This window comes from Pinus tabuliformis, chromosome 1_2, assembly GCF_031772625.1.
Source record: "Pinus tabuliformis cultivar Carrire ecotype Pingquan chromosome 1_2, CPIR1, whole genome shotgun sequence".
NCBI classification, from domain to species: domain Eukaryota; kingdom Viridiplantae; phylum Streptophyta; class Pinopsida; order Pinales; family Pinaceae; genus Pinus; species Pinus tabuliformis.
In genome coordinates, this window is record NC_142298.1 from 1,274,303,668 (window position 1) to 1,274,375,756 (window position 72,089).

Sequence of the window (72,089 nt, forward strand, 5' to 3'; positions counted from 1 at the left end):
TGAGTTAGCCTTGTTCATAAAGAAAAATCAATGAATTCAGAAGGTGTTCTTCTCCATCAGGTGGCAGCAAAGCAAAGAAGCATGTCTAACCTCCCTTCTTCCCCTCTTCCCATTCATTACTAACATCCCATCATCAGTTGAGATTCATGGAAGAATTGATGGTTTTATGGTGGTTCTTAGTCCTATTAGAAGCCACATTTCTTGTCTAAAACTCTTTTCATTTTGATCTACTCCCTAAGCTAAGTTATTTTCAAATAAACTTAGTGTTATCTCCCCTCATCCACTCCTTTCATCCATATTAACCCTAACTCTATTATATAATTCCCCTATGTTACCCTTTCCCCTAGTATTATAACACCATGGTGTATAAACCCCAAACATTGTATAAATATCCCTCCCCTGGCATTATAGCCATATGTTCTCTGTCAGGGATCAAAATGACATCTGGTCACTTTGATAAACCTAAGCCAAAACCCCCTCCTCTCTTATGAATCCATTTGGCCCATTAAAACCTTCATTTGCTAAAGAAAACCTTATAAAAAACCCTTTCTACCTATACCCGCTTCATTTGCAAATAACACACCAAAAAACCCACTTTTATCCGCTTATCCAAAGTGTCAGGGCCGCATTATTTTTACATTGGAAAACATTACAAAACACCATATCCCAAAGGTTTTCCGCTGAGCGCGTGCCCCAAAATATATATTATTTTAATCTTCCTCCGCTGTCGTATCAATCGCACAACTCATCAACCCGTCAACCGTCCGATCGAGCGCTTTTGATCGGACGGCCATGATACATATCGGGTTGGGCCCGACGTCTGACATTTAGTACCCGAGAAACTGTCAGAGGGTGACGTCAGGCCTCTGCCACGCGTCGCCCTCACAATTTCTCGGGTTGCCCTCTGACAAAACCATCGCCGTATGGTAGGCGGTCTGAGAAAACCATTACCACTTTTCCGTTTACCACCAGTTTTGCCATGCCCTCGTCACCACTGCGTCATCACCACGTCACTGCCACCCCGCCGCCGCATCAGCTCCTTCGTCCGCCCCCGCGCTGATATGTCCGCCACCTCACTATCCCCGTGGACCAATCATAGCTTGCCACATCACCCGATGACATCATGCTGACGTCATCCGACCTCGACCCCACCTGATGACGTCATGCTGACGTCATCCCAAAAACGCGCCAATATGCCAAAAATCCATATATTGGCCAAAATTTCATGTTTTTTCCACTTTTGCCAAAAGAGTCTGTTGATATTTCTGCATGCTATTTACGTTCAAACCAGCGCCAACCTGCCAAATTTGATTCCGAAACCGTCAGCGCCTCCATTGTACCTGCAGTTGCGACCTGTTATCGGCCATTCGCAAGGTATTTCTCAAGATAAATCCCTGTACCTGGTTTTATCGTATTTCTGCAAACAAACTGTTTAAGGAGGCCTAAAAACACTGTTTTCACCATCAATCACCCAGTGACCTGCACCTATTTCAAACTGGTGGAACAATAAACCTTCTGCAGAGCCAGCATTTGACAAAATTGGCCTGAATTCATTGGTAGTTCGCGCAGTCGTGAACTAGAAACCTCCATTACATAATTTCACCATAGAAACAATCCAGTCACTTCTACTACTGTTTCTATCAGTCCCATAAACGGTATTTCAATTGCTGTTTGTACAAATTTTCCCATTATTCCCTACAATTCACAGTCACAGCGTCTAGAAACTCCTCTACGTTTTCTGCTCACTCAGAGCAGTCTACATACAATTCAGAAACTTTACTAGCCATGGAGACACCAATAGCCCTGAATATCCAGCCTCTGAATGCCCCTCAAAGGGAGATAACATGGAAAGCCCTGGGAGATGTAGACTATCAGATGTTAGATTGGTTTCCAATGGGTTCTAAGTTCAATATCCACATGCTAAATGAATTGAAAGCTCAACACCTTAATGGAGCTGATATTTTAGGGATTTGGGACTCAAATTTGCCCGTTTACAACCTCTCTCAAGTCAATGCTCTCCCAGACTTGATCCACAAGTGCTAGGAATGCTATGATCCTTGCCAGAGAGCTGTTCTCAGTCCTACAGGCTCAGTTTTGTTCTTCATCACCCCACAAACCATAAATGAGATGCTGCATTTCCATACGGCAAGGCCATTAACCCCTCTTTCCATGTTGGATTTAATAAAGAAGGGAAATAATCTGTCAAGTGCCCAGATTACCAAAATTAACCAGTTATTTGTACAGCCAAGCTCTGAAACTATAAGGACTCCCCCTATTGGATATCACTACCTGAATGACCTGGGCAGAATGCTAGTGGATTTGATCAGCTATGTCCTGGGATACAAGGGAATTGAGGATGTTGATGGCACTATAATGGCAATGTTGTCCATGTTTTCTCCTCGAAAGCCTCCAGCTGTACACTATGACTATGCCACCTATATTGCAGAAAAGATCCATGAACAGTTGATGAATCTACCAAGGGAAAGGGTGTTCAGATACACCTCATACATCTACCACCTGTTCTTGTTTTATCAACCAGACAGTTTCTCCATTCCCCTCAAGAAACTTAATGCCCAGGGAAATCCAAGGTCAGTTGTGTTTTGGACTTCAGTTTTCCATGATGTTTCTCAATCACCATACACGTACTGTGAATTTATAGACCTGTTCATTCACCCAGCTATGACATTGTTGTATGGTGTCCCTCCTCCAAGGTTAACCGATGACATGCAGAGAATTCTCCATCTCTCCAAATCCTACAGCATTGGTGATTGGTATTTTTACCAACACCACATAGTAATCAGAGTATATGGCTGTGAATTGGACCCTTACAGGCTGCCAAGGTATGTCCCCATGAGACTGTTCGCCCTAGAATACTTTAGGCAGTTTGGAAGTGCAGATTGCTTCCATTTCCAAAGCAAAAAAAAGAAGGTACAACTGAAGGTAAGGAGCCAGCTAGGCCCTTTTTTGTACAACAAAAGAGAGGAGGGATGGAAGGAGGCAGAGATGATCTTAGAGGGTTTCAAATTGCAAACCAGTTTTAAATGGATACCTTATGACTGTAATCATTTTATCTCCCTCAGGAGGATAAAACACAAATTGGGTAACTATTCACATGTTAGGCTGCCTCATATTGAAAAGTATGCAAATTCTTTAAGCTGGAAAGAGGGCACTTTAGAAGAGCCAATCTCTAGAGAGCAGATACTAGAGAGAGAGGCTAGGAATATGCAAAAGGAGGCTGACTTGGAAACTTGTGGAGAAGTTTCCTTATCATATCAAAGGCAACTTGGAGCAGCTACCTCTTCTTCAACAACACATCAGCAAGCTGCCATGGACACTCAACAGACAGGCAGCAAAGGCAAAGGAAAGCAGGTGGAACAAGAGCAACCACCTACCATGACGGAAGACCAAACAGATAAAGAGATGGAACAGCAAGAAGAAGTGCAGCAGCAGGAAGAGAAACAGCAACAACAGGAATCACAGCAAAGAGTAGGGCAGCATGACATAGAGCAGCCCACACATCAAGAAGGGGTAGTTGAGGCCCCAATTCTCACTGAGCAGCAGGCTCAAAACATAGTACCTCCTAGGCAAGAAGCAGTTAATGAGACCTCAGTCCTCCAAACTCCACAAAAGGAGGATGTAAGCAGGAAAAGGGATAGAGACACTCCCTTGACTACATCAATAAGTCATGGTGAGAAGAGGCACAAGATGAATCCCCTTTCAGAGGAAGAGATGCCCATAGGGCAATCTTTGGGTATGGGCCCACCCATTTTGGAGGCATCTGCAAGTTCCTTCCAACAGGAACAAGAGAGGACAGTAGGAGGAGAAGTCAGCTCCTCTAGCCAGCAGAAAGAGGGTGAACTGAGCATTAAACAGTAGTTCATTGAAATAAAGAAAAGGAATGAGCCCATAAAAATACAGTTGTATAACCATTTGCTGAAAATGGCTCCCACCAACCAGCAGCGACTAATGTCTGCATATGATGTCCAGGAGGGCAAGATGATCATGAGTCACCTCATACCAACTACATTGCAGCCACAGTCCCCTTCAGATTACTTAAGGACCAATCTTGAGGTCCTGGCCAAGGACATCCACCCGATGGATAAAATTGAATTGCATAAACAAACAGGTGAGATGGTCTATGCTTCCTTGGCAGACAAGACATTAGATAACTACAGGCTAGAAAATAGCCTTAATAATACAGCTGCCCAACTTGAGTTGGAAAGGGCATCCTCTCAAGCAAAGGACAACAGAATAAGGTCCTTAGAAGATATAATTATTGAGATTGGGCATGGTCCCAAAGATATCAAGGGCATACAAGAAATATTAAAATTGAGGGATGCAGATATGGCAGCTTTGAGGAGAAAGATCAAACTCCCAGCCACAATTCACCCTCAAACAGATGAAGTAGCTCAACAAAGGCATGATCAAGATGCCACAGCTTTGCTGGTGTCTCTCTATAAACAGCTTATCCAGACACAAGAAAAACTGGGAGAATCAGAGGCTGCACAGGCAGCATTACAAGCAACTCTGAAACAAAGAGAAGAAGGTCGGACCTCCCAGCCTCCCCCTCAAGTCATTAACCTTGAGGAAGCTGCTCCAATTACTACTCCTCCTCCTCAACAGACTGAAAAAGCAGCACCATCTACTTCTACACCACCAACAATAGAGCAGGCCCCTAGCTTGGATATGCAAAAGCTAAGAAATGAGATTCAGGCCCTGGAAGCTCAAATGACAGAACTGAATGAGACCAGGGAGAAATTGGCCAAAGTAAATGATAGATATGACAAATCCAAGCAGTCTGTGGCAGAAAAGGGCAGGGAGATAAAAGCCCTCAAAGACAGGATCAAAGAGCTAGAGAATGAGCTCAAATTAGATAAGGTTGTGGCTGAGCTTAAAATAGTGTTGTGGGCTAATATTGGCCAATCTATTAATGACCAATGGCAGTATATTGAAACAATCCATGAGCAGTTAGAGCTCATTCCAAAAGCACAGACTGAAATTCAGAGATCAAGAGCTGCTCTAAGCAATATGCCTGAAATTGCCACCGGGATGATTAATGTGCTTAACAATAGAACAAGTACTCAGTTGGCTACCATGGGAATTTCAAACAGAACTGAGCACATTCAATTAATCAAGAGGGTTCTTACACTGAGAAACTTGGTGCAGACATTAGAGAGAAGAACCCAGGACATGCAGACTGAGGTAAACAGGTTTTTGGAGAAATTTCAGGTATTAGAAAACAGAGGGCTCCCTAGCTTACTGAACAGCGCAGGGAGATTGTTCACACATGAGCAGTATGCCAAAAGGGTTAATGCATTTGCCACAAGTCAGATCAATGAGAAGCCCAGCACCTCAGATGAAACAGGGCCAGCCACAGGACATACTCTCTACAACAGAGTGGAAAGTTTATTTTTTATAATGAATGAAATCAAACACCTGTTTGAGGTGCCTCCCAATTTTTATAAATATACATAGGCAGAGGAGACTATGGATGCAATTCTCAGGCATCAACTACCTACACTAGGATGGTGGACTAAGGCCATACAGATGATTTTATAAACAGGAAGCCATTCAATAAATTTTGTTCATGGAAAATGCAAATTTTCATACACATGACAGTTTAAAAGAATCAGCATGCTTTAAAGATGAAAGCTGAGCCAACTCAGCAGAACTTACGGCCAACAAAGCAAAGTGAGAAGCTACAGGTGTCCAGGCCGAGAAGCTACAGCAGAGCAGCTCCAAAAGCGCATTTCTCAGCATTAATGCAGATCACTCCAACCGACTCAGTGGCCTCCAAAGGCCAAAATATCTTCTGACAGGCATAAAGATGCATTTACTTTGTATTCAATGATGTAATAACTTTCTTATCTAATATCTTGAAAAGTTGGTGAACGTATTCATTTCTGAGATAACTTAGCACTCAGATATTTTGTACAACCGATTGTATATATTTGCCCCTCGCACAAGCTTGCAGGGTTGTTGTTGATTTCTCTTGAAGAAGTTCTTATGCTGTAATCCTTTTAGAGTTTAATAAAGAAAGTGATGGAATTTCTCGGAGTTCTGAAGTGTTGAATGCGTTCTGGTGTCTATTGAAAAATTGCAGGATTCCTGTGTACCTCACAATACAATAAGTTTTTTCTGTAACTCTCTTTGTTATGTGTTTCAATCTGTTACAATCCATATATGTTTCTAATTTCTAAGTATTTAGCAACAAAGAAAAAGAATAACCTTCAGGATTTATTCATGCAATACCCTGAGTTCAATCTATGTTGTTAATGAATGTTTTCTTCAGTTATAATCTTGATAAGTGTAGTTCTTAATTGCTGCGCTTTCAGAATATATCTTTCACAATGACCTTTGTTTCAGGAATTCAAGTTTGCTCCTGAGCAACATGTTTCACTTTCACATCACCAGCTTAATGGAGAATTCTTAATTGCTTTCTATTGGCTGACCATACATCATCACTTAAGTTTAAATTTTGTTTGTTTGAGATACTCAATAGGCCCTGCAGTCTGAACATCATCACTCCAGCATTTCAAAACATTTCACAGCTCTAGACTCCATTGCCCAATGATATACTACTATCTGAACACTACATCGTAAGCACTGAAAGAAGTCCTTCAACCAAAACATAAACCAAAAACCTGAGCATAATAGCTAGCCTAAAAACACTATCAAAACAGAGACAAATCACAAAGAGAGAGCCCTCTCTGATTTCAGTTTGGCTAGAAACTGTAATCCAAAGATTGGTTAGTGGTTACCCCGGCCGTATTCCCTTGGGAGTCATAGGGAACAACCTGGGTGTTAACATAATTACACCTAACATGCCCCTCTCCTTCTGAAAAGCATTGTCCTCATTGCTTGAGTAGTTATGGATGCTTCTATATAAAATTCTCATCCTCCCTTGTGGAATCTTCAACGGATAAGTTCTTCCACTTGATGAGGTACTCCGAAATTGATCAATTTCATAGTTGTAGAGTTCTTTTTTCTTTGAATGCTTCCAGTTCCAATATGATTTTTCCTTCCTCGTCAAGTTCTGGCAATATTGTTTGAACTAGGAGCTTGTCACCTATAAACTTCTTTAAACATGAAACATGGAAAAATAGGTGCACTGGGGAAGCTGTAGGAAGCTCAATTTGTATGCCATAGTACCAATATTTTGCAACACCTTGTACAGACCATAATACTTTGGTGATAATTTATCATCCTTCTTAGCTTGCTTGAGGGACATTTGTTTATATGGTTATAGTTGTAGGAATACCCAGTCACCTACATCAAAACTTCTTTCACTGCAATGTTGATCTGCCTATTGTTTCATTCTATTATGCGCCAACGTGATGTTATCCTTTAAGAGTTGGAGAACTTGTTGTTAATGCTTGATGTGATGTTACACTGCTTGAACCTTAGAATTTTCTCTTAAATATGATGTGATGTATGGTGGATGATATCCATAAAGTGCCATAAATGGGTCATTTTTGCTGCAATATGGAAGGAAGTGTTATACCACCATTCAGCCAGAGGCAACCATTTGAACCATTGTGTTTGTTTATCAGATAAAAAGCAACGAACATATCTTCCAAACATTTGTTTACTATCTCAATTTTCCCATCAGATTGAGGATGATAAGATGAGCTATGAGCTAACTGAGTACCAAGACAAGAAAATAATTATGTCCAAAAATTTCCAGTGAAAATGGGATCTTTGCCACTTACAATAATCTTTGTGTTTCCATGTAGCTTTTGAATTGTTTCCATAAATGCAGTAGAAACTATATTGGCTTTAAGTGGATGTGATAATGCACAAAAGTGTGCATACTTGGTAAGTCTGTCAACTACCACCATGATGACACTCTTTCCCTCAGACTTGGGTAAACCTGTGATAAAATCCATTGAAACCTCCTCCCAACGTTGGCTTGGAATGGATAAAGGTTGTAATAGACCTGGTGTCTTAATTGTTTCAACTTTATTTTATTGGAAAACCAAACATTCCGCCACAAACTTTTGAATATCCAATTTAAGGCCATCCCAAGGGAGAAGTGTGTAATTCCATAAGGATCTTTTGTTTGAGATGGGAATTTTTACATAGGTATAAGCGATCTTTGTACCATAATGAATAATTTTTCCAGCTAAATGTATCAGATGTACTAGGATCTTGTTGTATCTTTTGAATGAGTGCCCACACTTCTTCATCATTCTTCCATTCCTCCCTTTCTTCGTTTATCCAATCTGGTTGGATAATAGAAACGGTGCACAACAATGCTTCCACATCCTCATCCTTTCTTGAGAGTGCATCTGCCATAACATTTTTCTTCCTTTTTTTTAGATGATTTCAAAGTCATAACCCAACATCTTTGTGACCCATTTTTCTTGATCTTCAAAGGATAATCTTTGTTCTAAGAAGTATTTAAGACTATCATGATTTGTTTTTACATTGAATTGTTTTCCCATTAGGTAGGGTCTCCATTTCTTAAGTGCATGTAGTATTTCCAACATTTCCTTCTCATAAGTAGCTTTGTGTAAATACTTTCCCTTGATTGGATGACTTTCGAAAGCAATGGGTCTTTCATTTTGCATTAAAACAGCACCAATTCCATTTCCTAAAGCATCACATTCCACAATAAAGGTTTTTGTGAAGTTCGGTGTAGCTAAGACCGGTGCTTGGCACATTTCCTCTTTAGATGTTCGAAGGTCTCTGTTGCTTCTCGAGTCCATGAAAATGCATCTTTCTTCAATAATATTGTTAGAGGCGCTGCTATTCTCCCATAATTCTTAACAAACTTGCGATAATACCCTGTCAACCTAAGAAATCCTCGCAGATATTTTATGGATGCGGGGATTTTCCATTCCTTAATTGCTTTAATTTTGCTAAGGTCTACCTTAACACCTTCATGAGATACAATATGACCCAGATATTCCACCTCTTGTACTCCAAATAAACATTTGGAGCTTTTTGCATATAATTGTTTCTCCTCCAATAGTTTGAGCACCCTGTTAACATGTTCAACATGATCCTTCCAAGATTAGTTGTAGATTAGTATATCATCAAAAAATACTAACACAAATTTTCTAAGGAAAGGTTTCAAAATGGAACTCATCAAACCTTGAAATGTAGATGGTGCATTGGTAAGGGCAAAAGTCATGACCAAAATTTCATAATGACCCTCATGAGCTCTAAATGTTGTTTTTGGAATGTCTTCAGTCTTCATTCTAATTTGATGATATCCTGAACGAAGATCGAACTTGGTGAAGTAAATTGATCCATGCAATTCATCCAGTAATTCATCAATGACATGAATGGGAAATTTATCTTTAACAGTGAGCTTGTTGAGCTCCCTATAATCCAGACACATGCACCATGATCCATCCTTCTTGTGCACCAATACTACTGGAGCAGAGAAAGAACTTTGACTAGGTTGAATTATACTAGCCTCTATCATTTTTGCAACCATACGTTCAATTTCACTCTTTTGGGCATAGGGATATTTGTACAGCCTAATGTTTGGAGGAACACTTCCTGGAAACAAGTGAATAGCATGATGATGATCACAAATAGGTGGGATATCTTTGGGAGACCTTTGGAATGATTGTTCGATACTTTTTGGAGATCTAGAGAAATACCTGATTTCGATCTAGGAACCTCCAGCGAACATAATTGTGAAATTACACCTCGTTGTTCCTTATTTAGAAGCTTTGTCATACCATTAGAGCTGATTATATTTCCTGGTTTCCCTACAATACCCCTTAATTCAACTTCCTTTCCTTATGCACAAAATTTCATGAAAAGTTCTTGAAAATTAAAAGCTATTGTACCCAAGGATTGTAGCCATTGGACTCCTAATACAACATCAACACCACTCATTGGAATGGAAAGCATTGGGCTATTCAATACATATTCTCCCATGGATAGCTTGATATTATGGCACTTTCCAGAACAATTTATGGTTCCTCCACTTGCAACCATCACTTGACATTCTGGTGCTGGATATAGGAAGCAATTCAATTCCTCTGCTATCTTAAAATGAATAAAATTATGGGTACTTCCCGAATCAATCAACACTATTACCTTTTTCTTCATGATATGTCCTTCTATATTGATAGTTTGAGGAGTGGTAATTCTAGTCAATGCATTACAAGATATGGTCAGATTCATTTCTTGTTTATCTAAGGTTTGTTTCTGGAGTATATCCTCTTCTTTTGACATTTCTTGTTCCTTTCCTTCCTCCTCTTCACAATCTATGTAGAATAATTTTTTCTCAGCACACTTATGACCTTTAGTGTATTTGCTATCACAACTGTAACAAAGCCCTTTTGCTCTTTTTTATTCCAATTGTTGTGGTGTCAACCTTGTAGGTTGTGGAAGGCTAGGGGCAAAAACACTTCCATATTTATAGTTGTGAGTGGTAGGCTTCCTGGTTACCATAATTTTGTTTTCCATTTTTCTTGCTAACCTGAATGCCTTCTCCAATGAATCAGGTTCCCAAAGGAAAACCTTATGTTGGTATTATACTTTAATGTCCCTATGAACACATATATCCTATGATCCTCTAGAATATCTTTTATCCTTATGTTCAATTTTTGGAAGTCCTCAATGTGCTCCATCATTGAACCCTTTTGTTTGAGATTTATCAATTGGCTAAAAAAGTTGTTGCTTTTTGTATCCTCATAATGTGCTATCATTTCTTCTCTAAAAATTTACCAAGTGACAATTTTTTTACGAGAGCAAAGTTATCGATACCATACAAAATAAGTTGGTTCCAAATATAAAGTTTCAATATGTACCTTTTGTGTGTTTTTCACATTATCGAGATCGAAAAATTGCTCCATCTGTAGTATCCATGTTTCGGGATCCTTTCCATCAGACTCCTCATATCAATTTTTGGAACATGGTGGGTCTTCCATCCAACATTAGAGTCTACAAAATCATGATTAACATTTCTTTTTTTCTCATCATGAGTTTCCTTTACTACCCTTTCACCATTAGTGACCATTTCTTGTAACAACTTATTCAAATTTATCTTCAATTCTTCCATCTTATCATCCATGCCATTCATCTTAGCGTCCATGCCATCCATCTTAGCTTCCATGCCATTCATCTTAGCTTTCATCTTAACTTGCATTCCATTCATATTAGCTTCCACGCCATTCATCTTGGCTTCATTTACCTTCAGTGAGAGTGAAATTTGTTGTACTTGGTCTTGTAATTTTGATATATTATGTTGCATTTCTTCCTCTTCTTCATGAGTCATGCTAGAGTTTTTAGGTTGCTTACTAGGTGTTTCTATTTTCTTTCTTCAGGGCATTAATTAATGCTAATAATTCTTCACTATTCCCCCCTTTGAATTCCTTCAAACTAATTTTTCAAACCAATCTTATGCAAAATTTAAAAAAAACTACAAACCTTTTTTTTTTTTACTTTGTAAGAGCTCGATATTGAATTTGTTGTATCTCTATAACTTCGGATCTCAAATATCTAAAATCTCATCTTGCGGTAACCCTTTGAGTCCTCTTTCTAACCCTGCAATTCTATTCAAGATTGAATTCTCCAAGGAAGAGTTATGCCAAATCTCCCACGGTGATCTGATTATAAATTAGTTCAGTAGAGCGAACTTGTACGACGTGTCACATGTCACTGTTTCGATCGTAGTACCTAAAACTCATACACATAAAAATACACGCTGTCCTATTTTTTAAACCTCTTACGAAATTTCAATCTAATGCTCAAAAAAAAAGTTATGATGTTTTCCCCAGGCCACCTATTTGGAATGTAAGTCGGGAGTGCAAAAACCCTAACTTCCTTAGATCATATCTCCGCAAATATAGTGAGACAAGCTCTATAATTCAGACCTGAAGTTCAGAACGATTTCGGCTCAAATGGGTTTTTTTTATAGCTTATGAAACATCACATAAAAAAGTGTTATAGTGAAAATTCCATGATGACCTATTTGGAGTAGTGAAACCCTAGAATCCAAAGCTCTAATACCAAATGTTAGGAAACTAGCTCACAAAAGGATAGAAAAGATAGATCAATGCCTTAGAATTCAGACTCTTCGAGGGGGGAACCTCCTTTACATTACACAAATGAACAATTATTGGATCATACAAATGACTAAAGCTCCCTTCTATATATAGGAGTCTAAGGGGTCATAATATAATCAAGCCGACATAACAGTAATAACATAAGGGCACAAAAATAACAATACTGGGTTTCTATGGGGCATACTAATAACAATATGGGGACAATAGGGGCATAATAATAACAATAAGGGATACAATGACAATAGTGATGGGGGAATCACTAGTATTATAGGGGCCTAACAATATCTTCTTTGGAACACCATGAAATCTAACCACATCTCTAATGAATACCTATGCTACATTGCTAACTGAGAATGTAGAGTTCACTGGAATGAAGTGTGCAACCTTTATCAACCTGTCCACCACAACCATGATGGAATCATTCTGTCTCACTATCCTAGGAAAACCTGTGATAAATTCCATGGAAATAACATCCCATTTCCATTAGACAATGACAATTAGTTGTAACAGTCCACCTGGATTCTTACAGTCTGCCTTCACTTGCTGACAATCCAAACACCTAGCCACAAAATTTGTTATGTCTCTCTTCAAATTCAGCCAATAATAGAATTTCTTCACTGTTGTCAGTCTCTTCTAATATCCTGGGTGACCTGAATATGATTTCACATGAAACTCCCTCAAGATCATCTTCTTGAGCTCACTATTATCTGGCACATATATCCCATCTCTAAATATAATCATGAGATGACAACCCACATGTTGTGCACCTATATCTGTGTTGTATCTGTACATGTATCTGTACTACTACCTATACATGTACCTGTACCACTACTTGTACATGTACCAGCACCTGTACCTATACCTATACTACCACCTATACCTATACATGTACCACTACCTGTACCTATACCTGTACCACCACATGTACTTGTACCTGTACCACCACATGTACCTGCACTACCACCTATACCTATTCCTATACCACTACCTATACATGTACATGTACCACCACCTGTACATGTACCTATACTATCACTTGAACTTTGCTACAACCTGTACACAATCTCCATAAACCTGACATCCTGCTAACTTGCTTGCAAGATCCTATCCTATAAGTCTATTCCATAGGAGCTCATAGTTGCTAAGTGATTTACCTGTATCTGCCTGCTAAGAGAATCTGCGACCCTGCTCTTTTTAACTTTGATATACATGATATCAAAATCAAACTCATTGATTGTGACCAACCATTGAGCCTATCTTCCATTCAGATTTAGTTGGTCAAATAGATATCACAAACCATTATGATCACTCATCATTACAAACCTCCTACCAAGAAGATAGTTCCTCCACATCTTCAATGCATGTATGGTCATTTCCAACTCAAGATCATGTGTGGGGTAGTTTTGCTCATGCTCATTTAGTTTTCGTGACTCATAGCATACCACCTATCCATCCTACATAAGGACTCCACCAAGTTCTCTTTTACAAGCATCTGTACATACTACAAACTATCTATCTGGATATGCAATATTTAACACTAGTGCATGTGTCAACAACTTCTTGAGCTACTCAAAACTAGCCACACACTCCTCTATCCATTCAAACTTCTTACCTTTCCTCTGCAATGATGTCATAGGATAAGTGATCTACGATAAGTTCTTGATGAATCTCTTGTAATAGTCTGCCAATCCCATGAAGGATCTCACCTCATTTACATTTCTAGGAGCTTTCCACTCCATGATAGCTCTTATCTTTTCTAGATCCACTACTATGCCATTGTTGGAAACAACATGTCCCAAGTAGCGTACCTCAGTCTAAAAGAAATTGCACTTGCTGAGCTTATCATACAAATGATGCTCTCTCAAAAACCTCAACATTGCTTCTAAATGCTCGACATGCTCTTCTTCATTTTTTGAATATACCAATATATCATTAATGAACATGATAAAAAACTTATCCAAATATGGATGCAACAAACTATTCATCAAGCACATAAAGGTAGTTGGAGAATTAGTTAAATCAAATGAAACGACAGCAAACTCATAATTCCCATATGTGGTTCGAAAATTTGTCTTGTAGATGTCCTCTTGTTTAATGCGTACCTGATGATATCTGGATTTCATGTTAATATTCGAGAAAATTGGTGCTCCCTCCAACTGATCGAACAACTCATCAATCATTGGTAACAAATACCTGTGGTTGATGGTTAATTTGTTCAATTTCTAGTAATCAATGGATAATCTAAGAGTACCATCTTTCTTCTTCACTGTAACACCCTCCTCCCACATCTACCCAAGTAACCTGCCAATCGGGGTAAACATGCAACAACACGCTACTATGAACATATTCAACCTCTTATGTGACCTTAAAGAAATGGAATTAATGGAAACAAAACATATATACCTTCCAAATAAGCTACAGGACCCCTGAGAACCATCACAACACTTCAGGAAGCTAGCCCCTAGGTCCCACTGAAGTTTTAGGCCTCTTGACCTCTAGACTCTCTCATACTATAGGCATGCTAGCATCCAGGAGGCTGTGGAATCTCCCATGCTATAAGCATGCAACAATATAGGGACTATTTTGTCCAGTTTTGTGCTAGCATCCTTGGGATTTAAGCCACTTATTCAGACCCGGAGCCCAGGTCACTGCCCAGAATGGAGTGACATATGCAAAACAATAAAATAATAGGGAAAAAATGATGCAAAAGCAAATAGTTGAACAAGCCCTTAACGAAACCCCTACTAGTCATGATAGGGATTTCATCGAACATATCACAAATATGTAATCTACAGGTGTAAACAACATATTTAAGCATAGGAATCTCATACTTATCTGGGAATAAATAAGAACCATTGTTTCTTCTTATCATTTTATATATTATCATCTATTAGGTCATAGATACATTGTCCATTCATTTACAAGTAAAAGCATGATGAGAGCCATACATAACCATTGTCATAAAACACATATATAACCAACATAATAGTAGCAGAAATACCAATGAAATCACAACCATATGATCCACATACAAATTAGTATAATACTCATAGAAATACAAGGAGAAATAACCTCTCATTAATGATGCAAAATCCAAACCTGGGATGGGACTACCATGTTCCACCCAACCATAGAATGGTTGAGTCAAATATCTCTTCATCCATTCACCCCTGTGCCATATTCCAAGCATGAATGTGGGATTCAAACCAAAAGAACCAACCAGGGAATCCTAAGGCTAAACCACCTCACCCTCATCAATAGAATTCGGGCTTTACCATGATCCATCCTGGATCACTAGCCCAACAAAATAAACATGTCATAACAGGCTTTACCATGATCTCCACCCAATCACTAGGCCAAACAAGAATGGATGCCACTGGATTTCTCCACCTACACCATGAGGAATTTTCCTATCTCTTAGTCTCTCAAGCTTTACCACAATCCAAACCCGGATCACTAGGCCCTAAACTGAGATCCACTCTCCAATATTTATTACATATCCCAAACCTAGGATTACTAGACCCAACAGAGAGAAAACCACCTCTAGGCTTTACCATACATCCTGCCATTCACCAGAAATGATTCCTAGGCCCACTGAGGCAACACAATCCTAGATTTATAGCAACCCACAGTCTGGCTCAGGGGTCACTAGGTCAGTGGCTTTACTGTGATCCACATTCTAGTTTAGGGACCACTAGGCCATGTACTCTATCATTCATATATCCACCTCACTCAGCTTTGAATCGATCCGGTGATCTAGCTCAACCAAAACATGAGAACCCCATCACACCATTCCTATTCGAAAATGACAAGGATAGGCTGAAAACATTATTACACCTAGTAAACCCCATGCTATAACAAGAAAAGAACCAATTGCAATACCATGCATGCCAAATATAGTAATGAAAATACACATGCAAGCTGACACCTGCAAACAATCATGTTGTATTATGATTTTAGATTTCATACTTCTGCGATTGTTCTTTTGTTTCAAATGAATTTCTGGATCCATCGCATTAATGATAGTTAGATTATCGATGTTTGGAACATGTAACTGTGGTTCAACTTCAAGATGTAAACAATGTGGAAAACTAATCAAACCAAATGGAGGTAATAAATACGTAAAATCCGGTGAAAATTAGCTGACAATAAAAACCCTAAAAGGAAAAAAAATTATTAATTTGTTATATTGTGTTATTCATTAAAGATTTTTGTTGTGTATTTAATATTAATTAAATCTATTGATGGAATTACTAAGATTTATATGAATGTGATATGAATTAAGCGGCAAGTATAATAATGTTATTTTAATGGAAAATAATTTTATATGGAAATGATTAAATTATTTTTTATATGTTAATAATAGGTTAGTTATGTAAAAATAATTAATGTGTTTCTTCTAAATTATGGGAAATGAGTCATGAATGATAACTTATTATATAATGGTTGTTATATTGTGTTATTCATTATAGATTTATGATGTGTATTTAATATTAATTAAATTTATTGATGAAATTATTAAGATTTATATGAATGTGATATGAATTAAGTGGTAAGTATAATAATGTTATTTTAATGGAAAATAATGTTTTATGGAAATGATTAAATTATTTGTTCTATGTTATTAATATGTTAGTTATGTAAAAATAATTAATGTGTTTGTTATACATTATGGGAAACGAGTTATTGTTATAGGGAAAAGTGTCTACACATAACTACTTATCCCACTAAGGTGTGATAGCTACCTTAGAAACAAACAAATTAAAGCTACTTTCGTTTTTCCTTTATGAAGTATAGATGAGAGAAGAACCAAGAAGACCAACCTCTGTCTTGCACTAATCTCCTAGTTCGATTCCTCTCTCTCTTGATAGTCTTTCGCTACTTGTTCCCTTGCACGCCCAGCTTCACAGAGTACCTGTAAGATCACAGTAGCATAGCACTATACAAGAACATAGATCTATAATCATAAACAATCTAGGATCAGATGTAAATTGACCATACAAATGCAGAAAACATAAATGACACAAGAGTATGGAGGAAAACTTGAATAGCTTTTATTGATAAACAAGAAAGAGCCAAGGGAGTTACAACCAGTTGTTCTAACCCAGCATCATCCCCTCAGCAAGGAATCCCCTCTTCACCTCATAAAAAGCTTAGATCACCCAACAATCTGATGTTGTCTCAAGAAACCAACAACAGTTCCTTACAATATGCAAAATTCCAGCCTTTGGATCTCTTGGATGAGGGATCCATATATAGATATCTGTAAGGGAGATGAGTCAGCTTGTGATTTTATTAGAGTCTTCCCTCTGATAGTTCTTGCTTCCACTTGGAGATTGATGATCTCTTACTCATCCTTGGTCGAATTCAGAGAGGCAAGTGTCACAGGAGAAGTTTCTGGAAGTTTCCATTCCTCTCCACCTCGCGGAATGACACTGCCATTTGTCACTTCTCGCTCATCGCACCCCATAGAATGGCTTTTTGAAATGCAACGCACCCACACAGTGTATTTAGGTGAGATGCAACACACTTTGCTTATGGAGCAGCTGAAATGATCCTGTTTTGACCAGTTCTGAGCAGTTTTTCATGGAGAACGTCTGGGAGAAGTTGTAATCAGTTGACCTTGTTCCTTTAGGGGTTAGAACAACACTTTTAGGGGCTTAGGAGCCCTTGGTTTATGGACATTTCATGCTTGGGGTTGTAGTGCCCAAAAATGTCTATAATAGTTGCCCCCTAAAGCATGAGGTCGTTAATCTTTTGATGTCGGGTGAAATTCTTTATTATGAGGATCTGAAGTTCTTTCAAGATGGGAGGAGACATGTAATAAGATACAATACAATACATTATCTTCATAATATTTTCATGATCTAGCTGAGGCGGGCATTCCCATGCTCAGCTTTATAAATTCATTTTCATGTACATAGGACAGACAATCGTCTGAGTGTAGACTAATGATTCTGGTAGAGTCATCATCCCTTTGATTGGATGATTATCTGTGCAGCAATGATGTACATTTGATGTCTTTATTTTCCTGAATATATATCACAGCCCGGATGGATGAAACTAGATCGGGGGTCTTCAATCTCACTCGATCTTCACTCGAAGTACAAGCCTATCCATGTGAGAGATGTTCTGGAGTCGAAAATGGAAAGACATCGCCTGATTACCAGCCAATGATGTAAGTTGTTAACAGGCACGAGAGGAATCACCGATAATGATAATGACCCTCAAAGTACTGCAGTACAATTCACGTGGTGTGAATAAAGGACTTGGCGTCGAACACCACGCAAAATATTTCGGTCGAAGTCCATTGATGTAAACCTGTCGCAGGAAGTGAGAAACTTGCCATTGAGGCATGCAAGCTTCAAAGTACTGAACGGGGTGTTCCTAGATCGACTTCTTGGATAATGAGCTGATGTCGACAAGAAGCGATCCGTCACAAGAGGGCCTTAATGTATCCCACATCAATGACACGGAACGGAGCAAATGATTTTAATGGAGGTGAAAACGGTCTGATGACATATGGTTCAGGGTGGAAGTCATGAAAGAATGGAGTGTAAATGTATTGTAGCGGGTGAGACACAGGTGAATTCTCTGAATGACTTCTCTTGAAAATATCGGCAACACTGACATGATGGATTGGCAGCATTACCCCAAATGTGGATGGTGTGATGGGACCATGGTGATGTGACTGGTGAATGAAACAACCCAACCCGACTTGGATGCAGAGCGAAAGCGTCATGTTCAAGAGCGACTTGCTACCAACAAAGTTTCTTCAAGTTTTCTTCCCAATTTTTCCCCAGTCATTGCTGACCAGTACCTCTTTATTTTTGTCAAGCTTGAGGAGGATAACATATGCTTGTTCTATAATTTTCCCTTCGGGCAAACCCATCACTATGTTTTAACAAGCCTAGTGATAGTGAAACTCGTTCTTGTCTGCTATGGACAAGTTTGTCGCTATTACGTTTTAACGAGTTTAACGACAAAGATAACTCGGTCCTTTTCAATTTTAGAGAGTCTGAAAAGGAACGTAAAGGAAACTCCAAAATTCCTTTTTCATCATCTAATCCCTTAAGTCCGAAAAAGTATAAAACAATACAGAAGGGATGAATTTTCGATACTTTTAACGAGCCGAACAAAACAAGCGCTCGATCTTTTTGTGTAATAATCCCTCAGGTCCAAAAAGATTAAAATTTAGAGGAGGGATAGCACTTCCGGTCCCTTTAACGAGCTGGAGAGGCCAATGGCTCGGCAATCTTTTCATATTTTACGAGTCAGTTGAAAAGAGCTTAAAGGAGACTCGTCTTTTGAGGAACGAGTGATAAAATTGGGTAGCAGCTGATTCCAAGTAAGGTTTGGAATGTTCCAATCACGGTAGTGTTACAAGGATGGCTAGTGAGATCACTCTTCGCAGCTGTTCCTCAAAAGGGGTAAACAATCAAATGGAGGTGAATGATCGGCCAATACAGAGTGGAGGTGATGATGAGAACACGACCAAGGCTTTTAAAGGCTAAAGTACTACATTCACGATGGTTATTTACCAGGAAATAGTTCATTTTTTAATGAGCTTAAACGCGGGGGGAAACATTTGCTCATGGCTTATGTTTATTTTTTAACGAGCTTGAACTATGCGCTAAAAGTGCTCGATGCAACGGCCATTTCTTGACTTTACCATAAATAGCTTTTTTATTTCAAAGATTGTATTGCATTTTCAATTGCTTCATCAAACTAGTTAGAAATGAACAATACATGTTTGAAAAATGAGTTAGAACACTAATATTTTACTCGAATTACGTAAAAAGTAATGTAAAAGTGCTTTTACCTCTCATTTTACCATTTCATTTGAACTTTGGTTTGTTGGATCTTTGGAGGTGCTTTCCCCCCTTGATTTTCATCAGCTGATTTTGAGAGATTCTGTGGACAATTCTCGGTGCCATCTGGACCAAGTAGGAGCTAAACTTGAGCTCTTTCATTTCATGCTTTCCATTTTGCATTCTGAGCTTGATTCCTAGTTTTTCTGAGCCTCTAGGGTTTGAAAAACTCGCCCTGGCTTCAGCGCACCCTTTGTGTATCGAAAGGTGCATTGGATGTTGGCCTGTCTACTGGCCATCTGACATGCAACGCACCCAGAGCACTACTGTAGGTGCGATGGGCACAAGGAAGGAATTTTATGCACAGTTTTTGATGGAAAATTTTCCTGTTTCTTACCAAAATCAGGATCTAACTCTTCTCTTGTTTGTTTTCAGAGATTTTTGGAGCAAGATGACTATTACATGGTGAGAACGTGAGCATGAAGAAGAGGACATGCTTGCTTTACATGATCCAGTTACAGTAAACGCACTGCGAAACTGTGGCTTGCTGAAGTTTTTATGCATTTCTAGCATGAGACAACAAATCAACTTGCTGCAGTATTTGCTCAATGCTTGGGATCCTACCAACCAGGTGTTCCAGATTAGGGGAAAATCCATCCCCTTGACTGTAGTGGACATCTATTTCTTGACTGTCTTGTCGAGGTGGGGTGCCCCCATCTCTTTATCAGGTTTGGCCCAAGGAGGTGAATCTGTGAGAGATTATGTTCGCCGGTATTGCATAGAGGGATCTCAGTCGAGTAAGGACGGCAAGATCATCATCCGTGATGTCACTGACAGGTCCCTCAAGACTATTCTGTTCACTTTTGGTAGGATGGCTGGTGGTGCGGCTCTTTATGTAGCCAACTGATCTTATATGCAGTATGCCTTGGAATGTCTCCAACCGAAGGTGTTCAACTGGTGTGACGCAATACTTCTTGTGATGAAAGAACAGTTGACCAAGGTGAAGAGTGGGAGGTTGAAGAACTTTGGTTATGGTTCTATCTTGACTGCCTTTGCCTTGGAAAAGATACCACTGATACAGCCGCAGTATATTGCACTCGATTTACCTTCACCGACTGAACCACGTATGCAGAGATGGGTCGACCATATGTCTAGGCATGTTGGTCAGTCTCAGATTTCCTTTTCTAATACCTTCTTCGGGTGGTTTGATCATAAGGATATGGTTTATTCTGAGTATCCATATGCCGGTATGGACTTCCGGGGTGATCCAGATTTAGTACTGCCAGCTGGCGAATAGTGGGGCGCCATTGGTAAATTCTTTGACCATATCCCTGTTTATCGTTTTTCTTTTATAATTTCCTTGTGCTTTATTCTATCAAGACTTAACCAAACTCATGTGTTCATGCATATTTTGGTCCCGTTCGGCCAGTAGTACGCCTGAGAGTGCTAGCTGCCGCCCCAGCAGGAGAGGTTGTTGGAAGGGCTATCCTTCACGACCTCGATGTGGCCGAGACTCTCACAGCATTACAATAACATGTTGAGGGCCTCACTCTTGGTATTCCAGATGTGAGGACTGACGAGCTGCCCTTGAGGTTGCAACGGCATACTACTGGTGTGCCAAGACGATGGACTCAGCTCTTACGCATGATCGCACAGGCTGTGACTTGCTATCACGAGCATCATTAGACTAGGGTGCCCCCTAGCGTTTTGAGTTTTTGGTCATTTGACCAATTTTGTCTTGGTTACAAAACATTATGTGTAAACCATAAACAGTTATATATATATTTTTCATTTTCGAAGCTTTATTTTGGTTAACTTATATGATCCAAATGCAAATATTGATGGTATGCTTCTTTTTATAAATATTGCAAATGTCTATCTAACACATAATTTGCCAATGAGTCAGTTAATGTGTTTAAGGTTCTGGAAATATGCTGATATTGAATAAAATCAAATTGTCTTTCCAAAATCTTAACCCTTAGGAACATGCGATAAATAGTTGGATTTTAGACAGAGTAGATACCAGTGAGTTGTAGTATGACGAGTTGTGAGTCTAGTCTGACAATCAGTCGGTGTATACCATGTGTGATGGAATCAGAGAGAAGTTCTATCAATGCGCTATATTCAGCAATGTTATTTGTCGATCGACCAATACATACCCCTCTGAAACTTACTAACTCGCCGCTTGGATCAAAAATGGCCCAGGCGAGGAAGATAGGTTCCGCGAACTACGACTCGCTCCGTCGGCATATCCAACACATGACTCCAATAGGTTTGACATCTGCAATAAATGTAAAAAGTGGATTACTTGACCAAAACAAACACTTTAGTGAAAACAAAAACATAACAAAAGCATACAGGTTACTATACTGAATCACGCATAGTAACGCTTGAGGTACAACCCGTTACGAGGTTGTGCCAGTGGAATTTCGTCATAATCCATTAACTCGTAGGCTCCTTTTTCTAACACTCGCTTAACAATATAGGGGCCCATCCATAAAGACTTGAATTTACCTGCCCCCAATTTATCGGATTCTTGGTCATAAAGCAAGACCAAGTCACCTTCTAAGAAGACACGGGGTTTGACATTCTTGTTGAACTGTGCTTTGACTCGTTTCTTATGGGCTTCATTAGCCAAAGCGGCATCACGATGGGTTTCATCCAATTGGATTAGTTCCAAGAAACGAGCCTCCTCTTCTGAAGTTCCGGGGAGAAGGTCAATTGCGAGTTTGAGGGACGAGATTTCACACTGGATTGGTAAGACTGCTTCCAGGCCATATACCAGTTGGAAAGGTGTAAACCCGGTCGCATTCCTTACCGATGTTCGGTAAGCCCACAAGGCTGAGTACAGGATTAGGTGCCAACTTCTTTTGTGAACTCCAATCATCCTTTGCAGCATGCGCTTCAGGACCTTGTTGATTGCTTCAACTTGTCCGTTGGCTTGCGGGTAATATGGAGTAGAGCTGTCATGAGACAACCCTAGTTTGGCAGCTAATTCGACCATCATGTGATTGCGAAAATGTGATCCATGATCTGTGACTATAGCTTGTGGGACGCCGAATCTGGCGACTACATGATTGAAAACGAAGAGGGTAGTTGTTTCACCAGTATTATCTAATGTAGGCATCGCCTTGGCCTATTTGGTAAAATAGTCAACTGCGACTATGATATACCCATGCCCCTCGGTCGAGGTGGGGTTACATGTCATGAAATTGATGCCCCATTTGGCGAATGGCCCGAGAACAACTATTGGCTGCAGAGCTGCGGGTGGTCTTCTGGTTTTGCTATCGAAAATTTGACAAGCATGGCAACTTTTGACTGCGGTTATGCAATCTTTGAACATTGTTGGCCAGAAGTATCCTGCTCATAAAAAATTTTGGGCTGTAGCATAACCGGATTGATGCCCCCCACACACGCCTGAATGGTAATTATTTAGGACTTTTTTGGCCTCCTCATGGGTGAGGCACCTTCTCAGAACCGTATCGATACCACGACAGTATAGTGTATCACCGACGATCATGTAGTCTTTTGCTTGGTATCGAATACGTTTTTGTTCGAAGCGAGAGGTATTTGGCCTATATTTTTGGGTTTGGAGATAAATGATTATATCCCCATACCACAGATTGCTTGAAGATATCAAAAACAAATTTTCGTCCACGATTGTTTCTTCGGATGTTTCATCGTTGGACGACGATGGGAGATCGCATAATAATTCCGCGAAAACCAGAGCTTTCTTTGACTTGGATTTTACAAATTCCAGATCAAACTCTTGTAGAATTGCTATCCATTTTGAATATTTGCCCCCCAGCAACTGTCGCGACAATATATAAGTCATGGGGTTGCAATATGACAGAATGGTAGTTTTTCGAAAGAGGACATAGTGTCGAAATCTCTGTATCGCTTGAACAGCTGTGAGCGCTAGCTTTTCAACATAAGAATATCTTCTTTCTATATCATTTAAGTTCTTACTTAAATAATATATTGGATGTTCAATTCCATTGTCTTCTTGAACTAAAACCATTGCGATGGTTGTATCCGCTGCAGCCAGATACAGGTTAAAGTCTTTTTGATAATCAGGAGCGTACATTAAGGTTTCTTTTAAAGCATCAAAGGAAGCTTGCGCAACCTGATCCCAGACAAAGGGTACTTCCTTTTTCAAAAGACGCGTATAACCTTTAGCAAGTTCGACATAATTTGGAATGAACCTCCTCAGAAAGTTTGCTTTCCCTTGGAGTTTCTGAATCTGAAGCAAATTTGAAGGTGGAGGCAAATTTATGATTGCCTGAACCTTACATGGGTCGAGACGAATCCCGTATTTTGAGACAACAAAGCCAAGTAAATGACCAGAACTGACACAAAATACACGTTTGTGTGGATTGAGTCGTATTTTGTAGTGTCGGCAACGTAGAAATATCGCTCTTAAATGCCGCGGATGATCAGTCCGCTTTCGCGAATGAGCCGGAAGGTTGTTGAGGTATGGTTGAACGATGTTTTTGATGTCAAGGAAGGCATAATTCATTGCCCTCTGAAATGTTGCCCCTGCGTTCTTTAAACCAAAGGGTAATTTTCGATATACGAACATGCCCCATGGACAGATAAATTCAGTCTTTGACTAGTCCTGTGGGCAGATATTTATTTGATTATACCCGGAGAATCCATCCATGAATGAAAAGATTTCACATCCGGCACATTCATCAATTATCTGGTCGATGAAGGGTGTAGGGTAGTTGTCTTTTGGACAAACTTGATTTACATCCCTATAATCGACGCACACTCTAGTTGTTCCTTCTTTTTTCATAACAGGGACAATATTCGATACCCAATCGGTCAGAGTAACCGGGTAAATGAAACCAGCATGGAGAAGTTTTTCAACTTCTGCGTTAATGGCAGCGACTTTCTTTGGGTGCACCTATCGTAGCCGTTGTCGTACTGGTTTGACATATGGATACATCTTGATTTCGTGTTCAACGATACTCGAGTCAATGCCTGGCATTTCACTATATGACAAACACATCTCTGAATTCGCGAAAAAGAGCGTTATATATTTCCAGTTCTGAAGGAGAACAACATTTGCCAACATAAATATTCTCTACAAAATTTGTTTTGGTCAAGATATTTATGGCGATAGTCTCTTCAATGTTGGACAAGTTTCGCTCGGAATCCACCGTGTTTACAGTATTTGATAGGAAATCAAAAACTGAAGGATGATAAAGGTTATCAGGAGTATTTTCTTCACAATCTGGAAGAAGGGAACGATGGTGGTAATCATCCCATGGTTCCCCTTCAATTACCATTGATTGAATAATTCCTTCGTCGGTGACATGCACTCGCGACCAAGGATCTGAAGGGGTACCATATTTCTTAGACCTATCTATCCAAATGCTTGATGAGAGTTGATTTGGGTTTGCCTCCCATGCTAGGAACATTGATTGCTACAATATTTCTGTTGGGCTTGGAGGCAAACCTGTGCATGATCCATGTCGACATCGTTTTCTGACATCTTTTTAGAAGATATCATGTTGCAAGTTCCTACCGACACTACTTCCGCCAAATTGATTGGAGGTGGAAGGGTGAAAGTTCCCATTAATATAGGATCTTTTAGTAGGCCTCCGATATTTTGAAGCGAATGATCATTGGAATGCTTCCCGTAACTTGAGAACCATTGGGGAGGAAGTTTTGTTGATTGACGATTGTAATCCCTCCTTGAAAGGGAAATGCAATCTTCCTAAAATAGGTCGACACAACAGCAGCCATGACATATATCCATGGTCTTCCCAGTAGGATGTTGTAATCGAGATTTCCGTCGATTACCTCAACATCTATTTCTATTGTTTTCCCTCCTAGTTCAACCTTCAAGTTACTTAGAATACCATATGGGGTATATGTTCGTCCATCAAATGCTTTTCATGTCGTCGAAGATCGCGACAAGGTTGGAGATCCTAAAGTTTTCCAGCAACTCATCGACATAATACATGTAGATGCCCCCTCATCAATAATTGTTCGATGAACAGTTTTGTTGAGGGCTTTCACTTGAACGAGGAAAGCTAGTTGAGCTGGTAACTGAGGATCGTATCCTTTATGATCGAAGGATACAAGATTGGAATATTTTGGGTCTATCCCACCAATGGCTAATAATAAAGCCTGCTTTTGGGATGGGCAATTTTGTAGTACGTCAAGAGTCGACATAGCGGATGGCGATTGGGCCAAATCTTCCACTATATTATAATGTTGTGCCGCTCTAGCGCGGGGATTAAACGTCGACTTGTGTACTACTCCCTTTGGTGGTTTTCTTTTCAACTCGGGAATGATGGGTGGCGCAACTTCTGTCGAAGTTGTTGTTGAACTACTAGGTTGATCTTTATCCTTGTTGTTCGACAGCTGTGGATTCCCATAATCTTTGTTTCTTGTCAATATCAAAGCATCATTTTGTTGTTTGGAAACTGACAACATTAGCACTTGACACCGGGAAGAGTTTTCACTGTCAACCAGATTTGTCCCTGGATTTGGAAACGGATCAGTTAATACTACCGAGGTTTTTGAATTCTTGAAGAATTTTTTAAGCTCAGCTCTATGTGGACAATCTGCGGTCCAATGATCCTCATCGCATATGAAGCATGGATTTTTTGGTTTCCTATTTCCAGGAGGGTTTGCAGAAGATTTTTCAGGTGATGATTCTTCCTGTTTCTTCTTCTTCCCTTTGCCTTTCTTCTTTCCCCCTAGTTGCTTGGTTTCTTTGCCCTTATCTGTCGATATGGCATTTACTTCCAAGGCAAGAAGTTCCTCTTTTGCATTTTGACCGGAAATCTTACGGGCCTTTTTAGATGTAGCCTTTGTCGATTTCGTGTCTGTTGCGCCAATCACGCCATCGCCAGCATGAGAGTCATTGTTTGATTTAGGAGGAGGAGGAACTGAGAATTTCGGTCTAGGAGCGTCAGGTATTTTATCGTAGAGCATGCCAGACTGAGTGTAAATCAAGTCCAAATATTGCGCACGAGCGATAACCTGCTCTTCGGTGACACATCTTCCGTGATGGAAGGCAGTAATGACTTGATAAGCCATTCAGCTAAGAGCTGATCGGGAACATACGTTTTCACCATTCTACGACAATGTCGCCACTCATGTATATGATCGAATATGTGAGTGGCCGTTGTTTGTTTGAAATTGGCAAGAAGTTTTGTTCTCATTTCGTACCTTATCAGTAACTGAAAATGGGTTAAAAAGGTTGTGGCTAGGGTACTGAAGTTGTCGAATGAAGCTCTAGGTAATTCGATATACCATTTTGTTGCCGGACTAGTTAACGTCCTCTGAAAAAGGTGAAGCCTAATCGAATCATCGTTTAGGGTGTTTGATGAACACCACAGATGAAAGGTCATCACATGATTCGACGGATCTTCACCCGGATTTCCATTAAATTTAGGAATATATGATGGAAGTTTATGTGTAATCGCTGGCCACCAAGGGGCATAAGCGATTGGATCGTTTGTTAACCGATTTAAATCAGGTAACTCTAAAGTCACCACAAAGGGCAACTGTTGATTCAGGTTAGGCGAAGCATACCCAGGATAAGATGGGATTGACTGAGCAGTTGGTCTTTGCATACCAGCATAATGCATTTGATGTTGCTAACTCTGGTAATGTTGGTGGGCATGACCATTGTAAAATGGTTGATTTTGACTGTTTTGAATATACGACTGCCCATTATTTGCAAATATTTGTTGCTCAGAACATTGGTACACTTGTTGGAACTGCGGTTGTTGGTATTGCACTAGCCATGGTTGTGAAGCCATGTGCTGTTGCCCGATACTAATTGTTTGACCAAGATGAGGGGTAATTGTACCCATTTGAACCTGTGTCATTCCACCAATCGGTGATTGTGGTTGAGTTGCAGGGTCAAGGGGCTGTTGCATTACAACCTGAGAAACTTGAGGTTGGCATACAAAAGGCAGCGCTTGAACTTGCGACACCGTCACAATAGCTGGCGTAGTTGGTATACTTGACATAGGTAAGCATTGTTGCATTGAATATACAACTCTTGGTTGTTGAGGTAGTATCGGTACCCAACCGCTTGACGTAATTCCAGCATAACCCAAATTTTGTTGTGAACTCCCATATGGTTGTCCTCTCGGAGGGGATAATGAAAGGGCATACTGCCCCCCATACGGTGGTAATACGGTACTTAAGGGAATGGTTTGCCCTTGAGGGCCGGACTGCCCAAATTGACCTCCAAATGGGTCAATTTGTTGAGACTCAACATAAGAGTTTCCGGATATTATTCCGGATGAACAAACAGGAACAGACCACACCATCAAAATGGCCCCTGAGTGGGCTCCTTCTAGCGATTGAGAGCTAGTTGGGACAGATGGTATACCGGCAAACATTGTTGGAGTGATAGCATGGAGTTCTGCCGTCACTGTGTCAGACGACACAGTCCTAGATGTTGACGGTTGTTCAGACATTTCTAGTCTATCCAAAAGATTACCTAGCGATTCTACAGGAGCTTCCGCTGGCGGTAGACTAACTTCTGATGAAGATGGATACAGAGTGATCCCAACTCCAAATTGTGATGGAGTACTAGATGGAGGATCTTCCACAATCTCTTCTATAGCAATCAGACTAGGTGGCAGGGATAGACCGTCAGGTCCGTAGAATATTTTTGGTGCCGAAGAAGGTATGGAATCTGCAGCGACAGATGTTTGGGGAGAAACACTCTCCAAACCGGTTGTAGATGGAACTGGTTCAGTGATACAAGTGTTTACCCTTAGACTAGGATCAGTACCACTGTCCTTGTGTGGCTGTTGAACTTCTTCTGTAAAGGCAGGGATACCAGAAATGTTTGGAGTAATCGGAATCTCTGATGTTGTTGGAACACTTGTTCTAACTTTAACAGGAGATTTGGAACCGGTTAAACGAGTTCGCTTTGTCTGTACTAGCTTCAATTCCGGAGACAAAGACGGTTGACTCGTAAGCCTCCATGAACGACGGGGTTTCAATTGACTTTCTTCCACGATTGCAGATTACTCGATCAACTAAAAATAAAGGGGAAGTATGTTTCTGAATTAGATGAATTTTAGACGCTTTGACACAACTTGTTTTTTCAATTTTTAAGAGTCGAGAAAAAACAAAAGATGACTCTAGTCGCCTTCGATTTTTAATGAGCCTGAAGTGACAAGTGCTTAGATGGACCTTTTCCGTTAAGGAGTCTGAAAAGGAACGAAAGGGACTGCTCTGGAAATCTAGGTAGAGGGATTACCAAACCAATCGCAAAACTGCAGAATACTTTTTACGGTACAGCAGTCAATCTTCCTGAATGTTGTGTTCAGTGCATTGCGATCGATAGGGCGGCAGACACGGCTTCCTATGGATAAAGGATTAAGCCTATTATGGTCTCCCAAAATATACTCGACGGTACGTGGGAGCACAAGTCCGTACTGGCACTTATTGTCTCAAAGTGGAGGAATCACCCAACCATCAGTGAGAAAAACAGTTACCAAGCTTTACGACGCCGAAATACGTTTCTAGCCTAGACTTCTAAATGTTGTGTGTTAGGTTCCAAAGCGTTGTTAGATTCATTGAATTTATTTTATAGTTGATCTTGTTTATGAAGTTTGCCTTTCAGGTTCACCGCGAGATGTAGATGTGTAATTCCTAAAATGCAATCTAAGATGATAAACAGTCTTTTACCTTCTTTGTGCAATGAAAATCCTAGCTACTAAGGAAAGAGAGACGGTATTCTTTCACAAAGAGAAAAAAGCACACTCTAAATGAACTTTCCTAAATCAAACCAATCAAACAGTCTAAATGCAAATGCACATGCATGTATTTGTTTTTGGCTTTCTTAGTATGTGAATGGAGAAAAGAAAGCTAATGCACAAATCTGAATTACTTTTCAAGCGACAATTACCAACAAGTTTCTTTTCGAAATCAAAAATGGAGACAATCACAACACTTTACGATTTGGAAATGAATACTTGCTTTCGACACTAGAAAACTTACAAATTCAGACCAAATACAATAATAACAGGATAATCAACTATCTACAGCATCCAAATTCTTTCCTATGACTGAAAACAACACTTGCGACACTTTCAAATCAATGGACGACAGTACGATTATGTTACTTTTGCAAAGGAGAACTGAAAATGACTTAACAAATACACAAAAACATTTACAATTCTTTTGTAAAAAGGAGGCTGAATAACAGCAAGGAAAAGGGGTTTCAAACAGAGATATACTGATCACAGGCAGCAAAATTCATGAATAGAACTGGAAAGAATGAATCACAGAAACCAAAACTGAACAATGCCTAGTCTGATCAGCGCACCTGTAACACAGGGAATTTGAAATGCAGCACACCTACTACACTCGGGAAGTGCGCTGAATTTCAGATTCACAGAACAGTACCTGCGTTGGGCCAGAGACGAGACTTTGCTTGGGTTCCGGGTCACAGTTTGTAGTTCAGTTCATGGGTTTTGGCCGAGCAAATGGTAATCAGTAATGCAACAATCAGGGGTAGATCTAAGGAGGATCTAAGAGCTATCACAAAGGGCAATCAGAGAGTTTGTAAATCAGTTGTTTAATTTATAAACAAATCCCAGAGATTGACTGAAGCGACATTTATCTACTTTGCATTTGCATAGCAAATGCAGTTCGAAAGCTACCTGGCTCGACTTCAGGCTCCGTCTGTAAGTTTATAAAATAGACAACAAGGAAGATAAACAAACAAACTAATTCTTCCCCAGCGGAGTCGCCATTTTGTTACAGGGAAAAGTGTCTACACAAAACTGCTTATCCCACTAAGGTGTGATAGCTACCTTAGAAACAAACAAAGTAAAGCTACTTTCGTTTTTCCTTTATGAAGTATAGATGAGAGAAGAACCAAGAAGACCAACCTCTGTCTTGCACTAATCTCCTAGTTCGATTCTTCTCTCTCTTGATAGTCTTTCGCTACTTGTTCCCTTGCACGCCCAGCTTCACAGAGTACCTGTAAGATCACAGTAGCATAGCACTATACAAGAACATGGATCTATAATCATAAACAATCTAGGATAAGATGTAAATTGACCATACAAATGCAGAAAACATAAATGACACAAGAGTATGGAGGAAAACTTGAATAGCTTTTATTGATAAACAAGAAAGAGCCAAGGGAGTTACAACCAGTTGTTCTGACCCAGCATCATCCTCTCAGCAAGGAAGCCCCTCTTCACCTCATACAAAGCTTAGATCACCCAAAAATCTGATGTTGTCTCAAGAAACCAACAACAATTCCTTACAATATGCAAAATTCCAGCCTCTGGATCTCTGGGATGAGGGATCCATATATAGATATCTGTAAGGGAGATGAGTCAGCTTGTGATTTGATTAGTGTCTTCCCTCTGATAGTTCTTGCTTCCACTTTGAGATTGATGATCTCTTACTCATCCTTGGTCGAATTTAGAGAGGCAAGTGTCACAGGAGAAGTTTCTGGAAGTTTCCATGCCTCTCCACCTCGCGGAATGACACTGCCATTTATCACTTCTTGCTCATCGCACCCCATAGAAGGGCTTTTTGAAATGCAACGCACCCACACAGTGTATTTAGGTGAGATGCAACGCACTTTGCCTACGGAGCAGCTGAAATGATCCTGTTTTGACCAGTTCTGAGCAGTTTTTAATGGAGAACTTCTGGGAGAAGCTGTAATCAGTTGACCTTGTTTCTTTAGGGGTTAGAACAACACTTTTAGGGGCTTAGGAGCCCTTGGTTTATGGACATTTCATGCTTGGGGTTGTAGTGCCCAAAAATGTCTATAACAGTTATGAATGACAATGAGTAATATTAATTAATGGATTTAGGGTGATGTTATTAATTATTGAGAATTTTTAAGGGGAGGGGGTATGGGAGGATCTTGTTTTAGATGCTAAGGTAGGAATCCAATTTTTACTTATAATCCATCCTCATCCCTATTGAGGTTTTTTGGATGTTTATTGATTTCTATGGCCTCTCTAAATTTTATGTGGAAATAGTGGTCAATTTTGGCCAAGATGCGAGTATTTTCGATGCAAATTTGATGTTTGGTTTTATTGGAATGTTCTGCAAGAGCAGAGAGTTTTGAACGATTATTTTTAATGTCAGAGGAATGTTCTTGGATTCTAGTTTTGATAGATAGACTAGTCTCTCCAACATATGGAACCCCACAAGAGCATGGAATTAAATAAATGCCTTTCTAGCATTTAGGGTCAATGGGATCTTTAACTGATTTGAGACAACTATGGATGGTATTTAAAGGTTTGAAGGTGGTTAAAATATTATTTCTTTTTAGTATGTGGGCAATCTTGTCAGTGGTTCCAAGGATGTATGGAAGGTTTACCTTGCCAACAAAATCAATTGTTATTATTATTATTATTATTATTATTTATTTTTATTTTTTTTACGACAAGTTTCTTTGTTTGCATTTTTAATGGCCTTGATAGATTGATTTCTTTTGTATCCATTTTTCAAGAATACATCCATGAGATGTGATTTCTCCATTTCCAAGTGTTATTTATCAGAGATCTGAATATCTCTTGTTGCTAGAGTGCTTAGAACCCCTAACTTTTGGGTGGGGTGATGGTGTGAGGTGGCATGAAGATATTGCTATGTATGGGTCCTTTTACGATATACTTGGTGGGAAACGGTACCATCTTGGTTTTGTGTAATGAGGATGTCCAGAAAAGGGAGGTTATCATTGAATTCCACTTCCATGGTGAATTTAATAGATGAAGAAAGAGTGTTCAAATGTTGTTTAAAAGTTTCTAAAGTGTGTCGCATCCATGGGGCCAAATGATGAAGGTGTCATTTACAAACCTTTTCCACAATTTAGCCTTTAAGGGGGAGATTGTAAACTTTCGTTTCAACATATTCCACGAATAAATTAGTGATAATGGGGGATAGAGGAGATCCTAACACCACAACGTATGTTTGTTCCTAACTGTCACCCATGAAACTAAAGAAAGTAGATCTAAGGCATAATTCAATAAGTTTAGATGTGTCAGGATCAGTTAATTTACTCACTACCTCCATGGATATTTCAAGAGTTATATTGGTGTATAGTGAAGTGACATCAAAGCTAACAAGAATGTCATTCTTATCGAGTTTGTTATCCTTAATCTTATCAAGAATATCATTCTTGTCAAGAATTGTGATGAGGGAGGTTCATGCGATACAACAGAACACAAATTATCAATGTAATATGCATAGGAAGGTTACACTATGGCACAACAAGAAGATCTAGACTAGGAATAAATTTGCGCAGTGAGGCAAGATATATCATGATAAGGTATATCGTGCCACAATTGATTAATATAGACATTGTGAAAGGAATGTGTCATTGTTCAAGGATGATAGGCATGCTAGAAAGTGGACTTGCGCAACGATGTAGATGAGTAGTTGATGCGTAGCATCGCGCAAAATCACAACATAGTTCGTATATGTGGAACACATCATTACACATAGGGGCGGGATAGATTATGGATGAGGGTTGCGACATGAGAAATTGCCGAAGGAATGAGATGCACAAAGAAAGGGTTCTTGGGTAGAAGAGAAGATAATAGAGGGAAATACAAAAAATGGGAAAAATGACTAATTGTTCGAGGCAAATGAATGATTAAGGATATATATGAATGTGGAAGGTAGAAGGCCAACAAGTCGAAAGGTCATGCAGAAGATTGGGTAACATAAACCTAATGACAAAATCATGATAATAGGTCAAGGGCGCAAAGCTACCCAACACGTGTAGTAGTCGTTACGCGGGTTGGTAGTGCAGTGTACCTACATAAGGCAGGGAAGCATTGTTGCATCACAATTTCTATTGAAGTAAAGAGCTCATGCGACAAAACGCAATGGTGAAAATGAATTGGGGTGCAGGTTTATACAGTGTTTCACACGTGAGAGCACATTAACTGCACACTGAACGTGTTGCCACAAATATAGATGTGATAGTGGTAAGAGAGTATGGGACGGTGACAAGCTAAGATGCACTACGCTACACTGCCAAGATGTGCCACACCGCACTATGAAAGTTTGATGCGAGATACAACTCTTCAAAGAGATCAAGTTAAAATTTTCCTTTACTTATGGAATTGGGTGTGAAGAAAGGTTTGATCAGTTTGATCAAATAGATGTTTATAATTTGAATGAAGGGGGACTCCAAAATTGTGATTTTGTCAAAAAAAAATTGGGGTTATTGTAGCTGCTATAACAAGTTGTCATTAGATTTTCTTTTTGTAATTAATAAATATATTTTAAATGCCACGTGTTAACACATGTTAAGCATTGAAGAAATTATGTATCTCCTTTATACTAGATGTACGAAACATTTATTAACATAATATTTTTACTTTCAAATTTTATATATATATATATATATATATATATATATATATATATATATATATATATATATATATATATATATATATATATATATATCATTGCAAGTTTGAAGCTACTCAATGTCATTTCTCGTAATCTCTGCAAGTCTGAAGTTACTCAATGTCATTTCTCCTAATCTCATAAATATTTGGATTTGGAAGAGTAACAATTTGGTCATTGGAAAAGGTGGGTATATACACCATGGCATTCTCAAACTTTTGCACTAGTTACTCACACTTTCATTGTTGCATGTGATAAATCTAGTTTTGCATTGTGTCAATCATTGTTTAGAGAGTGTTTCTCTTTGACTCTATGTTGCCTTGCCGCAATTAGTGTTTGGATGATTGTTATATTTGGCTTTATGGGAGGGTTGTTACCTTTGACTTTAAGGGACGTTGTGTGTAAAGGAACTCAATGGTGAATAATGATGGGGTTGATACCTGCAATTTGTGAGAGAGCTTTACCGCCACAAGCTCCCTTGCAAGATTTTCGCATTAGCTACCATTAATCTCTATGTTTTCCTGCGCTAAACTCAAAGGAAAAAGACAACAAACTTCTACTTTCCTACGCTAAACTGAAAGGAAAAAGAGTAAACAACAAACTTCTACTTTCCTGCAGTAAACTCGCAGTGAACAGAAAGAGTTCTCATACTGTGGCTGCTGGGATTCGAGCCCAGGTCTCCACGGCCACAACGTGGAATTCTCACCACTAAACTACAGCCACATGTGAGATAAAAGGGCTGATCCACTTCATAAATTGGTATAAAAGTTCAGTACTTATAGTGCATATGAAGGGTTAAATACGTTTAGAAAAAGAGTCACAGAATCCTTGGCTGCTGGGATTCAATCAAACGGATCTGTTTTCTTCAACTTAATCTGAACCCATTTGGTTTAAGGAACAAGAAATATGTTTGGGATATATATAAATGTGAGGCACCAGTAAAACTTGTCACTCTTTTCCTTTTCGTTTTTGTTTTTGTTTTGGGATACAAACAGCAAATACTCATTTTTTAACCCTGTAATATCCCTATCACTACAGTTATGTTTTGGAATACTCACAGAAACCGAATCGTCAGACAATTCAGTTGTTGTTGTTGTTCTCGCACATCAACATTTTTTGCTTTCCAAAGAAATTTGAGTAAACAATAGAATATGAAGTATATAGTACCAACTAAAAGTATCGATGTGAAAGAAACAGAATAAAGAATGCGCTACCAACTGCATCTCTAGAATTACGCAGTTTACACGTCACGCTGCATCTCATAGAACTAGTGCTATCTACGAGTTAAGGACTGCGAAATAAAATATTGTTAGCCCGTCTAGCTCAGTTGGTAGAGCGCAAGGCTCTTAACCTTGTGGTCGTGGGTTCGAGCCCCACGGTGGGCGTTTGGAGGAAGCGATCAACGTATTTTTCCGATTATCTGTTTTTAAAGGCTTTCTTTACAATGTAGAAATACATCCTCTCTTTCTATTTTCTTTGCTCAGTCAGTTTAAACGTCTTTCCAAGCGACAATGTAATGCATCCTCTCCTTCTATTTTCTTTGCTCAGTCAGTTTAAACGTCTTTCTATTTTCTTTGCTCAGTCAGTTTAAACGTCTTTCCAAGCGACAATGTAATGCATCCTCTCCTTCTATTTTCTTTGCTCAGTCAGTTTAAACGTCTTTCTATTTTCTTTGCTCAGTCAGTTTAAACGTCTTTCCAAGCGACAATGTAATGTGGGGAAAGGGGGCTTCCTGTACGCGCACACGTGTCATTGTTAGTTAACATTAAATGTCAACTGGGCGTCGCTTATGATTTACTTTATTGTATCAATCTGGAAAGGAAAACCTTGTGAGTAGAGTCTGTTAGATAACACCAAGTGCCACATGGCCCATTAGCTCAGCTGGTTAGAGCGTCGTGCTAATAACGCGAAGGTCGCAGGTTCGAGACCTGCATGGGCCAATGGTTGAAATTCATTTTTCTCTTAAAATTTGGTGCACTTGCTTCAACTCTTATACCAGGTTCGAGACCTGCATGGGCCAATGGTTGAAATTCATTTTTCTCTTAAAATTTGGTGCACTTGCTTGGATATTGAGTTTTGCTTATATTCTCGTAATTTGGTACACTTGCTTCAACTCTTATATCCAACGGGATTTTAGGTATCTTTGGATAATGGTTTTCTCTCATGTATATTTGCTTCAACCCTTATACCCAACAGGATTTTACCTCTCGGGTATATTTGCTTGGTACACCTCTCGGGTATATTTGCTTGGTACACTTGCTTCAACTCTTATACCCAATAGGATTTTAGGTGGTACACTTGCTTCAACTCTTATACCCAATTTGCTTGGTACACTTGCTTCAACTCTTATACCCAATTTGCTTGGTACACTTGCTTCAACTCTTATACCCAATAGGATTTTAGGTGGTACACTTGCTTCAACTCTTATACCCAATAGGATTTTAGGTGGTACACTTGCTTCAACTCTTATACCCAATAGGATTTTAGGTATCTTTGGATAATGGTTTTTTCTCATGTATATTTGCTTCAACCCTTATACCCAACAGGATTTTACGTATATTTGGATAATGGTTTTCTCTCAGGTATATTTGCTTCAACCCTTATACCCAACAGGATTTTACGTATATCTGGATTACATATATTTGGATAATGGTTTTCTCTCAGGTATAATTGCTTCAACCCTTATACCCAACAGGATTTTACGTATATCTGGATAATGGTTTTTTCTTAGGTATATTTGGATATTGAGTTTTGCTTATATTCTCGGAATTTGGTACACTTGCTTCAACTCTTACACCTAACAGGATTTTAGGTATCTTTGGATTATGGTTTTTTCTTAGGTATCTTTGGATTATGGTTTTTTCTTAGGTATATTTGGATATTAAGTTTTGCTTATATTCTCGTATTGAGTTTTTGGTTTTTATTTGGGTATATTCTTGGATTTTAGTTATATTTATCTATCGGATAATGGTTTTTTTAAGGTTTATTTGTTTTTTAGATAATGGGTATATTTGTCTTTTAGATAATGGGTTTTTTTGGTATATTTGTCTTTTAGATAATGGGTATATTTGTCTATTGGATAATGGCTTTTTTTAGGTATATTTGTCTTTTGGATAATGGGTTACAACAACGTGATAGCGATAATACCTTTACATACTTATATTTGTCTTTTGGATAATGGGTTACAACAATGTGATAGCGATAATACTTTTACATACTTATATTTGTCTTTTGGATAATGGGTTACAACAACGTAATAGCGATAATACCTTTACCTTTACGTACTTATATTTGTCTTTTGGATAATGGGTTACAACAAAGTGATAGGGTACTTATATTTGTCTTTTACGTATTTATATATTTGTCTTTTGGATAATGAGTTACATACAACAAAGTGATAGGGTACTTATATTTGTCTTTTGGATAATGGGTTACAACAATGTGATAGGGTAGGGTTTTAGTATGGTAACTTTTTAGCGCTTTATCTTTTTAAGGATGGGGTGTGAAATTGTACTAATTTTCGTCTTTTGGATAGATGGTTGTTTCAACCTGTAGGGTGTAACTTGTATGACAACTTCTACTCCTACCTGAAACCCTTTTAGTACTTTATAGCTTTAAGGATGTAGTAGTATAGGTTGTCAATTTGTGACAAGCAAGAAATGAAATGAAACCCTTTTAGTACTTTATAGCTTTAAGGATGTAGTAGTATAGGTTGTCAATTTGTGACAAGCAAGAAATGAAATGGATAGGGTAGGGAAACAAGTAGAGGAATTTTTAGTACTTTATTGCTTTAAGGATGTAGTACTGTAGGCTAGGGTAGGGAAACAAGTAGAGGACCTTTTAGTACTTTATAGCTTTAAGGATGTAGTACTGTAGGCTAGGGTAGGGAAACAAGTAGAGGACCTTTTAGTACTTTATAGCTTTAAGGATGTAGTACTATAGGCTGTCAATTTGTGACAAGAAACAAATGAAACAGATAGGGTAGGGAAACTAGTAGAGGACAATAATGCATGGCATAAAGATGATTTATGAAAAATAAGAAAGATGCTTTGTGAAAAATAAGAAGAATGAAAAGTAGTCAATAATACTTTGGTGCAACTTTTGAGGGTTTATAATTAAAACCGTCTAAATACCTAGGATAAAAAATCGATATATATACAATATACAACTCTCTTATAACGAAGAAATTTTCACTTCTATCAATGAGGCTCTTTTTAATTCTTTTTTTTTGGAAATTTTATGCCTTCATTAGCTAAAATAATTAAAAATCTGAGGTATGAGGTCATAAAAACTCTCTAATATTGGTGGTTATTTTTCTATTTTTATTTCTACCACGGTGAATTCGTTGGAGTAATTTGGGCGACACCCAAGATTGAACGTAGTAGCTATCAGTATAACATCAACAATGTATCCATATCCCGTAAGCCAAATATACCATGAATTTATGACTTGGCAAGATTTGAGACTCCACAAGAGTGGGGGAGCATACTCCTTGAGCTTGATCAAGAGTCAAAGATGTCCCCCTGTGGGATTTGAAATCAGGTGGAGGGGATAACATCCCATTGTGCCAACCACTCAGTCGTCCCGTGAGGAGACTAATATCGGTGGTTTATTAAGCATGTGAAAGGTCACGTAGTTATCTACAAGTTTGTGGGTATCTCTCCCTTCCAGAAAGCCTTGAACTCATGGATTAAAATAAGATAGAAGCCCAAAAGGTTAGGTGGATTTCAATTTGATCTCCAACAACTTTTTCACAGCCATATTTGTAAGTATTGAGGATTGAGACATTTTTTTTGAAGAAGCGCCATCAGTGTTTTCAACTTGGTCCTTCACCTAAGATTCTAGATTGAGAGGTTTAACATGAGAGACAAAAATAATTCTTAGAGGTATCAATTAGGATCAGGATGTATTCTTCATGTCATGAATTCTGTGAGGAGAAAACCATAATTGGAATAAGGAATACCCTAGGGAACATTTTAAAGTCTCTGAAGTAACATACTATGGGTACTATACCTCATATGTACAAATTTGTGTAAACAAAGTTACAAACTTAACGAGAACTATACTGAGTTCTCTTTTTTTTAGAGCTCACAAAAGAACATGATTTTCATGGCAATTTTGAAAAGCCTTGATGTAGCATCAACGTTTTTTTCGCAACATATTTTCGACACTTCAAATTTTCTTATGTATTAATTATGGACATTTTCATGAATCTAACTTTTCAATTAATTCATGACACTGATACATCGTGAGTAGATTTTAATTAAAAACCTTCTAGCCTTATTCCTACTGGACTTACTGGCCAGAAGGTAATAATAGAAGAACATAGTCAAAAACAAAATTAAACTAACAGACCACATACATAGAGACCAAAAGTACCATAAAGTCCCAAGAACAAACATGCAACCAATTTTCATCCCTGATCGAAGAGGTTTCCTAGTCCAAGATTATCCGATTTTTCACCTGGTTGCGGGGTAGGATGACAAGCCTCGTGAACATGTCTCTGTACATGTTCCGTTTTTCTTTCCAAACACTCCAACCACTCATTAATTCTTTTCTGGCCCCGATGGAAAGCTGCCAAGTAGTCCATCATGTGCCATTGATTGTGTTGAATATCATTCATAAAGCCTATAATTTCATTCCAGTCATCATGGTGGTCTTGTGAAAGTTGTTCCAAGAGCTAGGTAGCCTATTGAAGATGGTTTTCCAGAGAGTTGAACAGAAGGGCCATTTTATTCTTCCCAAGGAGTGAATAGCATGTTGGTCTAATTCATCGTCTAAATCCCGCAGCTCTACCCTATATTTTACTACAAGTCCCCTTGGTTTGCCACCATGGCATGTGCAGCCACATTTTCATTGCATTGCCTCCTGGGTATCTCTATGGCTATACCAAACCAACACCTAACACTTTATGTTCCAGTTCATCCAAATTTTCCACACTTGGCTGAAGTGCCCAGGTCTCATGTAAAGATAACAATGCAACGTAGAAGGAGAGGGTTTGTTTAGAACTTTCCCTCCCTTGACCAACTTTCCAGCACTAAGATTCCTACCACCCACACCAATCATGAAAGACAACAGGCGTCCAATCCTACTCTCCACCCCATTGTTCCTAGAGATATGCAGTCTCCAACAGATGAAGAAAGACTCTAGTAGATATTAATGCAAACTACCAAGATCTTCATAGAAACACAACCCCACCCATATGGAAAGCCACAATTCATAAATGGATCGAGAGACACATTGAAAAACACTGCACTGGAGCTCCAGATTCTAAGATTCTTACTTATAAACTTAAACCAAAATACAATAAAGGGGTTTATCCCTCTCTTCCGAGTACCCGGGTAACTTAACAAAAGAACCAACATATCCTATGAAAGAGAAATTATGAAACAAATTGGCAACTAAGAGGAGGAAAATTACCCAAGAATTGAAAAAATATGACTGCCCCAGCAAAGACTCCTTGGTTTTGTAGCCCAAGTGTTGTTTCTCCAAGTTCGAACATTAAAGGCTTCACCTAATTACCACACAAATGTCCACAAGCTCAAATCCCAAATCTTTATGCTCTAAATCCCCACAAGGGCAAAGGCCAGTAGCTACCAAGCTAGGTGAAATTCCACTCCTCTTTATCACATATTGAAGGGCCAAGGATGGTGAAGGAATAAGGCCACCATGGCACCCAAAGCATATGTTTTTTCTGCACCCTAATTCCCATCACCATGCACAACAAATAACATTCTGAAGGGTCATAGTTAACTCTAGTAATTCCTAAGGTTTTCAAGACTATCTACTATTGTCGGTCCAAACGGACTTCTATGACAAACTTTATCAATTCACTCAACATGTGGGAGGGGGAATTAATGCCCTTCCCTGTCCCCCTTTGGACTTTGATGTCACCCCATTGGGGAATAATAAGAAAGTTTTAAAAATAAAGTTAGAAAAATAATAATGAAAAATAATTAAAAAATAAATAAAAACATTAAAAAAATGAATAAAAAAGGTTTTGATGGTGGCAGATTGAGGGGCTATCCCACCCCAACACGAAATGGCAGTAGGCGCCCGCCACTCCAGCTACCTTTCCCACATCCCTTAAGAATTGGGGCGTGGTAGCCATCGATTCCCGGAACTGACAGCCACCCCACCTGGCGTCAAAGGGCCATGGGCAAGGGCGCCACCCCCACTTGGTGTTAAACCTAGTGACTACCACAATAACACCAATAGTGTATCCCTATCTCATAAGCCAAATATACTAGGAATTTTTAACTTAGAAACAATTGAGACTCCACAAGAGTGGGGAAGCCTACTCCTTGACCCTTATCACAACAAGCTAAATATGTCCCCTAGTGGGATTTGAAATCGGGTGGAGATGATAACATCCAATTGTGTCAAGCATTTGGTCATCCCATGAGGAGACTAATATTAGTGCTTTATTAAGCATATGAAAGGTCACATAGCTATGTACAAATTTGTGGGTATCCCTCCCTTACAGAAAACCTTGACCTGGTGGATTAAAATAAGATAGAATCCCAAAGGTTAGGTGGATTTGAAATTGATCTCCAACAACATTTTCACAACAATCTTTGCAAGTATTGATTATTGAGACAATTTTTTTGAAGGGCCATATTTTTTTTGGCGTGTTCCTTCACCTAATATTCTAGATTGAGTGGTTCACACGAGAGAAAAAATACTTCTTAGAGGTGTCAATTTGGATGAGGATGTATTATTCATGTCATGAATTTTTCGAGGAGTAAACCCTAATTGGAATAAGGAATGCCCTAGCAAACATTGTTAAAGCCTATGAAGTAACATACAATGGAAACTATAACTCATATGCACAAATTTATGTTAACAAAGTTACCAACTTAACAAGAACTATATCGGGTTCTCTTTTTTTTAGAGTTCACAATACCATGATTTTCATATTGATTTTGAAAAGTGTTGATGTAGCATCAACCTTTTTTTGGAGCATACTTTTTACAATTTGAAAGACTTTGTATTACTCAAAAAATTTGAAATTACATGGATATAAGATAGTTCTCTGAGGGAGAAAACCCACTCAAATCTCTACCTCTATCACCTAGACTAAGTAGAGTAATCTTCAGAACAAAATACACGAGAAAAAAATCTAGGTATGGCCTAACTACCTCCCCACACATTTCAGACACAAATGCAGATACAAATGACCATAGGGGGAACGATGGCACCCATCAACCACACACATATTCACCTAGGAGAAACAAAATAAATTACAATTACACAACATTTGGGTACCATAGGGCTCTTGGAAACTACTAGAAGATTCCCTTCCTAAAACAAAGCATCAAATATTACCGACCAAAATGATGAGAACCCAAGAGAGCTAGCGTAGAAGTAAAAATGTTTTTTTCTGAAACCAAGGAAGTTGCATACCATCCTTAACATATAGCAAAAAATATGATTGAGCACACCAAGGACCAATAAATGTACCAATAACATCCTACAGAAAAACAAGGCCATGACCCATCTATGTCAGCATAATCCAAGCACCAAGAGGCTAACAAGAAACCTTTAGAGGACAAAACTAAGAGCTTCAGTAAAACCTTAGACTATGCCGCTCAAAACACTTTCTCACTAATCATTTTCTGAAGGAAAAATATTGTTCGGAACCCTTGAGCTTGAGATGGGACGATCCATCATGTCCCCACCATCTAACTCACAAGTTAGGTGACTTTCGACATGTTCCAGACAAGCATCAATTCTATATAGGAAATACCCCTCATTCCCAAGCATCCTCTTAACATTCTTCAACGAGGAAAAAATATTGAATTTCTCCACCTGCTTGTCCCTCAGTACTAAGCCCAAAAAAAAAATCATTTTCAATTGAGGAGCTATTGTGTTTAAATACTATTTTCTTCCACTCCTGTTGTGCCTAGGGTCAAACACCTAAACTGACATATCCTCTAACAAATCGAAGTCTGAAAGAGATAGCCTTTCCTCTCCTGATTTTTTCTGTAGGTCTAAAATATCCTAACATGTTTAAGGTGGAACTACATTGAAACAAGTTTCCACTAATTCATGGGCGAAGAGCCTTGCCCCTCGCTCCCTAAGTTGAGCTCTTCCACCACCTCCCCTCCTACTCCTCATTCTCTACCTTGGCGACATCATCGAGTCTCAAGGGGAAGAAACAATGTCGCTATAACGACTTCCTCTACCTTCAAAATAGCACAAAGATTGACTCAATCCACCCTCCATAATAGTAGGAAACCAACAAACCAACTTATCAAAGTAGTACCATACAAAAGGATTAACCTTGGATGAAGACCCACCAGATAGAGTGGAAGACAAGAATTCCTCAACCAGAGACTCTTCAACCTTGACCATTGAAAAAAAAAGACGCCACCCGTGGATCAAGAGAAAATGACAACTAGGATAACACACACAATTACCCAATTCCCACCCACAATACTTGCCTTCTGACACAAAGAAACCAATGCAAGAGAATTTATGCAGGAGTGTCACTCCACTTTTATTTTCTTAAGGAAAAAAAATCCCTATTTAAATATATATTACCATTTTTCTTATGTGTCCCTTGAGGAAAATATATGATAAATGTTGTTCTATTTAATGGTGTGTTCTTTTAGTTGGGTAGTTGATTATGTTGTAAGTAAACAACTTATAGAGTAGCCCAATTGTTATGTTCTAGAGAGGCTATTGATAGACCATGCCTCCTCTTTCTATTTTGAAATTATTCCATTCTTGAATGTATATGTGTGTATGCCAAGGACCTCGCAATTGTGAAGGACAAAGGAAACAAATGACTTATTTTTATTCTTGGCTTGAATGGTTTGCTCTATGTTCTATTTGTTGTCTGAATTCTTGGTTTTAAGGTATTTCCTATGTTTATCCCTTTGAATTGGAAATCACTGCATTAAGGTGATTTACAAAGAAGTAAATTTAGGATGGTGGCTTAGTTCCATACCTATCATCGAACAATGCTAAGCCTTTTGTGAGAATAAATTTGAGCTATGATAGGAAGGTTTAGTTGAAGTTCTGTTGAAAAGGAGTTCGAAACTTTGATTAAGGAGGAAGGAATCATTGTAAATGAATGAATTCAATTAACACATAGTTCTCTAGTTATTCACCGAAGTTTGAATTGGTGGGCTAGTGGTTGGAGGTCGACCCCTCAAAACACTCTTCATTACAAAAATCTCAAACCATAGACTAGCCCCAGACCTCATGTAGCGGGTCCTATCGGTTAGTCAGTAGTCATAGGGAAGTTGGGTGTAAAGTCATGGTGAATAGGAGAGTGATTGACCCCGACCTGAATTGCATGACCGTTTGACATAAGTTGGGTGATGCTGCATTTGGGATAAGTCTCGACCCTGACCTGTCGAGGAGTCCCAACTCTTAACCTGTCTTGGGAATTGTGTATGGATTGTGTTGATTAAATTTTTTCATTTATACGTAAAAGGAAAGAAAGAGGGTTCTCCTAGGTATTTCCCTCGCGAAAATAGTGGAATGAGAGTGCTTGGAGGTAACTCAATTTATTTATTTTTTTATTTTTTTATTATTATTATTATTATTACTTTTTTTTTTTTTTTTTTTTTTTTTTTTTTTCAGTAGGGTACATTTAAAACAATGAAGGATTGGCCACATGTTACACTACATCATTGTGGTATCAAAGTGTGCTTTCAAGCTATGAAAAAATAGATCTTGTACAAGCTGAATTTGTGAAGTTGTTAAGGGTAATGCCATTAGTATGCCACCCAAAAGAGGAAGCTGAGAAGGGCATGGAATGGATGACGACCTGAGATTGGAATTGAGGCATATCAGGAAAGAATGGAGGTAGTGGATACTACCTAGAGATGATAACCTTATGTATGGGACATTGGTGAGAGTGAGGACACAAGTTCTAAGGGAGAGGTGGATAGAACTCTAGGAAGAGAGAATCCAAATGAAAATTTGATTAAACTGGTTACCAAGGTGTTGGGATGGGGTCTGCTGGGTCAAATTTTGTTAAGATTGTAAAGATATTGCAAAGTCTCCACATTTTGAGGAGCAAAGTGCGAGTAGCGTAGGTCAATAGGAGTCAAAGGGGATCTAGGAAGGTCAAAGCCCCTTAGTTTGTTAAAGTCAAGTTGTTTTGAGACCTTCTCATGGTTTGCGGACCATGGTATTGTAATGAAGGAAGAGTATAAAAGGAAGTCATAAGAGAGTCATAGAAAATCTAAGTAGGAAGTCTTACATGAGTTGAGTATGAATTTGTCTATTTTGTACTTGGGCGAAGGGGAAGGCTCCTGCAGGTGTGTATGTAGAGACCTTGGTGTAGAAACTTTGAATAATTTAACACATATTCAATGGAGATTATCCTGATCATGTACTAATGCGGAAAACATACACAATACATAAGCTCCTCTACGTTGATCAAGAATATAGCAGCATCAATAACAATAAAACATCAAGAGCATTCACACATTAACACAGTATGTATCACGGGGAAAGCATCTCGCTAAAAACCCCACACTATCTGTATATTAATGATTGAGTCATGTAACATTACACAGCATAATACTTCTCACAAGTATCTCCACCTCTGTTACACACAATACAGCTCAGATCTGATCTCCAAATCTCTTCCACTGCTTGCCTGCCTCCACTGCTCTATACCTGCTCAAGAACTGATGAGAATTTCTTCCCAAACTCGATTTTCACCTGCAAAATAGTCACTCACACTTTGTTGGATGTGAGCAAAGGCTAAAATGCGGGCCAAATACGTGAGCAAACTCATTGGCATACTCAATCCCTTGATTGTGCAAGATCTGGTGCACAACTATAGTCACAACTGATAGCAATCTGATTCTCTACCACCTGTCCCTGTTGAACTTAACATGCACTGACATGCAACTGAGTTAACTGATGTATTCTTTAGTTGTATTATGAGTTAATAATTAGTTTAACAACTCATCATTAGTCTATCTGCAGTTAGACTAACTACAACCAGTTTAACTAAGTTAAACTGAACACAACTCCATCAACTGTACCTCCAGTCCACTAAACTCAACTCACTTGAGTTCTAACTGAAGTCATGCATGCAACAACTCAACTGACTCATAAGAAAAACGAATTTCCTTCTGACAGCTACATGTGCCACTTCCGTAGCTCAAACTGAAGTGCTCCAAGAGAATAAGATTAAGTTTATAGTCCAAATATTATTGTGAGATAATAATATTTGACTTTTCTATTTTTGACAGCCAGTCTAAAAATAGACTTGATCACTCACACTGTGATCACTCACACTTTCATCAAAAATAGAAGTCCATCTATTTTTCCCAACTTGATCAATCATCCATAAACATAGACATGATCCATATGTCTAAAAATAGACATAGTCTAAAAATAGACTTGCGCCAAAAATAGCCTGCGGGCCCACTTAGTGAAGGCGACTCTTTTCACTAAGCTCCATCATCTTGTTGCAATCTCAACACTCCCTCTCGACAAGATATGGATTATCAACAACCCCTATCCTGCCTCGGTGGTACTCGAATTTGCTCCTGGTGAGAGCCTTCGTCAGAATATCAACATCCTGATCCTCCGTTGGAATGTACGAAAGTAACATGATCCTCCGCTGCACACAATCTCTGATATGATGGTACCTGATGTCAATATGTTTAGATCTATCATGAAATACAGGATTAGCCGAGAGTTTAATGCAACTCTGGTTATCACAGTAAATCACAGTAGGATCCAAATGAGAACCGAACAAACCAACCAGGATCTTCCTCATCCATATAGCCTCGCATGCAGCCAAACTTGCTGCCATATACTCGGCCTCCGCTGAACTGAGTGCCACGGATCTCTGCTTCCTGCTGTACCAAGAAACTGCTGTCGATCCGATACTGAAGACCCCTCCTGATGTGCTCTTTCTGTCTGTTGGGCTCCCTGCCCAATCTGCATCCGTGAAGCCACATAGCTTCACCTCATCCTCCTGTCTGTACCACAAACCATATCCCGATGTGCCTCTCAAGTAGCGCAATACATGCTTGCCCGCCTTCCAGAAGAGCTTGGTAGGCTTAACCATAGCTTGTGAAAGCTGGTTAACTGCATAGCATATATCAGGTCGTGTATTGACCAAATACATCAGCGACCCCACCAACTGTCGATAAACAGTGGCATCCACTTCTTCTCCCGAAGTGGCATCCTCCTTCCTCCAACCTCCAGGAAGAGGAGTATCAACAAGCTTGCAGCCATGCATGTTGAACTTCTCCAGTATCTCCCGAGCATACTTGCCCTGAGAAACAAACAGTCCACCACTGCGCTGCCATATTTCCAATCCTAGGAAATAGTGAAGGAGGCCCAAGTCCTTCATCTCAAACTCTGTAGCAAGATCCTTCTTGCATGACAGTATCAACAGCTCATCACCCGTTAGAATCAAATCATCAACATACAGTACAATGATAAGCAACTTACCCTCCACCACAATCTGGTATAGGTTCGGATCCGCCTCGCTCTTGGAGAATCCAAGTCCTGTGAAATAGCTGTCTATCCGTGTGTACCAAGCACGTGGTGCTTGCTTCAACCCATACAGCGCTCTCTTGAGCCTGCACACATGCGACTCGCTGCTGAAGACTTCAAAGCCTTCGGGTTGCTCAATGTACACCTCCTCCTCAATGACTCCGTTGAGGAACGCATTCTTCACATCCATCTGATGAATGTGCCATCCCATCTGCGCTGAGAGAGCAAGAATCGTCCGTATGGAAGAATACCTTGCGACAGGTGCAAAGGTCTCCTCATAATCGATCCCCTCAATCTGTGAAAAGCCTCGGGCAACAAATCTTGCCTTGTACTTCTCCACACTCCCGTCAGCTGCCTGCTTAACTTTGTAGATCCATCTCGAACCCACCACTGATTTCCCTTCCGGTCTAGGAACAATCTCCCATGCACTGTTTCTGACAATAGAATCATACTCTTCCACCATGGCGTCTACCCATGCGGGATCCTCCACAGCTTCCTCGAAAGAGGATGGCTCAGTCACAACACACTTGCTCATAAGAGCCATGTATCCAGTGTACCGATCAGGTGACTGTCTCTGCCTGCGTTGGGCTGTAGGTGGTCCTACAACTTTCTCTGCATCTTGAGCCAGTCGCTCAGCTTCTGTCAAGCGCTTTCGCCCTCTGATGGTTGGCGCTGCATGAGTGGTCTCTTCCACTCCATGAACCTCGTCCTGTGGCTGATCCACGTCCTGAAGCTCATCCTTAGGAACTAATAGCTCCTCATCTACATGCAAGTGTAGCTCCCTCTCAAGCGAACACTTCATGGCTTTCTCCTCCTGAAATTTTATATCCCGTCGCACAACAGTTTTACCACTGTCTGGCAAATACACACGATAGTTGTGGGGCGTATCAGTGTACCCCAAAAATATCCCAACCTCTACAGTCGGCTCCAACTTCTTTCTGGCATCCTTCGTCACATGCATGTAAACGTTAGCACCAAAAATCCTCAAATGAGAAAGATCAGGCTTCTTACCAGAATAAGCCTCCTCGGGTGTACTCATGCCAAGTATCCTATGAGGACAACGGTTCTGCACATAAACTGCTGTATTGCATGCTTCCGCCCACAAGTGAAGGGGTAGGCCCTGATCATGCAACATTGCCCGTGCAGCACCCACAATCGTTCTGTTCTTCCGCTCAGCTACCCCGTTCTGCTGTGGGTTATGGGGAGCTATGAGCTCTCTACGAATCCCTTCTGCCTTGCAGAAATCCTTGAACTCGTCCGAGATGTATTCACCACCATTATCGCTCCTAAGAGCCTTCACCTTCTTCCCCGACTCCTTCTCGACCAGTGCTTTGAATTCACAGAACTTTGAATATGTCTCGCTCTTCTTCTGCATGAAGAAGATCCAACACTTACGAGAGAAATCATCAACAAAAATCACATAATACCTGTGTTTTGCTGTCGAAGCAACTGAGAAAGGTCCACACACGTCTGTGTGAATTCTCTCAAGGATCGTCATGGCGCGACTATCCTTCTCGTGAAAGGTGGCTTTCACAAACTTCCCCAAAGTACACCCCTTGCACTGATCTGACTGCGCAAGTGTGCCTTTAGGAAGCCCTGTAGTGATCTGCTGCAGTATCTTCAAGGCTCCATGGTGAAGGTGACCCAATCTCCTGTGCCACAACTCGCCATCATCCCGGCTCACCAATCCTTCTGCCTTGCCTGCCATTGCTGCGCATCCATCTACATGCAACTGATAAAGGTTCCTCACTCGAACCCCTATCTTCCGGGTCTCACCAGTTGTCTTGCTGCGCAGGAAGGCCTTTCCCTCGCTGAAAACAACATCATACCCCTTGTCTTCTAACATCGCCACTGAGATGAGATTCTTCTTCAATCCTGGAACATGCATGACTTCCTTCAATACAAAGGGTTTACCAGACTCCCTCTCAAAGGAAATGGTACCGATACCGGTCGCACTGTATCTACCATCATCGCCCATCTCAATGTGCACTCCAAGATCTTTGTCCTCCAGATCAGAGAACAAATCTCTATCTCCCGTCATGTGAAAAGACGCACCACTGTCCAGGAACCACACTGATCCCATCACACTTGAAACCAAGCATGCGATCAATGAAAAATCAAGCTCAAACTGAGAAGCTAAAGCCTCTCCCCCTGCAGATCCAGCAGCTTGCTTGTTCTTCTTCTTCTGCGGACAATTTGTGGCATAGTGTCCATGCTGGTGACAGTGAAAACACTTCACTTTGGACATATCCTGCTTCTTGCCTTTCGCACCAGACTGAGAAGCTTTCTTGCTCTTCCCTTTCTTTGCTTTGGCAGCCAAAGCACAATTCTCTTCATCAGATACCTTTGATGAAGATCCATTCTCACCTTTATTGTTACTGAGTTTATCCTTGAGCGCCAGGTCGCTCTTGCTTTGGAATAACATTTGCAATCCGTTGAAAGACATTTCAAAAACACTGCTGCAAATTCGATTTCCACCAGCAACCAACTCAACTGCTTCCGATCAACCCTCGCTTGATATCCTGTAAAAATCTCTTCTACAAATCAAGCTGCTTTGATACCATGTAGAAACTTTTTCTACAATTATCTAGCTCCGATACCATGTAGAAACTTTGAATAATTTAACACATATTCAATGGAGATTATCCTGATCATGTACTAATGCGGAAAACATACACAATACATAAGCTCCTCTACGTTGATCAAGAATAGAGCAGCATCAATAACAATAAAACATCAAGAACATTCACACATTAACACAGTATGTATCACGGGGAAAGCATCTCGCTAAAAACCCCACACTATCTGTATATTAATGATTGAGTCATGTAACATTACACAGCATAATACTTCTCACAAGTATCTCCACCTCTGTTACACACAATACAGCTCAGATCTGATCTCCAAATCTCTTCCACTGCTTGCCTGCCTCCACTGCTCTATACCTGCTCAAGAACTGATGAGAATTTCTTCCCAAACTCGATTTTCACCTGCAAAATAGTCACTCACACTTTGTTGGACGTGCGAAAAGGCTAAAATGCGGGCCAAATACGTGAGCAAACTCATTGGCATACTCAATCCCTTGATTGTGCAAGATCTGGTGCACAACTATAGTCACAACTGATAGCAATCTGATTCTCTACCACCTGTCCCTGTTGAACTGAACATGCACTGACATGCAACTGAGTTAACTGATGTATTCTTTAGTTGTATTATGAGTTAATAATTAGTTTAACAACTCATCATTAGTCTATCTGCAGTTAGACTAACTACAACCAGTTTAACTAAGTTAAACTGAACACAACTCCATCAACTGTACCTCCAGTCCACTAAACTCAACTCACTTGAGTTCTAACTGAAGTCATGCATGCAACAACTCAACTGACTCATAAGAAAAATGAATTTCCTTCTGACAGCTGCATGTGCCACTTCCGTAGCTCAAACTGAAGTGCTCCAAGAGAATAAGATTAAGTTTATAGTCCAAATATTATTGTGAGATAATAATATTTGACTTTTCTATTTTTGACAGCCAGTCTAAAAATAGACTTGATCACTCACACTGTGATCACTCACACTTTCATCAAAAATAGAAGTCCATCTATTTTTCCCAACTTGATCAATCATCCATAAACATAGACATGATCCATATGTCTAAAAATAGACATAGTCTAAAAATAGACTTGCGCCAAAAATAGCCTGCGGGCCCACTTAGTGAAGGCGACTCTTTTCACTAAGCTCCATCATCTTGTTGCAATCTCAACACTTGGTAAGTCTGCAACTGAGTGTACGAGCTCCTACAACTATGTGCGCAGGGTTGGAAAGAGTTTGTAACTGAGAATCTGAAGCATAATAAAGACATATTTTGAAGTGATATATGTGTATTTGTGTATAAATGTTTATTTATGAAGTTTTTTCTATTTATGATTTGTTGAATGCATTTAATCAGGTAAAGTACTTAATAAATTCGTGAAGACATAGATCTCCTTATTTTTATGATGTTATGCATGTTTAGCGCAATCAACGAAGGACATAAATCTATTAATTTTTATTTACTGTAAGTTATGGGTTTCAAGGGTTAGGGTTCTCGAAGGTCAAGATAAAGCCCTAGATCTATAGAAAACATGTCACATAGCCCTTTGTATGCAGAAACCTAGTTCTAGCATCCCCCAATACTATCTCATGTGAGACTGCAACCTACGCTATGTGAGTTATTTCTAAAAGGGATGATAGTGTAGGGTTTTTTTGGTTAGCACATCTAACTCCAAACCTAGGTCTAAGTCCCATCAAGCCAACAAATGGTTATGTTGCCGAGACTGGGATCTATCTGAGGGATGTGTGATGTGAGGTCCATGGAGACCAACAAAGAAGGAGATTGAAAAGTGGAATTCGTGTTTGTCAAAAGAAGAATGGTTGCAAAGATATCTGTATATAGACGAACACGGAGTTTTCTTTGGCTCTTTTCTGTGTGAATTATATGAATGGTTGGCTAAATTAGCAAATGGTCAAGCTACTTGGAAGATGGATAACCCTATTGTGTGCATTGCAGAGTTAGTGAAGCACCTGGAAGGATCATAATACAAGGTTGTGAAGGTTGTTGATTACTAGATCAATAGTATTTTTGGAAGAATTATAACTGAGTTCACGATTGATACGTCTATTAGTGATAGCGAAGCTGAACGCAAGTTTTTCAAAGGACCAAGAGGTAAGTATCTAAAGTCTTTGAAAATGTGGATTAAAATGCTATTGTGTGAGAAACAAGTTATGCCACTAAATTGATGTTTAGAAGAGGCTCAACAGGAGCTACGCGAAGTGGGAAACAATTCAGAAAATATCTAGATACAATTGCTGAGTATAGTCCTCTGTTGGGAGCATTCAATAGTGAAGAAGAAAGTAATAGTCTGAAGAGACCCAGAGGTGTGCTGCAGTTGGTAGATTAGGGCACTGCGGGAATTCCACATCCATCCACTATACCTCTACCATCACCTCCATCTGACACACATACGCCTCCATCTCCACCTCCACCTCTACTATTTAGTATGGCAAACACTATGAAGATGCCTATATTCAGAGGTCTGGGGACAAAAGACCATGATAAATTTTGGTTTGTAGTATATATTGTGTGGAAGTCAAAATAGATAACATATGATGATATTAAGAAAGCACAACATTGCAAGATAGGATGCTGATCCGAATAGAAAACGGGATCAACCCATGGTATTCATCCACCCATAGGAATCTACCCATGGTATTGTAAGTGGCATCCACTCATGGTATTGTAAGTGACATCCACCCATGGTATTCATTCACCCATGGTATTTTCCCATGGTATTGTGATATCCACCCATGGTATTCATTCACCCATGGAATTGACTCGTGGTATTGTGACATCCACCCATGGTATTCATTCACCCATGGAATTGGCCTGTGGTATTGTAACTGAAAAATACTATAAGTAACAAGTCAAATTTTGTAAAAGGACAACTTTGTCTGCCACAAGGTAGCTTTTTCAGTTATTCTCCATTTTAATAAAAAAATTCTTTGTGGTTTTATTTACTATGTGTTCTCTCATTTTATTTATGGCATTGCAATTTTTTAGCCATTTCAATTTTTTAGATCTTGGGGGCCTCCCCCCAAGATACAGATCAGGATCTAACTTGGTATATTAAGTATAGTATGACTAATCCAACTGCGTCATTAAAAGACACAAAAAATGCACTGAATGATGAATTCAGAAAGACAGAGTCACAAGCCTTGTGTGTGACTGAGATCAAAGGAATTAAGTAGAAGGTGAATGAATCTGCATGGGATATTGATCAAATGCTGAAATGTCTACTACAACAGGTGTTAGCTACCTATACCAATAGGTTTCATATTTCATGATTGACATGGGAAAGTCCAAATATGCTTAGCTTTGATTATCCAAAGATCCCATATTTCCTAGAGAAGACAAGGTGTGTTGAGAGCTTCTCCTTGTTTCAATCTTGATGGCCTTGTTTCAATTTTGATGGATGATCCAACAGTTTAATCTGGATCATGCCATGCTTTAAATTGCAGTTATAGATTAGAGAAAGAAGTCTGTCCAAATTGTTTAATCTTGGCAGACAAGTAGTTCAGGTAGAGAAGAAAGGGCTCCCAACTGCTTAATCTGGGACCTTGGAAGCAATAAGGGTAGAAGCAGGCAGAAAAGCAAAAGAAAAAGCCAAAGAAAAGAAAAGGCAAGTAAGGGTCTGCAAGTCCAAGTGCACCCTCCAAGAAGAAATAAAAAATGCTAGGCAAGTAGCTGGGTAGGTAATTGGGGTTGCAGAAAGGTCATCTTTACCATTGCAGATGTATAAACGGTGTTTACCAAAGCAAAGTCAATCAATTGACAAGGTGTTCTTCTGCATCAAGTTGCAGCAAGCAAAGGAGCATGTCTAACTTCCCTTTTCCCTTTTCATGTCATTTACTAATATCCCCTCACCAGTTGGGATTCCTGGAAGAATTCATGGTTTCATGGTGGTTCTTATGGTTGTGAAAGCCACATTTCCTATGTAAACTTCTTTTCATTTTGATCTACCCTCTAAACTAAGTGAGTTTCAAACAAACTTAGTGATATCCCCTTCATTTGCCCTCCTCATCCATATTAACCTCTAATTCTACTATATAACTCCCCTATCTTACCTTTCCCCTACTAGTATTAAACACCATGGTGTATAAATCCCAGCATTATCTACATATTCTCCTTTTGGCATTATAGCCAAGTAAATGGTCTAAGGGGACTTCAGTCCATCTGGGACTGTGGTCAACCTTGTCTTGGATGTGCTCTAACCTCTAGTTATGAGCAGAAATCTTTCCCCTCAACCCTCACCGTCCCTCTGCTAAAAAACACACAAAACCCCTTTTTCTTGTATAAACCCTTGCGAAAAACCCAGAAAACCCAAAACACTACGAAAAACCCATTTTTCTATAGTCCTCCGCCCCAAATATTAAATTGAATATTATATTGTGCCGGCGGGACCCCCCCCAACCTGCTCGATCCGTCGGAGGGCCCGCCAGCCGTCCGATCTCCGTCGCCCAGATCCAAAGGTGGGCGGTCATTTTCACTCCCCGACCTGCCGACCTTTAGCGTCCGGGGAAAGTGGTTTTGGCCGTCCCGTACAGGGGACGCGTGGCAGGCGGTGGGGTTGTTCGGAGCCCCCCTCCCCGTTACCGCCTTTGCCCAAAGGTGGTGCGGGGAACCCGCTTACCGCCACCCCTGTTACCACCCTCCCTCTTACGTCATTGGCACGTCACCCTGACGTCACCTCACCAGTGCCCGCCCCAGCGTCCCGTGGCCCTCCACGCGGACCTGCCATCGCATCCGCCCGCCACCATGTCCTGCCACCCTGGCAGACACCTCCGCTGCCACGTCACCTCCGTACCCGGGTCCCGCCATGACGTCATGCTGACGTCATCGGCGGAAAAGCGCCAAATGCACACTTTTACCAAAATTAACGTTTTAAACGACTAAACAAGCCGTTTTCGGTCATTTTCATGCAAAAGAGAACTAGCCGTTGCCAACAGCTGCCGCGAATTTTCTCAGCCAGCCATCAAATTCGACAATTCAACCGCTGAAAGTTCGGAATTCGACGACACTAAGTCTCCACAGCCCGGCCCGCGAGCTTCCAAGTCGGTTTTTCCAGGTATTTTGCCAGTTTTCCCACTTTGCCCCTGCATTCCAATTATCTGTAAAAATCACCATTAAAGGACTGGTAAAACTACTTAATTCAGTTCTGCCTGATTACCTAAACTAAACCCAAGCAATCTGCACCATCCCTAAACCACAATTCGACCTTGGAGCGATCAGTCCGCGGGCTAAAACTGTAAAATTGCCCCCAAGGTGCTCGGCATTGTTCCCTTTTGCCGAGTACAGGCCACCTGCATTCTTTATAAAAAGAAACATCAATATCTCTGCAACTTATCTATTAGCAATTCACATCCCTGTGAATTTGCAGCAACTTACAAACCTGTTTACCTTTATTCACTAAAAGAGGACACCAGACTGTGTTTACAGTTCACCTGCTACTTAAGTCTTTATAGACTTGTCAAGCCAGTACCTCCACCTGCACAAATTCAGATTATATCATGGCAGCCTCTACATCCTCTTCCCTCAGTGTAGCTCCATTAAATCAAACCAACAAGGAGCTGGAGGCCTTGCCATTTATTGACAAGGATTGTCTCATTGAGGACTTTGAGGGAGACAGGGACTTCTTGAAGATCTTCACTCAACTAAGGGAAGATTATAAGGATGGGCATGGTACACATGGGATATGGGAGTCAAACCTGCCCTATTACTGTCTCCCAGCTGTGAATGTTTTCCCTGAAATCATTCACCTATGTGCTGAACACTATGATGTGCAGCACAGAGCTGTCAGTACTCCATCAGGGAGGATCCTCTTCTATATAAATGCTGACTCCATCAACAAGATGTTGCAATTTGATCAGACAGAGTTGCTGATCCCATTCTCCATGAGTTATTTGCTGGAAGCTGGTGATAAGATGACCAGTGAGGAGCTGCAAAAGGTCACCCTGAACTTCATGAGACCTGAATGCCAACCTACAGGGCCACCTCCCTATCTGAGGGAGCATTTCGATGATATAGGCAGGCTATTACTAGACATGATAGCCTATGTATTGGGATACCAAAACAGTGAGCATGTGGATAAATCCATGCTAGTGTTGTTGTCTGTTTACAGCCCGCGTCAACCCCCTGCCCGAAAGTATAACTTTGCTAAGTTTATAGCCAACAAGATTCATGATCAATTAAGCAAAGTGGACAGACAGGGGGTCTTCAGATACTCAGCTTACATCTACCATCTGTTCATGTTTCATCATTCTGAAGCCTTCCCATGCTACATCAGAAGGCTGGATAATAAAGGGGAGAGAAGATCTGTCATCTTCTGGACCTCAGTTTATCATAAAGTCACAAATTCACCCTATACCTGCTGTGAATTTGTTGACCAATTTGTGTACCCAGTCTCTTGCATGCTGATGAGGTCCCCTCCACCTAGAATATCTAATGAGATCAAGAAAGCTATGCAGCTATCTAAGAAGTACAAAATAGGTGACTGGTACCTATATCAACACCATACTGTGTTCAGAGTATATGGCTGTGAGCTCTGTCCATACAGGCTCCCCAATTATGTACCTATGAGATTATTTGCCTTGGAGTATTACAGGCAATTAATTCAGTCAGACCTCACCCATTTCCACAGCTCCAAGAAAAAGGCCCACCTTAATTTCAAAAATGAGTTGGGCCCCTTCATTATGAACAAGAAGGAAGGATGGGAATCTGCAGACTTGATCCTCAAAGACAAATATAAGTTGTCCTATAGTTTTCGATGGGTCCCTTATGACCCTCAAGGTTTCATGACTGCTAGGAGAAATAAGTACAGACTCCTAGGTATTAAGCACTGCCACTACCCACACATAGAAAAGTATGCCAACTTGCAAGAATGGCAGCTGGACACTCTAGTGGAGAGTTTAACTGAAGAAGAAAGAATGCTTAAAAACATGAAAGAGCTTGAGAAGACTATTGACCTGGACTATGTGCAGCAGGTACCTTTCAGGCCGCCTCACTCAGTGGGAGAAGGGACCTCAGTGACAAGGACAGCACCACAGGCACCCTCTACATCGGCAGCAGCAATAGATAAAGGCAAAGGCATAATGGATGCAGAGGATGAAGCAGGAAAGGAACAAACAGATCAGCAAACAGAGCAGCAACAAGCACAAACTGGGCTGCCAGAGACCCCCATAATGCAAACTCCTCCCCCACAAACTGAACCTCCAATAGCACCTATTCTGCAGACCCCAGCCCATGAGGAGAGGGGTACTAAAAGAGAAAGAGAAGAGTCCACTCCTATTAGTGGACCTTCCCATCAGCCAGAGGCCAAAAGACAAAGGGCAGATTCCCCTGAGGTGGAAGACATTACTGAAGATGTCTTAAACAGCACAGGAAAAGACAGGGAGGGAAGCCAACATACAGGGACAAGCTCCTTTCAGCAGGAGCAAACTTTACAGCTTGGTTTGGAGGTGTCATCCTCTTCTCAGCAAAGCAAGAAGCCTAAAGGCACTAAGGCTTCTTTTAAGCAAATCAAGGCAGCAAATGAGCTATTAAGGGCTGAGGTCTACAAGCAGTTCATAGATGCTACACCAGCCCAGCAGGAGAGATTAATGTCTGTTTATGACTTTAAGGAAGAAAAGATGATATTCAGTCATTTCAAGCCCAAGGGGCCACAGCCAATGACAACTGCAGATTTCATCAAAACAAGGGTGGAGGTCCTAGCTAAAGACATACATCCTATGGACCAGATTGAACTCCACAAGCAGACTGGGGAGATGGTCTATGCCACCTTGGTGGAGAAAGCCACATTGGCCCATGAGCTGAAGGAATCCCTAAAGAACACCAATACTCAGCTGGATTTTGAGAGGATGTCCTCTAAGGCCAAGGACAATAGAATAAAGTCTCTTGAGGAGATTATTATTGATCTAGGGCATGATCCTAGTGATCCAACAGGTGTAAAGGCCCTCATAAAGAAGAAAGATGATGATCTGAATGCAATGAAGAAGAGGTTGGGGCTGTTACCTACAGAACACCCTCAGACAGCAGAACTACAAAAAGAAAAACAGCTTAATGAACAGCTTGACCTCCTGCTACAGCAAGATCAGAGGATCAAAGAATTGGAGAAAGAGCTGGAAGGAACGCTACAAAACAAACAGGGAGAAACTACACTCCAGGCTCCTCCAACAGCTTCAACAACAGCAACAACTTCAGGGGCAGCAGTAGCCCCTACAACAGAAGCAGCGGGCACAACAGCAACTCCAGATGCCCACCCAAGTGTAGAAGAATTGACCAAGGCTGTCAAGGCAATGGAGCTCCAGGCAGATGAGATAAAGAAAGCAAAAGAAAAATTGGCAGAGATAGATGCCAAATATGATAAATCAAAGGTAACAGTAGCAGAGCAGGGCAGAGAAATTAAGGCCCTGAAGGATAAAATAAAGGCCCTAGAGAAGGAGCTCAATCTGGAAAATACCATGGCAGAAATAAAAAGAATTTTGTGGGGTAAGATTACCCAAGCTATCACCAAGCAATGGAAATCCATCAAAACAATCCATGAGTACATGGATTTAATTAACCAAGCACAGACAGAAATCCAGAGGGCCAAAACAGTGCTGGGAAACAGACCTGAGCAGGCAAACCAACTGATAGATTTTTTGAACAGGCAAGACAAAGAGGAGCTGGCAGCCATTGGCATCGTTAACAGAACAGAAGCCATCCTCACAACTAAAAAGGTGCTAACTCTCAGAAATTATGTACAGACTGTAGAAAGAAAATGCTATGAAATACAGGCTGAGGTGGAGGAGTATAAACTCAAAATAGGAATGCTGCAAGCAAGGGGACTGCCTGGCCTGCTGAACAGTACAGGGAAATTGATTACCAGAGATCAATTCACCAACAAGATGGCTACTTACATTGAAAATCAAATCACTGCATCTGGCAGTACTCCTGAGGAAACAGGGCCTCCAACAGGACAGAGCTTGTACACTAAGCTTGAAGGCCTATTCTTCATTGAAAGTGAGGCAAATCATTTGTTTGAAACTCCTCCTAACTTTTGGCGGTATACAGAGGCCGATGAGACTCTAATAAAAATTCGGAGGCATCAAATGCCTAAGGAGGACTGGTGGCAGGCCATGCTCCAAATTTTGCCACGATAGCTTCAAGTCATTCGGCCACTGACAGCTCCAGGTCACCAGAAGACAGACAGCAAAAGGGTTAGCGTTTAAAGAGCGGCCAAAGGTGACTCATCACATAGACAATGACAGCTAGCCATGTTTGAACAGCGCGTCTCCAACCGACTCCAATTGCCACCAAGTCAACAGTCTCTGACCATTTTTGACAGCTAAGGGACTAAAAGTTATTACAACATTTACTCTTTCAGCTGCTGCACTCCAGCAGTTGGTAGGACATTTATGGAGCATTTACTCTTCATTCAGATATTTTCCAAATGTAAATTTGTATATATACCCCCCTTAGTAACGCATAAGGGGTTGGTAAATTTTACTCTGAGGCATGTATACTATGTACTTTCAGAAAAGTTTAATACAAAGAGCAATTTCAGCTCAGTGATTTCCTGGAACTCTGGTGTCTTGTTGATAATCTAAGTGCTGTTGCAGAATCCTTGCGTTGTCTGGTGGAATGATATGTCTTCTTTAAACTCTGTTTCGTTTCCCTATGTTATTTCATGTTCATATTTTCATCATATCTAGCAATAAAGAAAAAGAATAGTTCAGGACATGTTTCTTAACACCCTGTGCTCAACCTTATATTGCTGTAAATGTTTTCTTCAGGATTAAAGCAGACATGAATTCTTAAATGCTCATGTTACATTTAATTCCATGCTGTGAATGTTATCTAGAAATTCTTAAATGCTTCCAGGTAACAGTTGCTTTTTCTTTCATACCAGTTTATAGAAAGATCCTTAATTGCCTTTCTTATCCTGACCATATCACACCCAAACTCAATTCCAAAGCATTGTTTCCCAGACAATTACCCTGCTCTGCAGCTTTCATTACTGTATCACCATAGCACACCAAACCAAAGGACCACTGACTCCATTGCCCAATGTTATATAATATGCTGGTAAGAGCATACACGTTTGACTGAACCTTTTCCAACCAAACAATTGAAACAAAATTAAACTTCACACCTAGCCTAAAACACCATCATAACAGAGACAGATCATAAAGAGAGAGCCCTCTCTGATTTCAGCTTGGCTAGAAGCTGTAATCCAAAGATTGGTTAGTGGTTACCCCGGCCGTATTCCCTTGGGAGTCATAGGGAACAACCTGGGTGTTAACAACAGGCTAATCTACAGATTTCAAATGAGCAACATAAGGAATGGTATATTTCTATGCTTTTACCTCATTTGAGATTACCATTGTCATAATATAAGATTGAATTGCAGGTTGAAGCGCTGGAAATTGCCATGAAGTTGGAGGCTTTGCCTATTCAGGATACAAATCTAGGGTGTAGCAGATTTAGACACAACTAGCTAGCCTGCATATGGAGCTGCAGGATCTCAGAAAGGGAAAAGAGGTAAAAAATGAGAGCCATTTTGAAGTGTGGTGCTTAATGTGCAAAGGAAGAAATGGTCATGAGAAGGATCATTTCCCAGTATATCATAACTATCTAATTGGGGGAGGTCCTAACCCCCTAAAGCTAAAAATTTCCACTGGATCAAGTAATGGTGTAGTTCCCTAGTGCATTATCTTCCAAATAAAAAGAAAACACTCAGTTGATAATTACCAATTGTTGCAGAAGTTCATGCAGACTCCCCAACAACTATTCTACAATTTTTGTAAGTTTGTAGTCCATGATGAGGAAATTGTCAAAGCTATGAGTTAATGATGGACATAACTCCGATATGTAGAGTACAGGATGAGACACATCCATAGTAGGACCAAGATGCACCTGTAGCACGTGAAGGATTCCAGGGACGAGGAAGAGGACGAGGGGGAGGAGATGGAAGAGGTCACAGAAAAATTATTTGTTACAATTGTGGGGAACTAGGCCACTATGTGTGAGATTGTCAGAACCTGACACACCCCTCTTGTTAGTATTGCCGATAGTTTGACCATGTAATAGAATATTGTCTTATACTCATTGCAAATATGCAAGAGAAGAAGAACCAACAACCTACTCAGAACATCCAGATGATGAGGTCAGAACCACGCGAGGATGGCCCAAGCGTTAATATAGTTACGTGAAGCGGTATATCTACTAGGGAAGATAAAGTGTAGGCAAACAACCAGAAGAGAATCCGTGGGTGTGTAGGGCTGTTGACAAAGATACTGAATTTGATTTGCATAAGGAAAAAAAAATTATGGAGGCAAAGAAGAGCTTTGTGGATTTAGGAGATTCCACATCAAAGAATCAGAATGCACAGACAAAGAATCCTGAAGAGGTCATTGCTGCGTAGGAGACAAATCCCTCAATATTGAAATCCTTCTTGAAAACCTGAATGAAGCTCTTAAGTGACAAATAAACAGTGGAGGGACTGCAAGAGTTAATAGACAACTGCATTGGCAAGGGTAAGTTGCTACTTGAACAATGCGAAGTGCATAAAGTAGAAAAAAGTAAGAAAAGGACTAGTCGGGAGATGAGATTGATTGCATAGATTGATGAATTTGAAATGGACCAGATGATCTTATATTTGGGATATGAAGTGAACGTTTTGTCTAAATAGACTTGGGAAAGAATAGGAAATTCGATGCTACAGTGGTCCCCAATTTAGTTACGAATGGAGAACCAAAAAACGATTATTCCTATGGGATGCCTACATGGAGTAACTATAGACATTGAAGGGGCACATGCTATAGTTGATTTTGAGGTAATCAAAATAGTGGATGATAGTAATCCCTACCCACACTGCTTATAATCAATTAGATGTTTGATATGAATCTGGTCATGAACCTAAAGAAGTGCAACATGACGTTTGAGAAGAAGGAACTGAGAGTAATTGTTCCATTGGATCCAGCCGAAGGTGCGCGGTATACTATACTAGTTTGAGATTACTATGAGGAGGATGATATTGAACATATCTATAACTTCTTGCATGGAACGGGGATTGTATCAATCCTACGGTGGATGGAATAATTACTTGGGAAAAGGATATCTCCCATAACTCAGATTTATATGAGGAGCTCGAGCATTAGCAGAATAGATTGCATGAAGTATCAGTGTTGTGATTCAACAAACTCACTAAATCACTGCACTGTATATCCATTGAGGTACACAATTTACCATATTATGATGGCTTAGAAGATGTAAATTTTTTTCTTGATAAATTTGAAATGGATGTACAGGAGGAACCTCAGTTCCAGGTATTGGACGTTGCGCTGAGAGCTATGCCTACCAAATGGTGGGGCACACATAAGGACAGTTTTGCAGACTGGAAGGAGTGCCGAAGGAGATGAAGTTGTGATTTGGCTATGAAAATACTTGCATTACTGAAAAATACACAGGGAAGAATGATCCGCGTGAGCATCTGGCTTGTTGGATGAAAGCATGGGGAGAGGAACCACAACCTGAATGGGTACATATATTCTACCACACCTTGGATGTTATTTTCAATGAATTTGTAGTTAGAAACAAAGTTGTGACATGGAATCATAGAGTGGGATGTTATGAAGGATATATTTTTGCTAACATTCAATTTTGAGGACGGATTTGAATGTATTGATGAAGCATTACGAGAAATCAAGGTTGCAATATTCAGAACACTTGTAGAGCCTATCACATGGGTACAACCTAACTGGAGTATGCAACTGAGCCATTCTCTGGAGTGCTACAATGTTACTACAAAAGAAGGTGAGGAAGATCCCAGGAATATTAGTATCCCTAAGTTAGAGGGACAACTCGAAGTCACTAGGCCTGAGGTAGAGGTTCCTAATATTTCAAAACCATTGAAGACCAAGTAAGCGAACATTGGGTTGGAAGTGCGGCTAAAGTTCACGAATATAAGCGATTACTGGGATGAGGACATAGTTGACAAAGTCACGGAGTTGTTACATGAATGTCAGGACTTGTTTCCAACAAATGTCTCTGATATAAAGGGGATAGTAGGTGATTTGGGTGTTATGAAGATCAATCTGAAGCTAGATGTGAAGTCGGTAAAGAAACGACCATACCGATTGAATCCCAAATACAAAGAAAAGGTGCTTGAAGAGCTGGATAAGATGTTCACAACAGGGATTATTGAGCTTGTAGAAGAATTATACTAGGTTAGTCCTATGGTAGCTCAAGAGAAGAAGACAAAGGGAAAAAATCAGAATCTGCATAGATCTAAGGAATTTGAATGATGCTTGTGTACATGATCCATTCCCCACGTCATTCACAAATGAAGTCTTAGAGAACGTTGGTGGTCATGAAGCATACTCTTTTATAGATGGATTCTCAGGAGATCACTAGATCAGGATCACGCTAGCAGATCAAATTAAGACTTCATTTGCCACAGAATGGGGTTCTTTTCAGTATACTATTATTCCCTTTGGACTTAAGAATGCCCCTGTGATCTTTTCTAGGGTGGTAGTCACAACCTTTAAGGAATTTATTCACAAGTTTTTGGAGGTCTAATTTGATGGTTGGATGGTGTTCAGGTTAGTTAAAAAAAATGTTTCAAGTCTTTGCCTAATGTTGGACACTTGTAGGAAGTATTAGATCTCCCTAAATATGAAGATGTGTATATTTTGCATACCATATGGGATACTTTTGGGCCATGTTGTTTGTAAGCAAGGGTTAATGGTGGACCCTGCTAAATTTTCTGTGATTATCAATTTGGATCCCCTAAGGAATGTAAAATAGTTGCGTGCAACATTGGCCCATATAAGATACTATAGAAAATTCATCAAGGCAATGTGTAGATCACTGTGCCCATGGAGAAATTATTGAAGAAAGATGCAACATTTTGTTGGGATGATGATTGCCAGAAAAGCTTAGATGTTTTGAAGGAAAATATGGTTACAACATCTATTCTAGTGTTCCCCGTTTGGAAGAAATAATTTCATGTACATGTGAATGCGTCTTGCATAGCATTAGGAGCAGTTTTAAACCAACCAGGCATAGGAGATATCGACCATCCGATTGAATTTGCAAGAAGAACAATGTCTAAGGTGGAGAAGTAAATCTGAAGAAGTGTATATTTTATGTACCATATGGGATACTTTTGGGCCACGTTGTTTGTAAGAAAGGGTTAATGGTGGACCCTGCTAAAATTTCATTGATTATCAATTTGGATCCCCTAAGGAATGTAAAACAATTGTGCACAACATTGGGCCATACAAGATACTATATAAACTTCATTAAGGCATACATGCAGATCACTGTACCCATGGAGAAATTATTGAAGAAAGATGCAACATTTTGCTGGGATGATGATTTCCAGAAAAGCTTAGATGTTTTGAAGGAAAATATTGTTACAAAACCTATTCTAGTGTTCCTTGTTTGGAAGAAATAATTTCATGTACATGTGGATGCATCTTGCATAGTATTAGGAGCAGTTTTAACCCAACTAGGCATAGGAGATATTGACCATCCGATTGAATTTGCAAGAAGAAAAATGTCTAAGGCAGAGAAGAATTATTCAACCATGGAGTGCGAGGGTTGGAAATGGTATATGCGCTCTAGAAGTTTAGGAATTATCTGTTGGGTACGCACTTCAAAATGTATATGGACCAATCAACTTTGAAGTACCTAGTCAACAAGATTGTGTTGGGGGAGGGGGAATTTGTAGGTGGTTACTACTATTTTAGGAGTATGACTTTCAAGTAATTGTGAAGCTAGGAAGATTAAATGTTGAACCTGATCACCTTTCGCAGATTGAGAATGACGAAGAACCTAGAAGTATTGATGAAGGATTGTTTGATGTGAAGCTATTTTCTATGCCCATTGTAGATGGACATTTTGTAGATATAATCCAATTCCTATCTACGGGTGTAGCTCCTGAAGGATATACGATGCAACCGAAGAAGGAATTGGTGGTTAGGGCTGTGGATTTCTCCATAATTGTAGGGAACTTGTACAAAATGGGGACGAATGAAGTTCCGCGCAGGTATGTATTGATTATGCAAGACAAAGTATCCTCACCGAAGAACATGGAGGAGTTGCTGGAGGAAATTATGTTGGAAGAGAGACTACGTAGAAGATCTTATGAGCTAGTTTGTTTTGGTCAACAGTACAAAAATATTCAAAGGAGTATTGTAGGGAATGCAATTTCTGTCAAAGGGTCGGGAAGCCATCACGAAGGAATGAATTGCCTCTGAACCCACAAGTCTCGTTACAGGCATTCAAAAAATGGGAAATAAATTTTGTGGATCATATTCAGCCACTAGGAAGGAAGACAGGAGCATGCTACATCATCACGATGACAAAATTCTTAACCAGGTGGGTTGAGGTGCAACCTCTGAAGGATTGCAATGTAGATACAACTGTTGAGCCCCAAAATTGCATCTTTCTTATACACTTTCCTAGACTCTTTCCATTCACTTGGACCTCCTAAGTTATCAACATTATTTCATATTAATGATAAAAGAGCATTTAAAGTGGTTTTTAATTATGTTTTTCATCTGCTGTTTGAACTAGATTTTTGCTCATTGAACTGCGAAATCTTGTCACTTTCCACAGCTGCTTCAACTTTCCGCAGCCGTTTTTGTTAAATTCCATATTGTATGTGTCTTCAGGCAAATCGAGCCACATGGGCAAGTTGGAAATGACATGGACATGGACATGGACCGAGTCCTATTGGCTCAGTCAGATTCATCAGAGGAGTCCGTGGTCAACGGTGGTCAAGCGATGGTCAAACAAAAGAGTCCTACGGTAACAGGACTTCGTTTCCAGGCACGTGAAAGATCTTCGGGGTCGTTTCTAGATTTTCGGAGGCACGTTGACACCCGTAGGCTGCCCACGATTTAAATCCAACAAGCCGCTTTCATTAGATTGCATCATCTCGGCAGCCATGATGCTAGATCCATGGACGTTGTCGTTCACGTGTCCTCTGTCAGCACAGTTTTTAGGAAATCAGTTATGTAGACTTTTGTTATAAATAATGTGTTTCTATACGCATAGTAGTTAGTCTTTTGAAATGTAATTTTGCTGTTAAAAAGCCCATTGTGCCGTGACATTGTTTCGTTGTTGTGACTGTGTTCTGAATATATGAGAAGACTCTATTTCTGAGCATAATTCTTGGTTGATAACTGTTGCCCGAGGTTGTGCAGAGGGCCCCTGCACACGCTGAGGTTTTGTACAGTTTCATGCCATGTTTCTTTATGTTCATTATGCCATAGTTATTCACTTATGTACATTTCATTTACTGTGGTACTAACGTTTCATTCTTGTTCATAATTTTACATGCTTTACATTGTTGTTAACACTGACCAGTGTGTCTGTTCCAGATTACAGTAGGCAGCCCGGGAATTTGCATATAGTTTTCAAAATGACTAATGACACGGAATCATTCTTTCTGTTGACTTACTTTTCTTAGCTTTTACTTTCAGTTTAGTTCTGTTTATTTCAGTTTTGTTCATTGGCTTTATTAGTTAGCTTAGATATTAAATTGCTCATATCATTGTCAGTTACCTCCGGAAGCCATAGAGAGACTAACTGGCGAGGGATTGAAGTATGATTGTGTAATCTGATATTAGTTTTTTTTTTCTGCAATTAGATATCGGATTTCTCAAGTTGTTGATGGTTACCTCTGAAAGCCATATCAAGACTAACTGGCGAGGGTTCAGACTATGAATTGATGTGATTTGATTTTAAGTTTATTTTTCTACAATTAGATATCAGATTGCTCAAGTTGTTGATGATTACCTCCGAAAGCCATAGCGAGACTAACTGGCGAGGGGTCAGACTATGAATTGATGTGATTTGATTTTAAGTTTACTTTTTTGCAATTAGATATCAGATTGCTCAGGTTGTTGATGATTACCTCCGAAAGCCATAGCGAGACTAACTGGTGAGGGGTCAGAATATGAATTGATGTAATTTGATTTTAGCTTTACTTTACTTGCAATTTTTGGATTTCTTTGAGTACAGTTTCTTTTGTATTTAGACAGCAGCAGGAATAATGGTTTCATGATCAATAGTTCACTATTTGTTTGATTAGAATAGTGGCACATTTTCATTTTCTTTTAGGAATTAATTTCATCATTAGCATGTTCTAAGACTTTCTGAAGTTTGAAGTTTGGAAACCATTATAAAGGACATAATTGCCTTGAAAATTTATATCCATACTTGTCTTTTAGAATTTCCATCTCACATTAGGAAATCAACGAAGATAAAAACCCCCAAAAACAAAATAAAAATCAAAAACGACAAAAAGTAAGAGATAGGTTATCTTGCACATATAGTGTGCCACACTTCAACAGTTTACGACTCCCGGATTGAAAATTAATATAGCAATTTAGGACACTCTAAATTGACCAAACATTTTGGCGCCATTACCGGGGAACTGTAACTAGGTAGCCAATTTCTTTAAAAAAAAGAAGGAAAAATTCAAAGAAGGGAAAAATTGATAACTTCTCAAAGTATGCTCTCCTCTTGCACCTAGTGTGATCTCAAGGATCAGAAAAGAGAGTTATTAGTTCAATAATTTCTTGAGTATGCTCTCTTCTTGCACCTAGTGTGACCTGGAAGATCAGAAAAAGAATTATTAGCCCGACTTGAAGATAAAAAATAAAAATGACATGCATAGAGAAAGAGATTCTAGGGAAAGGTTTATAGCTAGGGCCAAGAGTTCGAATTTTACAACTCCATCTACTTCAAGGCATAGACAACACCTCCATCATCTCCAACTCACACTCCCAGCCTTAGGATTCCTGGAATTCAAGGGGTAGCAGCTGAATTAGGAGACTCTCCCACACTATCCATCAAATCTGACCGAGGGAAAGAACCTTTCTTCACTTCTATAGGGGAACATATTGTAATCCAAGAAGTAGAATCACTTGAAGAAGAAGAGGGAGAAATTTCTCCTCATTCGCCATTAATAGAAGAACCAGAGGACTCTGAAAACTCTGGGGAAACTATCATGACGAAGGAAGTAGTAAACGGATTTAGGGGAGGAGATAGAGGTAGAGGTAGAGGAGGAGGAAACAATTGAGGAGGTAGAGGTAACAATGGGGAAAATAGGGATGGAGATAACTCATTTGGATTTCCTATAGTTGATGAGGAATCTCATACAACAATGAAAAACATCTCACCATCTATCCTCCCAAACTTCTATGGGTTGCGAAGTGAGGATACTGAAACATTTCTATTTGAGTTTGAAGTCATGTGCCGAACTTATGACTATATGGAAGACTCTCAAAAACTCAAATTGTTTACTTCAACATTGAAGGGAGCTACTTTGAAATGGTTCATGGGATTAGTCACTCAATCTATTAGGACTTGGTGAAACAAACATTTCTGGATAGATACCTGGACTATTGCATGCCCACCAACCATAAGGATGAGGTATTCAAAATGGTGCAAAAAGAAGATGAAAACTTGGAGGATTTACTTGAAATATTTCAATACAACTTAAAAAGAGAAAAAATGAATAACTGAGATGAGGAGACCTTGAAATCCCTTCTATTAAAAGCCATTAGAGATGAATGGATAGATATTTTAAACATGATGGGAAAGGGAGATATTTCTCAACTTCCACTTTGTGACATAGCAAAACTATGTGTCCATCTCGCGAGGGGAAAATCTAAAACGGGAAAAGGGCATAGAGATCCTTCTCTTATTAGAGCAAACAAATCTGCAACTAGATCAGTAAGTAGGGCAGATATTGGTAATATGCTTGATGAGTTCAAAACTGATATTTTAGGGAGCCTTGGTGAACAACTAGAAACCCTTAAAATACAAAACAAGTAGAAAGCAGAAGCAGAAGCCTTGGCCATCTTTTGTCCAAAATGTAGGAAGAAACATGCTCTAAGGGAATGCCCCTTGGATGCAAAAGTTGTAGAAACATGTATGATTTGCTCGGAAAGCCATGAGACCAAGGATTGTCCTTCAATTCCTAGGCTCAAAGCTGTCTTTCAAGAAGATCCAAATTCAGTAGAGTCTCTCTGTTTTGTTTCAAGGAGACCTTGGCAGGGGCAACAAAATCAAGGGTTTAACAGCCCTATGAACTTTCAACCCCCGCCAAATTGGAATCCTTGGCAACAACCTTGATCCCAACCTCAAAATCCATATCAATCATGGGTACAAGGTATGCAAAATCCTTATGGGAGATTTGCTCAATTTTATCAATATCCTCCATCTTTTCAAAATCAACAAACTCCACAACTTCCAAATCAAAACCCACAACTTTCATTGCCATTTCCACAACAACAACCTTCTCAACAAAATCCAAATTCTCAACTCTTGCTTCCATTCCAACAGAAGACAAGTCAACTACCAGCCCAGCCATTGCCAAATTCCAATAACGAAAATCCTCAGAATGCTTATATGGTAGAAGGACAACAATTTCCTACCTACATGATTGTTCCTCTTAATGATGTACAACTCAGGTCTGGTAAAGTTTTAGAAAATCCTTCTATAGATGCCCAAAAGCAAAGTACTTCTGAGGAATATTCTTTCAAAGTCAATAAAGGTTCTGAAGCGTCTCTTCAAAACCCAAACACTCAAAAAGAAAAATAAAAAGAAGCAACTCCCACAACTCCTATAGTTGAGCAACCTGCATCTTCATCCACACATCTTTTCCCTAAAAGATTACAAATCGACAGAGGGATGGAAAAACAAATCTTGTTGCCTGACTATGATTTCCTAGATGAATTAAAGAATGTCTGTATCAAGATTCCCTTTCTACAAGCCATTAGAGAGATTCCTATTCTAGCAAAAACAATAAAGGAGTTGAGTCTCAAAAGACCAGGAAGGAAACCGAGAGATACAAGAAGAATCCACCTAGTAGGAAAAATTGTAGATATCATGATGGGAAAAATTACCATGCAGAAGTATGTATATCTCGGTAGTCCAATTGTTAAGACACATATAAATGGGATAGAAATTCTAAACACTTTGATTGACTTAGGGGCTGCTATCAACATTATGAGTAGACAGACTATGGAACAGCTAAAACTTCCTATTCTTCTTTTTACACCTACCTTACTGCAACTTGCAGATAGATCAATAATAAAACCAGATGGTGTATTAGAAGATATTCAGTCTCCTTAGATTCGTGGGAATATCCAATAGATTTTATGATTTTGACTCCCAAGAGTAATTTAGGAGGGCACCCACTCATCTTAGGAAGACCTTGGCTAGCCACAGTTGATGCTTTCATTAGTTGTAGATCTGGGGATATGTATATTTCTGATGGTAGTTCGACAAAGAAATTTAATTTGTATCCTCCAACAAAAGCAATTACAAAAGTAGGAGATAATGAATGGGTCAATGATGAGGACATTATACAACCTGTCTTTACCATTTCTAAAATCAGTGAAGATAGCCAAATTCTGAACACATTAGAAAACTTCGAAACATCTTCAGAATATGACCACACACAATTTCAGTTAGATCTTGACATTGAGTATTTATCATCAATACAAATGTCTCTTTACTTTATGGAAGAGTTTGGTAGTTCCGCCATTGAGATTTTTCCAGGTAAAACATTGAATATCAATAAAAATTTGGAAAAGTCACAACAGGAAGAGCTAACCAAAATCTTGCAAAAACATTCTACTGCATTTGCATGGGAGTATACTGATATGAAAGGTATTGACCCTAATACTTGCATTCATCACATTTACATCGAGGAAAACAGTACACCAATCAAACAACCTCAGAGAAGGATAAGATCTAGGGATAAGAGATAATACCCCAAGCATAGGAGTTCAAGACCTAAATCAATATTAAATGGTTAAAACCACCTTGGAAGCTTCTGGAAAGAGAAGATTCAAATTTATTTTTATTTTTACCAAATTCTAGAGGCCATCGCACCTACAACAAAGGAAACATGCCCTAGTTAGTGCAATTGCTCAGAGTACAACATGAAACAATGTAGGTTTCTCAAAGGGGAAATGGAATGGGTCCAAAATGAGGTTTTAAAGTTATTAAACCTAGAATTCTTGGACTTTTTGGAGAGAATATGTTCTAGGATTTGCAAGGGATGAGTACAAAGTGTCATTGGATGTTGATTAATTCAGTTTTTAGGCCATCTAATTGGATGTGACAAAATGACCTATAACAATAGCAGTAGGAAAGCATGCACAGAACGCTGGTAATTACACGTTCAACATATATATATATATATATATATATATATATATATATATATATATACTTGTCATGTTCTGTACTTGAAGTTGATGGATTTATTATGAATGTATTGCATTGCATTAGAGGCGAGGCTAAGAAATATGACATGTCTTTGCCACACAAAACCTTTGATTACTATGAACGAAAGTATCTAGGATCTACAATTGTTTCTCATGAGGGAGATCTGATAATTATAAAACTTGTAAACTATGTTAATGGAAAAACCACTATTAACTATTAATAATCACAATTCATTCATAAATACTTAACGATAAGCTAATGAGCTCGTTTTCCGAAAAGAAGAGCCTTTGAAAGTAGAAACTTAACAATAAGTAATTGACTCTTACCTCTATCCACTTGCCTAATATATAGTATTTAATTTTATTTATTTATTTAGTATAGAGTAAGCATGCTTTTCAATCAATGAGTATTTAAATTTGTCATAAAAAATACTTTGGCTCATGAAAGAAATTGGGTGTTCATCACCTTGATCATTTTTCTGCATGAGAATTCCAGAAATCACCTTTTCAGTGGATTTTGTGTAAATTAGGA

At 39.5% G+C, this 72,089-nt stretch overlaps 3 non-coding genes across 3 annotated transcripts; 2 read left to right on the forward strand and 1 right to left on the reverse strand.

Annotated features, from left to right (window-relative positions):
* Positions 1 to 34,885: 34,885 nt before the first annotated feature.
* On the reverse strand, positions 34,886 to 34,957 carry TRNAH-GUG (transfer RNA histidin (anticodon GUG)). The gene has a single exon. It is a non-coding gene; the product is annotated as a tRNA-His (tRNA).
* Positions 34,958 to 35,546: 589 nt separating this feature from the next.
* TRNAK-CUU (transfer RNA lysine (anticodon CUU)) lies at positions 35,547 to 35,619 on the forward strand. Its single transcript has one exon. It is a non-coding gene; the product is annotated as a tRNA-Lys (tRNA).
* Positions 35,620 to 36,100: 481 nt separating this feature from the next.
* Positions 36,101 to 36,174, forward strand: TRNAI-AAU (transfer RNA isoleucine (anticodon AAU)). Its single transcript has one exon. It is a non-coding gene; the product is annotated as a tRNA-Ile (tRNA).
* Positions 36,175 to 72,089: the final 35,915 nt, after the last annotated feature.